Source organism: Gouania willdenowi, chromosome 5 (genome assembly GCF_900634775.1).
Source record: "Gouania willdenowi chromosome 5, fGouWil2.1, whole genome shotgun sequence".
In the NCBI taxonomy this organism is placed as follows: Eukaryota; Metazoa; Chordata; class Actinopteri; order Blenniiformes; family Gobiesocidae; genus Gouania; species Gouania willdenowi.
In genome coordinates, this window is record NC_041048.1 from 40961739 (window position 1) to 41033827 (window position 72089).

Below are 72089 nucleotides of genomic sequence, written 5' to 3' on the forward strand. Positions count from 1 at the left end.
TATTTGCCAGTTTAAACTAAATGTTCCTATTACATTAAACCCCTCCCCCCACCCTCTTTTCTGGCACTTTTAAACCAATATTGAAACTTTTTACTACTTCTGTTTTCGTCCACTCTAATTTATAATTTTTAACTAATTTCTGTGGTTTTTAAAGTCCCATTTCACCACCTGTTCCACCATTTTTAGCTACAATAAAGCAAAGCAGACGCATAGAGATAGTGTAGGGCTTTATTTAAATAGTGCTTAAACAACAGATGCTTAAAATAAATAATGTAACATTCTCACATTTGCCAGTTTGGAAACAGAAAGACGGAGTGCATTGTTCACGGAAACTTCTCAGCGTTTCTTTTCTATGACTGAAAGTTTTATTTCTAATTCTAAAATAACCAAAAACCAAACAAGCTCTATTTATTAACCTAAAATCAAACTAAATCATCTTCTTATAAGATTATGTTTGTATTTCAAAGTTAAAACGACGGTTTTGTTTGACTTTAAAGGAAATACAGTAAATGTCCACTCGTTCATTATAAAGGTGTTTCATTTTATAAATGTACAAAAATAATGTCATTGTTGTACTTTAATATATAATATAATTATTGGAACAACAATTTGCTTCCATCTCTCTCTCTTTTTTAAAAAAAAACCCAACAAGAGCTCAGCAGGCTTTGTAAAATATATAGTTTTTAAATGGAAAGCACGTATAAAAGAACACAACAAAGCAAGTACGACACTTTAGAGTAACACAAATATATTAACACAATTTTTCAGCCAGTTTTTCAGATTGAAGATAACATTTTCTATTTCTGTAGGTTGTCATGAATGTGACTTATATCTGGGAGGAGTAGAGTAGGGGTGAAAGTGCTAGTGGTGTGTGTGTGTGTGTGTGTGTGTGTGTGCGTGTGTGTGTCTTTAGCCCTGGCAGTTGCTCAGATCGCGTCCTTTCTTTCTAAGTTGTGTTATGAGATCTTTGAGTTTGGTGTCCAGTCCTTCCAGCTGTTTTGACTTCTGCAGAATGTCATCCTGAAGGTTTCTGATGGAATCAGCTTTACCTGCACAAACAAGTAAAGAAATGAGATGAGATCAATAACTACAGTATATTTCACCACTGTCCACCTATCAATCCACAGGTCAATTGATTTCTGAGATCTTTTAAAACCACGTTCTACATCAGATATGGGAAACTTTTAGTTGTCGTTTTGTCTGTTTTTGGAGCCAGTTTGTGTATTTTTGCATATTTTCTGTCTATTTAAGTATTTTTTTTATATCATTTTGTGTTATTATTTTTGTTTTGTATGTTTTTTGGAGTCAACCCTGTATATTTTTCTGACAATTTTTATACTTTTCTATCATCTTGGGTATTTTTGTTGTCATTTTATCTTTTTTGGAATAATTTTGTGTGCTTGTGTAGGGCGACCGTGGCTCAGGTGGTAGCGGGTCGTCTTCTGATCGAGAGGTTGGGGGTTCGATCCCAGTACCTGACTATGTGTCGAAGTGTCCTTGGGCAAGACACTGAACCCTAAGTTGCTCCCAGTGGTCGACTAGCGCCTTGCATGGCAGTCCTGTCCCACTGGTGTGTGAATGTGAGAGTGATTGGGTGAATGAGCTGATATGTAAAGCGCTTTGGGACTGCTTCATTGTGGTTATAAAGCGCTATATAAAATCAAGTCCATTTACCATTTGTATTTTTGTATATTTTCCTGTCATTTTGTGTATTTTTGTTGTTGTTTTGTATGTTTTTGGAGTGATTTTGTGAAATGTTTTGTGTATTTTCTGTCCATTTATATATTTTTGACGTCATTTTGTATATTTTTCTGACAGTTTGTGTACTTCTATGTCATCTTGGGTATTTTTGTTGACGTTTTGTCTGTTTTTTAGAGTCAATGTATTTTTTGTTTTCATGTTGTATATTTTCTGACAATTTGTGTAATTTTGTGTCATGTGTAGTATTTTTGAGGTAATTTTGTATGTTTTTCTCACATAGAATACTGTGTGTGTGTGTGTGTGTGTGTGTGTGTGTGTGTGTGTGTGTGTGTGTGCGTGTGTGTGTGTGTGTGCGTGTGTGTGTGTGTGTGTGTGTGTGTGTGTGTGTTTTCTCTAACCTTCCAAACCCTTCAGCATGTCATCAGTGTTGTTAGCCAGATCTTTAGCGTTCTGCTTCAGTTTGGCGATTCGATCCCCGATAGGCCCCGCCTCTGTTGGAGGAGGGGCCTGGTCCTTCAGCTTGTCCACCTGCTTCTGCAGCTCCGACAAGTCCTGCAAACACAAAGGAAGGGTTTAAAGACCCTGGGGGACGTTGCCATGGTAACTGAGCCTTTGATTGGCCTCACGTACATCCTCTGCAGCGGTGCTTTCATCCACGGCGTCTTCTGCGTTCTTGTCTGCGTTCTGGGCATCCTGCTTCCCATCCTCCAGCAGCGTTTTCAGCTGGTCCAGCTGTGGTTTCACTGGTTTTAACAGATCAGTCACGTCGTCCAGGGCGTCCTCAGCTGGTCTCAGCTGGTCTTCAGTCTGGACCACAGCAAAGCACACATGAAGAGCTGTGTCAGCACCTTTTATTTGTGTGTGTGTTTTTTTAAAATTGTCTCTGTGTTCCGTACCTTTGTCAGGTTGTTGTACAGATTATCAATGAGGTCCATGGTGTCCTGGAGTCTGTTTTCTACATCTGAGAGGTTTTCTTCTACTGGACCAAAGCCTTGCAGCAGCTTATCCACCTCACCTTTACCTTTCTTTGCATTATCTCTGGAAACAAGAGCAACAAACAATAAAGTCAATAAAGTCACATCTCACCTTAAAACAAATACATACATATCTATATAATATATATAACCATACACAAATAGATACATATCTATATATTATGTATAACCTTAAAACTATACACAAACAAATAAATACATATCTATATTTTATATATAACCTTAAAACTATACACAAAAGAAGAACAAATACATACATATCTATGATGATTGTCAGCATTAAAATAATGAGCAATCTGAGCATTAAGAACAAAGGGTTTCTTTTGTAGTTTTGTGTGTTTTTAAAATCTGCATTTTCTGTCATTCTGTGTGTTTTTGTTGTTGTGTTGTGCATTTGTATCTCATTTTGCATTTTTTTGTTGATATCTTGTGCATTTTGTTGTTGTATTGTGTGTTTTTGGAGTAATTTCTAGTGTTTTGGATGTCGTTTTGTGAGTTTCTGAAATTGTTTTGTGTATTTTTAATGTTGTTTGTGTTTTTGTTGTTGTTTTGTATATTTTTCTGTAATTATGTGTGTTTTTATTGTGGTTTTGTACATTTCACTCTTATTTGGAATGTTTTTGTTGTTGTTTTGCTTGTTTTTGGAGTGATTTTTAGTTTTTTTTCAATGTTATTTTGTGCACTTTTCTGTCATTTGGTGGGTTTCTGTTTTTTTGTGTATGTTTTGTTGTTCTTTGTACAATCATTGCTGGATTATTTTTTTCATCTTGTGGACTTTTCTTTCATTTTGTGGGTTTTTGTCATAGTTTTGTGTGTTTTTGAAATAATTTTGTGTATTTTCTGTCATTCTGTTTTTGTTGTTGTCTTGTGCGATTTTCTCTTTATTTTGTTGCAGTTTTGCATTTTTTTTTTTTTCATTTTGTGTATTTTGTTTTCCTTTTATGCATTTTTCTGTCATTTTGTATATTTTTGATTTCATTTTGTGTGTTTTTGAGGCAGTTTGTTCATGTCGTGCTATGGAATACATTTTTCTAACATCTTCATTAATGTATTATTCTATATAGTATATTGACATTGTGTATCTACACATGGATAGTCTGAGTGTGATATAAAGGTTTTGATCCCATGATGATCTCACCTGGTGTCCTGGGCCTCCTTCAGGAGCTTCTTGGCGGTCTCCAACAGAGGCTCCGCCTCCTTCAACACAGCCGTGCTGTCTGGTAAGTTTTCTGCCAGTTTCTTCAGCTCCTCCAGCTTCTTCTTCAGGGTGGGCGTGGTGGTGGGTATTTTGGCCTTCAGTATCCAGTCGCTCACAGTCTGGATGTGGTTGGGGTCTGTCGACGGCTCTGGAAACACAAAGTGGAAAAGTCAGGAATGAAAAGATGAGGAAAACAGTGAAAATCGTTCTGTGTGCAGGATTTGTACCGGACAGGAAGTCTTTAATGTCCTTCACAATGTCCCGCGTGTCCTTTACATCTTCTTCCAGGTCGTTTTTGGCTTGGTTCATCTTCTTGTTTAGTTTATCTGCAGAGTCCCTCACCTGATTGGTTGTTTGCTGAGTTTTCTGAAGCTTTAAGGAGAATAAAACCAGAATTGTATGTTAATGTTCCATTTATTCAGACAAATGCTTTTCAGGAAATTTACTTTGAAATGTATTTGTCTCCTGACATGTTTTTAACTGCAAACTGTCAGTCTTCCTCGGAGGCATCTACTGTTCTCTTTTAACAACGTAACCAGACATGGGCAACTGGCAGCCCGTGGGCCACATGTGGCCCCCAAAGTAAATGCACAAACATTCTCCAAAAACACACAAAATGACGGACAAAATACACAAAGGTGACAACAACAATACACAACTGACTCCAACAACACAAAGAATGATATAAATATGATATGAAAAAATATACAAAACAACAAAAACACACAACAGACTACAAATCTAGATAATTATATCCTGGATTAATCTCCGTTAACTGGCTTCAACTAACCAAACAATACCAGTCAGAGAGAAGCTGTCCTATGACGGTCAATAACAACATGCTAATTTAAGCCAAGTGTTTTCAGCCTCGGTACGTGAGCGTTCACAATAAAGGGGTGGAGCTTGCAGCGTCTGACCAATCAATGGAGAGAACTGGCAGACTGAGCGTCTTAACAATGAATGAAGGAACAGTTTATGATCTTAAGTAAATATAATAAATATAAATCCTTGTTCACGAGTGAGGGAAGGATGGAGCGAGAGATCGACAGGCAGATTGGTGCGGCGTCTGCAGTGATGCGGAGTCTGCACCAGTCCGTCATTGTAAAGAGGGAGCTGAGCCAAAAAGCGAAGCTCTCGATTTACAGGTCGGTCTACGTTCCATCCCTCACCTATGGTCATGAACTTTGGGTCATGACCAAAAGAACAAGATCACGGGTACAAGCGGCCGAAATGAGTTTCCTCCGTAGGGTGGCTGGGCTCTCCCTTAGAGATAGGGTGAGAAGCTCAGTCATTCGGGAGGGGATCAAAGTAGAGTCGCTGCTCCTCCGCATCGAGAAGAGCCAGATGAGGTGGCTCGGGCACCTAATTAGGATGCCCCCTGAACGCCTCCCTAGTGAGGCGTTCAGGGGGCATCCAGGAGGCCCCGGGGAAGACCCAGGACACGCTGGAGAGACTATGTCTCTCGGCTGGCCTGGGAACGTCTCGGGGTCCCCCCGGAAGAGCTGGAGGAAGTGGCCGGGGAGAGGGAAGTCTGGGCCTCCCTACTGAGGATGCTGCCCCCGCGACCCGGAAACGGCTAAGCGGGAGAAGATGGATGGATGGATGGAAATCCTTGATGACAGTGAAGAGTAACAGTGTTAGTGCAGCAGGAGGCGGAGCTTTTATACTCGCTCAGATCTGATCCACTTCATAACTTGGTACTGACCAGATTACTGAATTTTAAAATGATGAATAATTAAAATCCATAATTCAGACCAAAAACAACCCTGTTGTTACAGGAAAGGCAGGAATGATAGAAGTCAGACAGGAAGCTGCTGATACTGTTAATGTGTAAAAGTCTGAGATTATTTATGATATTAATCCATTGGATGATAAACAGACAGCGCTCTGCAGTTAAACTTTATTACAGCACACACGTGTTTCTGTTCAGATAGATCTATTTATCACACACTGGGATGAGAACACATTGTTTACTGTACTATGTTCCTGCTGAGGTCAGCTTCACTATAGTGTATGAAAGAATGAATGAATGGCTTCATCAGCTGACTATAAATCAGTCCATCAGATATAAATCTATATCTTTCCTAAATGATGTCATCAGCAAATGAAAGCATTGCTTTTATAATTAATAATCTTTCCTAAACTCATCTGTCAGATCTGCACCAACCAGGATCATCTAACATTGGGCAGGTCGTTTTCTCAGAGAACTGATTGGTCAGGAGGCGGGGCTTTAGAACTCGCTCAGATCCTAGCAAGAAAAAAACCCAGTCCCGACCAGGTTAGTCGTTCAGCCTAAGTTACCAGCTTCGTAGTCCAGCACACACTGATTAAGTTAGCACGATAAGAGGAAATCTAGCTTTGTAGTACCATATAGGCCCAAAGTGACAACAAAAATTCAATAAACAACAAAACTACAATAAACACCAACAAAAACACAAGTTTTTTTAAGTAAAAAAAAAAAAAAGAACTTGTAGGGATACATCAAAGCCTCTGAGGAAGACTGACAGTTGGCAGTCGAAACATGTCAGGAGATCAAAGTAAATTTTAAAGTAAATTTACTGAAAAAAGTTACTGAAATTAAAACTGTAATAATGTTTGAGTTCCTACTGAAGATCAAAGTCAGAAGTACGGTAGTGGTGTCTGTACCTTCTCTGCAGCGTCTGTGATCTTCTTAGAGAGTCTGTCCAGTTGCTCCATCACGTCCTTGGCATCCTTGTCGGCCTTCTTGCCCAAAGGCAGAGCTCCCACACACTTTTCTCCCTTTTTACAGGGTGGGCTCCCCTCAGGGGGACACAGGTCGGACCCCTCACAGAGCAGAGGAGTGCACGGCTTTGAGCGCACACTGCCACACACCTAAAACACACACACACACACCAGAAACACATGGATCTCAATTAGGCAACGAATTTTAGGTAGAAAAAAAGAACAATTTTAACATCAATGTGCCCTAGTTTTTAATATCAGTTGCTGCCAAATCTTCACTTAAAAAAATCTTAAAATTTTGTAACCAATTTTTGTGTAATTTTGAAGAATTGTTTGTAAGAAATTGAAATATTTGTGCAAAAAGTGAGAATTCTTTCCACAATTTGCCAATAGAAATGACTGCATTCATGTGATATAAACAAAGGAAAATTGCATTCACGCATAATTGATAATTAATTACAATTATGGCATAATTATGATTATATTTTTAATTTGAAAAATCTGCTGTCGTAATTAAATTGTAATTGAGTTCCGATTATTGACTTTGTAATTGTAATTGCCTTGTACGCAAAACTGGGGAACCATGTCACAGTTCTACACATATATGTATATATACTTTACTTTATTTTTTTATTCATTTTATCATTTTTATTTTTACTTATACATAAGCATTTGGCACCTTGTCATTCATTTGCACTTTGTTATTCAGTTTATTCTTATTCTTATTATTATTAGTGCTGTTTTCATTTATTGTTATTACTATTGTTTCTTTAATTTTCTTTATATGCCGCTCTTTGCCATTCTAATAATTTTTTTTTTATTCTGATGTAGTTAACAATTATTAAAATGTGTTTCACATCAAGCTTTCCCACATTTTACAATTTAAAAAATTATTAAAACCTATATTTTCATTGATTATGAAGCCTAACAAGGTAATCAATAGATAATTAAATGATAGATATTAGCGTTAGCATTAGAGATGCTAACAGAAAGCTAACACAGGAGGAAGGTGAACTTTTATTGGGTTATTTATTTCAGGATCAGTAATTGTTATTAATTGTAATTGAAATGTAGTAATTGAGAACATCATCGTAATTGACTTTCTGAGGATAAAAAATAATTGTAGTTTAATTGCAATTGTAAATAATGCTAGTCACTGTAATCGCAACTGAATTGTAAATGAACATGTGTAACTGAAAAATGTAATTGACCCCATCCCTGATGTAAGTCTCTAAAAATATTGTAGAATTTTATTAATTTGGTGAATTTGAGATATCCACAACTGGATTATTGGCTAATTTACACAATAATTCACATTTTCTGTCATGTTTACTGTCTCCTGAGGGCCAGAGTGGATGGTCTAAAGGGCCGGGTTTGGCCCCCGGGCCTTGGGTTTAACACATGTGATTAATATTGACCTGTTTGGCCACGGGCGTCAGGTCGGGTTGGTCCATGTTGTTCTGGAGTCGCTCCAGGTTTTTAACGTTGTCTGGTTGAACTCCATCTATGAGGTCTGTCGCTTCTTCTCTGGTGTCCTCAGACTCCTTCACTTTGTCTTTGCTAGCGTCCACTTTCTTCGCCGCGTCCGTGGAGTTATCGTAGGCCTCTTTGATGACTTTGATCACTCCTAAGGACACAGTCTGAGTCAGTGTTTGTCTAAAAGTAGCTGAACAGACACAGTTAAAGGTCTGACCTTTTACAATAAAAACCAATCAATGCATTAACACAGGAAGAACCAAAGACTGTTATGTATTTTTATTGTGATTTTTAGTATTTTCAATGTCATTTTGTGAGTTTTTGAAATTGTTTTGTGTATTTTTAAAGTTTTCTGTTTTAGTTGTTGTTTTGCATATTTTTATTTTATTTTGTGTATTTTTGTTGTTGTTCTCTGTACAATCATTGCTGTTTTGTAAATGTATTTTCTATTTTTGTAGATTATTTATTGTGGCTTTTTGTATTATTTGGTGTGTTTTTATTGTCCTTTTATGCATTTTTGTTTGTTTTGTGTGTTTTTATATAGATTTTCCGTATTTCTGATGTTATTTGCAGTAAATAAATAAATACAATTTTACCCAAAGATAGACCTTAAGTCATGGATGATTCAATTTAATGTGGGAGGGGATTTAGATCATTTTGTATATTTGTGACGTACTTTTGTATATTTTTCATTCATTTTGTATATTTTGAGTCATCTTTGTGTATTTATATTGTCATTTTGTATTTTATTCCATAAATTTTGCATGTTTTTGTTGTTCTCGTGTTTTTTTTCTGCCATTTTGTGTATTTTTGGAGTCAATTGGGGGCTGAGGGCCAGATGTGGCCCCCTGGGTTTCCAGCCACCGATACCCAGAATAAACAAAGTGGTTCTAAGAACATCAGTGTATTTAACCTTGAGTGAAAAAGTGATTCAGGAGAAGCTTTATTATAATATCACATGGATTTAAAAAATGAAAATGTTCTTTTTGTTCCTGTGTGTGTGTGTGTGTGTGTGTGTGTGTGTGTGTGTGTGTGTGTGTGTGTGTTTCTAACCTGTGTGGTCAGGGTTCACTGTGTTATCTGCAGCATCTTTCTTAGCTTTGTACAAAGGCTGAAGTTTGTCTAACAAAGCCTGGAGTCTGTCCACCTCTGGGTTCTGGTTTGGAATCTTTGGAAGATTTGGAAGGTTATCGTTCACCTCGTCCACTTTGTCCCTGCAGAGAAAGAAAGATAGAATCCATTCCTTAAATCAGTGGTTCTCAAACGTTTTTGGTTCTAGTCCCCATACGTTTGACTAAAACATTTTGCTCAGAATATTATGAAAAAAAAAAAAAAACATCTACAGATCATAACGATGGAATGAATGAGTAATAACTCACATTTTAAATAATCTCATTATGTAAATAAGTGAATCAAAGTTTTTATCATTTATAATCATCTCCGTTCTGATGTGGAACCAACACTGACCTGTGCATTTTAATTTCATGTCCTAATCAATATCATTTATATCATTATTTTGTTGTTGTTTGTCTGTTTTTTTTTTTATTATTCAGTATATTTTTCTTTCATTTTGTGTGTTTTTAGTGTTGCTTGGTTATTTTTTATGTGGTTTTGTATGTTTTTCTGTTATTTTTGTGTCTTTTGTAGCAATCTGGTGTATTTTTCTCTTATTTAGTGTGTTTTTGTTGTCATTTTGTGTGTTTTTGGTATTATTTAAATTATTCTCTCTCTCAATATGTGTTTTTGGTGTCATTTTGTTTATTTTGTTGTTGTTTGCCCGTTCTTCGTATTATTGAGCATATCTTTCTCTTATTTTGTGTGTTGTTGGTAGTATTTAAATTATTCTCTCTCAGTGTGTGTGTTTTTTGGTTGTCTATGTCATTTTATATTTCTCTTTTATTTTTTATGTATTTTGTAGTGATGTTGTGTATTTTTCTCTCATTTTGTGTGTATTTTGTGTATTTTGTTGTTGTTTGTCTCTGTTCTTTCTATTATTCAGTATATTTTTCTCTTATTTTGTGTGTTTTTATTGTCATTTTGTGAGTTGCTGGTAATATTTAGCATGATTATCATTACTCAAAAATAAACATTATAAAACCGCATATTTTTGATGCTTTCATTTGTTAATTTTCCACTCTCAATCTCTCTCTAATACCCCCAGTAGTGCCATCACGTACCCCGAGGGATACACGTACCCCCATTTGAGAAACACTGCCTTAGAGGAGGAAATGTTTTTTAATATATATTAAAGTAAAGTTTTTTCACCTGAGCTCCTTGAGCGTGGACAGAGCATCATCCACTTGTTTGGTGATGGTTGGAGGGAGGGAGACGGAGTTCCGGATCAGGTTCAGACTAGTTTCCAGGTCCCGTATCCGTGGTCCAAAGTCCTCAGGATCAGGACGAGCAGAGACTTTGTCAGAAAGCTTTTCCAGAGCTGAGCTTTGGTTTTTGATTTGGTTTTGCAGAGTGAAGAAGCAGGAAGGACACGAGTCACAGGCTGGGAAGGAATCACAGCGACCAGGACCACAGGAGTCACAGCGGGACCCCGTGAGGCCCGGACGACACAGACAGGCTCCTGAGGTCTTATCACAGACCCCTGGGAGGGTCCCCTCTGGGTCACACTTACACGCTGCACACACACACACACACACACACACACACACACACACACACACACACACACACACACACACACACACACACACACACACATACACACACACAGGTTAGTTTATACGTTCTGCAGGAAATACGTTACGCTAATAAAAACTAGAGTGGTTATTTGATTTTCATTTTAAAAGTGAAAAAAAAAAAACACAATTTAAAGTCACTGCGTTTTTCTTTATCAGGGTGGAGAAAGAATTGTTTATTTTAATTTTCTGTTTCTAAGAACAAAAAATGAAATGCTAGAAGACAGAAACAAAACAAAATAAAGTCTGTTTTCTCATACGGTGAGAAGGGAAGTCAGCGTTTTCAAAGTAAGAGCGCGTTTGAAGATAATGCTGAGTTTCTCACTTGTTAGCCCAGGCTAGAAAAAACATTTAGAACTTTATTCTGCTGTGATTTTTAAAAACAAACACTGCTCGTCATCTACAGAAATCTCTGCACGCTTATCAAACCAAAGTGGGCGTGGAACAGGTTTTTCTGTCCTCTTACTTTGAAAACCCCAACTCCTGGTCAAATTGTATGAAAAACAAGAAAAAAGCCATGAATTTCAAACTTTATTCAAAATTTAAATAAATAACACATTTTTAATTAGTATTTGTTTTTAATCAAATATACTAATCTGATCAGAAAGTTTACTAAGTTAAACATACACTGACCAAATGAGCATCTCAATAGAGAACAAAGGAGGTCAAAATGTCTTTAGACATTTTTTTTTTTTTCAGAACAGACAGGCTTAATACAGCCTAATAGTAGCTTACCACCACTAAGTGTGGAGTGAAAGGATAATGCCATGTAAAGCGCTTTGAGTGACCAAAAAAGGCGCTATATAAATCCAATGCATTATTATTATTATCATTATCATCATTATCATTATATTATCATTATCATTATTATCATTATCATTATCATTATTGTTATTATTATCGCTATCGCTATCGTTATCGTTATCGTTATCGTTATCCTCATTATTATTATTATTATTATCATTATTATTAATACAGAAACCTCTGGTTTTAAAAAGTGTTACGAATAGGTAGAAAATGTATCTGGGCTAAAAACAATGCATACTGTATGTGATGAGTTTGACTCACGCTGACATCCTTTCAGAGGATTTCCAAATGTTCTGTCTGGACACTCGTTACACGTTCGTCCTCCAAATCCTGGTCTGCAGAGACACTGACCTGTGACCTGGAGAACAGGAGAAAACTCACATTTAATACAGGGATACTCAACTTAAAGAGAGGTTTAAATGCAGAATTTTGCTATAAAAGCATGAAATTTGGCACAGATATTCTCTAAAGGCCATTATTTTAGAAAAAGGCGTTGGCCACTCAAAAATTCAATATGGTGGCAATATTTCAAGATGGCCGCCATTGCTATTCAATGGCTATCATATGAAATGAGGTGTCAGCAGAAGGTCTGGTCCTCCTGAGGCTGCTTTTTTACTAATCACCTCACTCCTCACATTCACTTTTGTCAGGATTCGTATATTTCCCTGTAAACCACAAAATAAACATTTTCCAATTTTTTCCTCCAACTTTCAGTGAAAACATCATAAATGTGTTGGGAAGTCACTCTGTCAGAGTTTTTTGGGGCAATCATCTACAGCAGAGGTTCTCAACCTTGTCAGATGCCTTCAAGAATCTAAAACAGGGTCCCCAATCCTGGTCCTCAGGAGCCCCTATCAGCATGTTTTAGATGTTTCCCTCTTCCAACACACGTGATTGAAATGACCAGGATCGTTATCAGGCTTCTGCAGAGCTTGATGATAAGTTGATCATTTGAATCAGGTGTGTTGGAAGAGGGAAACATCTAAAACATGCTGATCGTGGCCCTTGAGGACAAGGATTGGGGACCCCTGAACTAAAACTATTTCTTGAACAATTTGAGCCCATTTTTGCTTATTTTTCTACATCTCCACCAAACTCATCATATTTTAACCTATTTTCATCACTTTTTCTTGCCATATTTTTGCTCCTTTTAATGTATTTTTGCTACATTTCTCCCATTTCTGACACTTCTACATCACATTTCAATGCCTTTTCTGCCCATTTTTTCCACTTTCTAGACATGTTCAGCGCTTATTTTTTTTTGAACACTTTATTTAAAGATTTTTCAGTTTTATACAAACAAACATTTCAAGAATCAGGGCTTGTTCAAACTTATTTTACATAGATTTACACCACAATGCCAACCAGCGGCACATGAGCCCTCAACTTGCGAAAAGATATCCATAAAAATAGATTAAACACACACAAAAACAAAAAAAAAAAACAAAACATACAAGTCAATACAATACGCTACACAACCCAACTCCTCAATGATTGAATTTTACTCAAGTAAAAGGCAAACCTTCAACATGAAGGGCGACCATGTCCTATGATATTTATTTATTGACCTACGTAAGCTCTACCTTAGATATTCCATTTGCAGACACATCATCAACTCTCGTACCCACTGAATAAAGGAAGGAGGTTGTACGTCCTTCCACTTTGTATAAATGAGTCTGCGGGTCAAAAGTGATGAAAAGGCAATGGCACTGGTCTGGTACGTAGTCAATCCATGTCCACTTGGGACAACACCAAACACTGCGATAATCGGATTGGGATCAATCTTTCTGCCACACACATGTGAGAAAGCATCAAATATAGAACCCCAAAACCCACCCAATGCCCCACAGGACCAAAACATATGGCTCATGGTGGCGGGCGACTGTTTGCATCTTGGGCACGCATCATCAGAGGTACCGTATATTCTAGCAAGCCTGGCCTTAGTGAAATAAGAACGGTGAAGAACCTTAAACTGTATCAAACAGTGTCGTATGCAGATGGACGTTGAATGTATAAGCCTTAAATCCCAGGTATTCATGTTCAGTACTTATAAACCCTTTCTACCACTTTTACACCTAATGTCACATATGTTGACCCTTTATTTTTCTGCCAATCTAATGACATTCACTGTTTGTCACGCCCATTAATTGCCAGTTTAAACCAATTGTTCCTCCTTTTAAAATTACATTACTCCCCTCCTCCATTTCTGCCACTTTTAAGCCAATATTGACACTTTGAACCCTTTTTACCACTTTTACTCTAATTTGCAACTTTTAACCATTTTCACCACCTTTTCCACCATTTTTGGTCACTTTGAACAAATTTTATATCTGATAAAACCAGGATTTCCATCTTTAAGATGACTATAATAATAGTAAACATCCTGGATAACAGTGGATATTATTCAAATTAATAAATAAATGTGGTTATCATAGATTTATAGAACAATGGACCATCATTTGGCAGACTTCAGGTGGTATATACCTGGTCACAGGTATTTTTTGTTACATAATAATAATAATAATTATATACCTGGTCACAAGCGTCACTGGTTGACTTGGTGGTGTCACAGCCACACGGTTGGCAGAACTTGGACTGCAGTGGTTTCCAGTAACCCTTTGAGCAGGTGTCACAGGTGAGGCCGTGGAAGTGAGAGCGACACAGACACTGACCCGTCAGTGGGTCACAGACGTCTGACAGGGAGCCGTCGGGGGAGCAGGAACACTCTGGAGAGCAGGGAGAGGTCAGACAGCTGGAGAGGTGTTGGATGAAAAACGATCGGACAAAGGATGCAAATAAAACCTTTTACAGTCAGTGTTTTATCATAAAAAAACTTTTAAACAGTTGAAACTTATTTTCCCTCTACACACATGTTACGAATACCTTCATTAACTGTTGAACACCAGCATTCATAAATACATATTAGTGGTGAGACTAGATTAAAAAAAATGTATATATATATGATTAATTAGAGACTTAGTAATTAATTAATCTCAATTAATTTAAATTAATGGCCAAACAATATTTGACACGAGAAGCAACTTTTTACAATTTAAATGTATTTTGGTAAATTACTGAATCAATGAAAACAATAAATAAGTTGATATTTCAGACACTTTTTTAAAGCTTTGTAAAGAAAGTAAATGACTTAAATTCATCATCACTGAGACCATTCCAATATTCTACATTTATTTTAATTTTACAGCCACAACAAAAAAATACATCCACACTTAACCTTTGTCTGCATACTATCTTTTGGATATTCAAAATTAATATGAATATCTCTTAAAGTATATTTACTCTCTCTTACTGTAAAGAAATCTTGAATCCGGTTAGAAACAATAATATGTTTTATACATTATCTCAAATATTTTAACATGTATACAATATCCTACAGTTTTATGGTGTTTATATGTATAAGTTTAGTTGAATGAATAACTTATTAGCTGAATCAGCACATCCTACTGTATTAATAATTGTAATAGCTCTCTTTGGTTATTTTACTAATATCTGTAATAGATTTTCCTGCATGGGTAATCTGAGTACATGAAGTTATTATAAAGTAGCTAAATCCAAAACTACTCTTTTTCTGCTGAAATCAATTGTATTTGGTATAAAATTTAGTTTTTGAATGCTTCTCTTTTGGATTTGTAAAATTTTAAGTGGGCGTGTCTTAACTGCTCCAGAAGCCACATCCATAATCAAGACATTTTTTCAAATTTCCAGCCTAAAAGTGGGTCAAAACCTCATGGTTTAGTTCCTCTTTAACATATATTGTTTGTGTTAAATAGTGTATGTACGACTCACTAGTGCAGCCTAGTGTGTTGGAGGCGCTGAGGCCGTAGAAGCCCCGCCTACAGCGGTCACAGTGAAGTCCTTCAACGTTAACTTTACACAAACAGGAACCAGTGACTTCATCACAGCGACCCCCGTTCAGTGAGCCGTCAGCGTCACACACACAGCCTGAGACACACACACACACACACAATCATTACACCTTTGACCTTTGACCTTTGAAAACAGTGTGCATGTGATGACGTACGTGTGCACGCGTCGGGGCGGTCCATTCTGCTGTTGGGGTTGGGCTGATATCCAGGGACGCACTGGTCACACTTTGGGCCCGTGGTGTGATGTTGACAACCTTCACACACGCCTCCACTGGTTCTGCCGCTCTGCTCAAACACGTCAGGGTCAAAGTGACAACGCACGGCGTGATTGTTACACTCACAGCCTGAAAACACAACAACGACAACAACAGGAAATATTAGCATTTTGTTTATCAAACATAGTTTCTTTGATTGATTTTGTGTTTTTTGTTGTAATTTTTTGTCCTTTTAGATTTATTTTTTGGTTTTTGATGTAAATTGTGTTTTTAGGTTGGTTTTGTGTTTTTTTTTGCTGTAAATTGTTGTGTTTTTAGGTTTATTTTGTGTTTTTTTGTTGTAAATTGTTGTGTTTTTAGGTTTATTTTGTCTTTTTTTGTTGTAAATTGTTGTGTTTTAAGATTGATTGTGTTTTTTTGTTGTAAATTGTTGTGTTTTTAGGTTTATTTTGTGTTTTTTTTGTTGTAAATTGGTGTGTTTTTAGGTTTATTTTGTGTTTTTTTTGTTGTAAATTGTGTTTTAAGAATGATTGTGTTTTTTTATTGTAAATGTTTTTATTTTTAAATTTATTTTCTGCTATTTTGTTGTAATTTTTTGTCCTTTTAGATTGATTTTGTGGGTTTTTTTGTTGTAAAATGTTGTGCTTTTAGATTTTTTGATGTCATTCATGTGTTTCATGATATTTTTTAGTCATTATGTGAATTCTTCTATGATTTTCTGCACTTCTGTTGTAAACTTGTTTATTTTTCGATTGATTTTGTTATAATTTCATGTGTTGTTTTTGATATTTTTTTGAAGTCACCGGGAAATTTTCCGTCATTTTGGGCACTTTGTTGTGAAAATGTGTACTTTTCGATTTTGTGTTTTTTTTGTTGTAAAAGGTTTTATTTTTGGATTGATTTTGTGGTTTTTGTTTTCCTTTTTTGTGATTTCACGTGTTGTCTTTCACGTGTTCTCATTTTGGGAAATTTTCTGTGATTTCGGGCATTTTTGTTTCAAAAGCTGCAGAAATGAGACATGCCCATGTGTGTATTAATGCATTTTTTTGTTTTTTGAACGCTGTTGATGGCTTTTTTATTTTTATTTTAGATTGTGCATGTGGTGTGTGTGGTGTGTGTGTGTGTGTGTGTGTGTCTCGTACGTCTGCAGGTGTGTGTGTCGTCCTCCTCAGCATGGCTCCAGGGGAGGTCGTTGTAGAACTCTTTACAGCGCTCACAGTTCATTCCATCTGTGTTATGTTGGCAGTCACACTGAGGATTCACCTGAGAGACAAACACGTTCCTTAAAGGTTCCCTCGATCGGACTCATGAAACTGTTTTCCCCTCTTTGCCACACACTCAGACTGAGTATAATATCTTACCTGTCGGGTGTTGGAGCGGGGGTCGTAGGGCACCTCTGGCAGACATCTGTTAGCGTGTCCGTGACACATACAGCTGCCCATCACCCTCATCTCCTTCAGGGCGTAGAACCTGCTCAGAGCTCGACCAGGCGGACGAGGAACGTCTCCAAGCTGCTCCATCCTCACCCTGAGCCCCGTCAGACCCGTGACCTCTGTGGAACACACACACAGCATGACTCAGCATCACTAGGATGTAATACACTGATTAGAAACTTTATTAGGGTCACTCACCTTCCACTTTTTCACTCTTGGGAGGCGGGGCATAAGCGTAGTGACGCAGAGGACTGAACTCAATCTGGAAATGAGAGAATAACACACACGAGTTGTGTTATATGAGTGACAAAATTAATATTCACACAATAAAAGCAGTGTTCAATAGGGGTGTGTCGGTACACAAAATATACAGCTCAGTAGAAAATTCATGGTTTGTTTTTTAAATGATTAAAAGAAACACGCACAAATATATAAAACAGAAAAATACTAAATGATAAAAATACTGTTATGGCAATTATTATATTAATCATCATATCATCAAATGTGTGTTCATGTGTACAATTTGTCATGTGTTATACGCGATGACTGTATGATATCGTTGTACTTTTAAACAGAGACGTTGCTCCTTTGCTGAGTCATGTTAGATTAGATTACCCGCAGTACAGACAGATTGTGCCGTATCCACAGTGCCAGCAACGAACAGTCTCTGCTCAAGGTCTCATACCAAAAACGCGTTCCTCTCTTTCCCTCCCATCTTAGGGTGGGGCTCTTCCTATCTGTAAACGTGGGTGCTCAGAAAACTTTCCGTTAGTTGCTGGCCGCTTGCCCTTCCTACAGGATGGAAGACCTTTTTTTGTATTCCTTTTCATTGAGTTTATAATACATCCTTTTTTATGAAATCATCATGCTTTGACTGGACTTCATCATTCAACCAGAGCACAAATCATGTTTCCAAACAAGGACAACCGTAAATATGTCGTGACAAAACACTAATTAGCAACACAAACCCACCAGAAAGAGAAAGTTATTGATTAATAACCCATAAAAGTGATCTAGAACACTTTACCACAAATTCACCCCGGCGACTCTAAACATTAACATTATCATTTTTAAAACCCTTTTACCCCTGTTAATATTAAAAATGAATCTTGGGAAAACTGTGAGTACCTGCAAATATTGTTGAGTTTCATTTACACAATGATTCACATTTTCTGTCATTTTCACTTTCTCCTACGGGCCGAATTGAATGCTCCAAAGGGCCGTATTTGGTCTCCAGGCCTTAAGTTTGACTCATGTACTATGGCCTACAACAAATGTTAGTGTTTTTTAAAATCGCACAGTTTTGGTGTCAGTCCTGCCTGTGCAGGCGCGTACATGTGTGTTTGTGGGAATAAGAACACACACACACACACACGAGAGAGAAATCAAGTTTAAAAATGATATATTATAGTAAAAAAAAAAAACAAATACGTGAAATACATATCATTTACATGATATAGTCTTAAATGTGGAAACTGATCCGTTTTTTGCAGCTAATAATCCATTTTTATCACATATTTACTTATTGTCTATATTTTAAGTGTTAATCCTGCATTGAGGAGATTTTTTTACAGGAAAAGTAAAATGTATTTATATATTAAGTCTGTTTTTGTTGCATTTATAACAACATTTGCACATACTCTTTTTGTACATACATTTTGCACTGATATATTTATCGGCATCATTCTCTGACCTGGTTTATATATAAATCCCTTTTATTCTTATATTCTTGTTGTTTATCCAACTGTTTTTGTTGTGGCTAAATGCAACACCATTTTGTTCTGCAGTGCATCTCTGATGGTATGTTGAATGACAATAAAATAATCTATCTATCTATCTATCTATCTATCTATCTATCTATCTATCTATCTATTCTCTGTTTAATATTCTCTGAAATTAAAACCTTTCAAATGTAATGGAAGTGTTTCCTGTATCGTGATGAATAAATTCAAAGGCAATCAGTTATTTTGTAAATATATGTAAATATATATATATATATATATATATATGGAAAACGATAAAGTCTTAAAATACTGCAACTTTTGCTGCAAAGTTTTGAAAAAGCTGTCACAAAATCAGGCAACAGTCACAGAATCAGGCCGTGAAATCCTCTTTGGACTGATGCACATTTACACAATCCATTCAATAATTAAAAAGCCAATATTAAACCAACAGTTTAAGCTTTTTAAAGTAATAAAATGTGTTTTTCTTGATGAACTCTGCGGGGGTGGATTCACTAAAGGTTTAGGGGTATTATAACGTGTGCAAACTTCACTCCTTCACAAATAAGCCGTACAAACCCCAGGAGTACGCGGTCGCTGCACGTCACAATGAATATGTAAAGTAGGCGGAGCTTACAGCGGAGATCCACGCTCTCCATGGCCAGAGGCTGCTACCCCTGCAGGGATCACTCCCGTACACGTCACGCTTGTTAAAGATGGCACTGCGTAGGAAGAAAAGGCCGTTTTGTTGTCATAGAGCTGCACTATAAACATAAGCTCGCTACCTGTCGCTACCTGTCCCGTCGCCTGTCGGACTCTACCCATATCTATCTATCTATCTATCTATCTATCTATCTATCTATCTATCTATCTATGTCTTTGCTGGAAGTCATCCATCTTTTATTAGCTTCCTTTGCTAACACCTCCAATTCTGCTGCTTCAAATGTATTTTTTTGCTTCCGTGCACTCAGCTCTCCTTCTCGCTACATGTTCAATACAACACGTACAAAACACTCATTTAAATCGGGGCGGTCTGCACCACTTCTGCATGTGCACTAATCATTGCTGCAATCTTAGTGAATTCCCCGCAGCAGGTGATGAAGCTGCGTCACCAAAGGATTTAGGAAACAACTGGTGTCCCAGCCTTTATTTCAGATCTTAGTGAGTGTAGAGAAGGATAAAGCAGTTGTTCTTACTGTGTGGTCTCTATAGGGGTTAGCATCAGTCGGGGGCAGCTGGGAGCAGGACGTCCTGTCCAAAGACAGAGGTCTGGTCGTGGGGACGTCAGTGAACGACTCCTCACAGTCTGTGGACAAGTAGCGCATGGGTTGCCAGGTTGTGCCGTTATCCAGCGTTCTCTCAATGACCAGCGCACTGGGACGAGGCCCCTGTAGAGAGAGAGAGAATCATGTCTATATGTCTATATGTCTATATGTATAAAACATCTGTCCAATGTGCAGAGCAAGAAAAAATAGCAAATCTTTCAACAATTTTTCATTCATCCACTCCACAAATAAAACGGTCCATTCCATTGTGTTCATCTTCAATTGTACATTTACTCTGACTTTTGTGTACTTTTCCTGTAATATTTTACATTTTATTCTAGGTTTGTGTACTTTTGACGTTTTTTTGTGTATCTTGGTGCAATATTTTTGTTGCTTTCTGTGTTTCTGTTCTCATTCTGTATAGTTTAGTCTTATTTTATGTATTTTTGTTATCCTTTTGTGTGTTATTACCAACATTTTTTTGTGTTTCTGTTTCCATTTTGGGCTTTTTTTTGTTGTTTTTTGTGTTCTTGAAATATTTTCTGTGTTTTTGTTGTCCTATTGTGTGTTTTTGGAACATTTTATGTTTTTGTTCTCATTCTGTAATTTTTTTCCTGTTTTTTTTAGTCTGTGCTTCTTAGTTGTTCATTTGTGCTCATGGAGTCATGTTTTTTTGTCCCGTACTGTATAATTTAGTTGTTTTGTGTTGTCTTTGTTGTCATTTCTTGTATATTTTACGCTCACTTTGTTTGTGTTGTTATTTCATGTTCTTGGAGTCATTTCGTATATTTTTCTCTTATTTTGTATGTTTTTGCTGTCTTGTATAACTTCTTTCTCAATAAGTTTTGTGTATTTTTCTGTCTTTTTGTGTGTTTTTGGAGTCATTTTGTGTGTTTACTTTGGGGGCCACAGAAAACTAAAAGCAGATGTTTGATTTATTTGCTATTTGTGCTTTGTCCTTTGATCAAACAAAGTTTAGCTTTTATTTTGAAATATATATATTTACACAGACTATTTATGTGCAGACCACACACACACGCACGCACGCACGCACGCACACGCACACGCACACGCACACGCACACACGCACACACGCACACACGCACACACGCACACACGCACACACGCACACACGCACACACACACACACACACACACACACACACACACACACACACACACACACACACACACACACACACACACACACACACACACACACACTTGTTTGGTAGCTGCATTTGTCAGTTATTGATTAAAGGCAATTGATTGAGAGTAAAAGGGAATAATTAACGACTCAATGATTTGGGTTAAACATTAACTTATTTTATAAATGTTGCCTTACAGTTTTAATCTGTAATAAATCAGATTGCATCAACATTTCCCTTGGTTGGTTGTTATAGATTAAATACAGTGAGAATCAGTGGAACAATGTTCTAGAAAACGACATTTAACACACAGGACAAAACCTAAAGTCATTATTAAAGCAGTAAACACATTCCTAGTGTGTGTGTGTGTGTGTGTGTGTGTGTGTGTGTGTGTGTGTGTGTGTGTGCGTGTTACGTACCTTAAAGTGAAGAACAATGTTGTCAAGCTGATACAAGTCTTCGAGGTCAAGCTGCAGAATAACTGGGCTCACCTCTACACACACACACACACACACACACACCTTTAATACACCCAATCCATGCTGCCAGCAGAGTGTAATAATAGTGTAAAACAACATCACAATCATAGAATATCTGTCGGTGATGAACACCTTTAATCACAGAGGGGCAACAGAAACGTGATTGTATCTGATCTGAGGGTCACATGATCAATATTCATGTTAGGATTTAGTGTATATTAATAATAATTGTGTATTTTCTGTTCTTTTGTGGGGTTTTTATGGTCATTTTGTATTTTTTTCTGAAAATGTGTGTATTTCTGGTCTAAGTTTGTACATTTTGTATGGTTTTGTTTGTTATTTAGGGTATTTTTCTGTCATTTCTTTTGTTGTGTATCATTGGAGTCAAATTGTGTATTTTTTGTTGTTGCTTTTTTTCCAAGTCATTTTGTCTATTTATGTTGTCATATATTTTGTGTATTTTTCTCTCATTTGTGTAATTGTGTTATAGTTTTGAGTTCTTGTTGTTGCTTTGTATGTTGTTTTTTTTCATCATTTTGTCTATTTCTGCTGTCATTTTGTATTTATTTTCCTGACAATTTGAGTAATTTTGCTGTTTTTTGTCTTGGAGTCATTTTGTGTATTTTTTCATCATTTATGTTTCTGTGATAAGTGTTTTTAGAGTAATTTGGTCTATTTCTGCTGTCATTTTGTATTTATTTTGCTTACAATTTGAGAATTTTTTGTTGTTGTTTTGTTTGTCTTTGAGTCATTTTGTGTATTTTTATGTCATTTCTGTTGTTTTTCTATGTATGTTTTGTGTTATTTTGTGTATTTGTCTACCCTTTTGTGTATTTTTCAGCACTTGTTTGTATTTTTCTGTCACTGTATGTGCTTTTGGAGTCATTTTATGCATAAGCTGAATATTGTGATCACCTTTCTTGGACTGCCACCAGCGTTCCGGTGGTGAACTGGAGAGCACTTCTGGGAGCGTGTGGGCCAGAGGACCTTTAGGGTTGGTCGAGTCACATGGGCAGCACTTCATTTTTCTCTGCAAATTAAAAAAAATCCACATTTAGCATGTAAACAGAGAGAAGGAGCCAATCACATGAGCTCATCACGTCTCCATACTGTGGTCACATGACCACAGGATTGTTCTGTGGGATTCCCTGCAGGTAAAGGTTCTTCTTCTAACATGTCATTACTAGTTTTGGCTCCTTTACGGTTTCCTGCTCTGGTGTTTTGTTCCAACTCGCACAACGTTAGTTTCCTGTGGAGGTGACGATTGGAGAAGCTCGTACATTTTATTTTAAACATTGATTAAATTCCATTTCGTCACGCACTGGAATCTGTGGGCGGGTTTTTGGATTCATTTTTCATGTCTGTGGTTAGTTTTATTTATAAGAACAAACACAGGAACGTAATAAATCACCACCCTGACACATTTCCAGTAAATTTGACATTTTTTTCCTAAATAAAAATGAAGCACAAACATAACAGCACAGCACAAAGAATGAAACAGTAACGTAGGACCAAAACCATTCCTCGATTACAAAAAAACCATCGAAGAATTTCCTCCGCCTCGAGGAATCGTTAAATTTAATTTCTACATCTCAAAGCCTGGTATTTCACCTGGACGACGTTTATTTGTGGCACAAACCAAAGTGAGTACCGATACCGATATCATAGGTACAGAGTATTGTTTCAAATGTGAAAGGTACTCATCCCTAGCTCCAATACAGGACAATTTTATCACAAAAATATGATGATTTGATCTGATTCAGGTCAGTATTTAGAATAATTAGTCAAACTGAGCTTAAATACATGAGAAAACAACGTGTTTGTGTGTTTGGTTTGTCGTTTTATGTATTTTTTGGAATCATTGTGTGTGTTGTTGTTGTTATTTCTCATTTTGTGTGTTTTTTCCGAGACATTTTGTGTATATTTCTGTATTATATTTGTATGTAATTGTTTGTTTTTTTAAGGTCAGTAGGTCACACAGCTAACACAAATATCCACTATCACAGTCAGTAAAACCTTATTGTTCTTATCTTTTTTAAGTATTCTGAGTGATTTATTTATAATGAAAATGTATAATCTATAATTATACATGCAGCATGATATTTCATGAAATGTGCATCATTGGACAAGGTTTGTATTAATATTATTATTTATAATAATATGGGGTCCATCCATAAAGTCAGTAAAATGATGGTCTATTGTTCTATGAATCTGTGATAACCACATTTATTTATTCATCTGAATAATATCCACTGTTATCCAGGAATGTTTATTATTATTATTATAGTCATCTTAAAGATGGAAATCATGGTTTTAATCAGAAATAAAATGGGTTCAAAGTGACCAAAAATGGTGAAAAGGTGGTGAAATGGGATATAAAAAAGTTAAAAACCACAGAAATTGGTTAAAAGTTGCAAATTAGAGTGGACAAAAACAGACAGAAAAAGTGGTAAAAAGGGTTCAAAGTGTCAATATTGGTTTAAAAGTTGCAGAAATGTAAAGAGTTGGATTGAATAATTAGTTTAAACTAGTAAATAATGAGCATGACAAATCGTGAATGTGGTTAAATTGGCAAAAATAATCATGAAATATGGTGAAAAGAGATTAAAAGTGACAATATTGGGACATATATGTGACATTAAGTGGAAAAGTGGTGGAAAGGGTTTATAAAGTGCTAAACATGTGCGGAAACGCATTGAAATGTGATGAAAAAGTGTTAGAAATGGGAGTAATGTAGCAAATATCCATTAAAAGGAGCAAAAAAATGATGAAAATGGGTTAAAATATGAACAGTTTGGTGTAGTTGACGTCAAGGTTGAGAACACCTGTACTATGTTACTACATATTTGGAATATTTTCATCATTTAAACCTTTTTTTAACTATAAAATGCAATTTTGGTCAGAATATTTAGGTGTCAGCCTCCTTCCGTAATTATAAAAGCTTAATATCAGATGTATTTTGACATAATGTGAGGAACACGTGATGAAAACAGCTTATGTTGTGGTAACAGATCCCAGTAGATCTATCAGTATCAGATGTGTACTGGAACACTCTGTAATCCACTGCACTGGGTTACAAAAGCTGTGATGAACAAGCTCGTACAAGACGGGACTAGTTACACTGTGTGTGTGTGTGTGTGTGTGTGTGTGTGTGTGTGTGTGTGTGTGTGTGTGTGTGAGTGTGTGTGTGTTCACTTCCTGCCCCTCCTTGTCTGGAAAAGGCACAGCGATGGAGGGGAAACAGGAGAAAGTGCACTAACTACTAAACACACACACACGCACTGTGTGACATGGATTGTTGTGTAACTTTAACACAAACCACACACACACAAACACACAAACACACTCTGAGCTGAAAGTCACTGATTTAAAAAAAGTTAATACTAATAATCATACAGTAGGTCACAATGTACGGGCACTAAAAATGGTGATAAAATGCATATTCTGGATTATGATGAGTGTAATATTAGAAGAAGCATCCTGAGGCATGAATTATTTTAATTTTCACAAATAATGAGCAATAGGGATTTTTAGGATTTTTCAAACTGATCCAGAATCAGTTTATTGATCCGGATCTTCTCCAAAATGTCATGGAATATTCCATTGCCTAAGGCAGGGGTGTCAAACTCATTTTAGTTTAGGGGACAAACATGGAACAGTTTGATCTCAGTGGGCCACAGATTTAATGCACATCTACGTACTGTATATATAAGATACAAAATATGTATAAAAACTGACAATATCTAAACAATAAGTGACATATATCAGTCCCAAAAGGGTCTTCACTTTAAATTTCTTGGATTATTGTCATATTTTGAAGAAAATTGAAGGATTTTGTAAGAATTTAGATTTTTTTGTTTAACATGAAAAATGACTGCAATCAACGCAAAAGTGGAATCTTGTTAGAAAAAAAACTACAAATCTAGGATTTTTCTGCTTTATTAAGTAATACACACTTGATATTTCAGTGGGTCACATTTTTACTGGAAACTATATCTTCTATATCTAAGACATAGTGTAGGCCTCATAAAGAAAACTGTTTGGTGCATTGCATTGTGGGATGTGGAGTTTCGTAAAAAGATGCAGAAAAGTATATTTTTTTTACTTCATTCTTCTTGTGATTTCTTGGTTATTGTTGTTTTTGTTCTCGTTTGTTTCCGGTATTCCTCGTGTCATCACAATGAAGTAAAAACATCTCTATGCACTCGTCTCCATGACTCCACATCCCATAATGCAAGGCGTGAAAATGTTTCCGGTGGAGATGGAAAACAAACTTTCAAGTAGAAATTTTAACCTTTTAAATTATTATTTTTTTACAAGCAATTTATCTACAATTTTCTCAAAATGTTCTGGGGTTTCCACGGATACGGTGGATGGTAACGGAGTGGAAATGAAAAGCAAAAGTGCTGAAAATCAATCAATAGAAAAAAAAAAACTACAGTGAACTAAAGCTCGGATTGTTGTGCTTTATTTCGTACTAATGTGTCATGTTTTTTGTGTGTGAAACATTTCTCATGTCCAACCTGACAACAGATGAGTCACATGACTCAGTGAACAGTCATGGTGGGATTGCAAAACGCCGGTCTGGGATTCAAACCCAGACTCTTCCATGACGGCAGAGCAGGATGGGTGTACCTGTTCGTAGGGCGTGCAGTAGACCTCAGAGCCGGTGAGACCACAGGTTGAGGAGGACGTGAACTGATCAGATCTTCCCAGGAGGAGGTCACCACTGGGTGGGTAACACGCCCCCCTGGAACAGTCCCTCTGGGCGTCTGTGATCACTGCTAGAGCTGAGGAGAAGAACAACTTATCATCAGTCGCACTCAATTACATTTTTCAATTACAATTATGTCGTCAATCATCCAGGTTCAATTAAAAGCCAATTATAATTACAGTGATCGGCATGTTTTTCAATTGCTGTTAAAATGACAAACATTAATTTTCTTCTGAAAGGCAATTATAATTATATTCTCAATTACTTAAATTCAAATTTAATTAATTGTGTCTTCAGCTGTAAAATACATTATAAATAATTATCTATCATCTAATTAATTTCTCATCTCATGATTTCCTTGTTAGGTTTCATGATCAATGATAATATTGGTTTTAATATTGTTGTCACTATGACACTGATTTATTTTCCTTCTAAATATTAAAATGATCCTCAACAGAAGTGAAAAAGTTGATCTGATTGTTCACTACTTTTAGGCTCTTATGATAGACATCTCAGAATTTTTCATTTTTTTTCTTCAAATATTTCCATTTTTTGCTTTACTATAACGTTACCTCTGAAATTTGGGTGTTTTTCTCATTTTTATTCCTTATTACTACATTTTCAGCCCAGTTTAAGTATTTTCATCATATTTCAACTAGTTTTTAGGGTCGAATAATTATCTCAGGAAATGTTTTTTTTTCCAGAATTTCTCTAATTTTTTATGCCTTTTTAGATAATTTTCATGCCAATTGCAATTACAAAATGAATCATCTGAACTCAATTATGATTACAACAGCAAATATTCAACTTCTGCTTGGAAATAATTTTAAACTTGTGTTTTTTAAGTGGAAGTTTTTTATAGTTTCTGTTATTTTAGGGTTCGGTGTTTAAGGGAGTCAGGTTAAGGCTTTAGGACTGATTATTACGTGTCCTTTACTAATATTAGGATTAAATATGTTTGAAATTTATTCAATGCTGCACAAAAAAAAAAAAGAAATGATTTTGGTGCAAGAAACAATAAATGAATTTCTGTGACAGTGTCACAGACTTGGTTGGTTTCAGGGCTGCAGATTAAGAATCAAACACATTTCTGATTCAATTGGATTATGATGGGGCCACCGTGGCTCAGGTGGTAGTGGGTCGTCGAGAGGTTGGGGGTTCGATCCCAGTACCTGACTATGTGTCGAAGTGTCCTTGGGCAAGACACTGAACCCTAAGTTGCTCCCAGTGGTGGACTAGTGCCTTGCATGGCAGTCCTGTCCCACTGGTGTGTGAATGTGAGAGTGATTGTGTGAATGAGCTGATATGTAAAGTGCTTTGAGACTGTTTCAGTGGTGATAAAGCTCTATATAAATCTAGTCTATATACCATATACCATTATTGAAGTCTTGATTTGATTACAAATTTTCATGGATTAGATTTTCAGTTACTGCTGATCTTCCATTTAACTTCAGTCAGCTACTGAATTATTGGACAGCACCTTCAGTCAGGGTTGGGGTCAATTATATTTGTAATTGATAACTAGGGGAGACCTGGATTCACAAGGTGAATACGTATTTGGCAATTGAAAAATTGAAAAATTGGCAAAAATAACAATCTGTATCTGGATTTGTTGACAAGTTTGTTCTTTTTACTAATGAAATTGAAAGTAATAATGCAGGAAAAACAGAAGACTGACCTTAACCTTAAATATGACCTTCGCTCAAGGTCACTCATTGAAAGGAAATGTTGTTCAATGGTACCAGTCTGAGCACTGTACTGTATGTCAATTTGTAGCCAAGTTATAGAGAAAAAATTTGAGTTTTTGACCTTAAATACGACCTTGAGCAAAGGTCAAGGTCACACATTGAAAGTAAATGTTGTTCAATGGTACCAGTGGCCAAGTTAGAGGGATATTTGTTTTGTTTTGTGACATCATGAACTTTGAACCCTACCCATCTATTTACTGGTAGGTTGTACAGCTTTGGTCTAACAAAATAAAATACTCCACATGAGATGAACTTTTCATAAATATAAGGATCAAACTTGTACAATATATATTCATAGATATATAGAAAATTTTGTTTTTTGACACTTGACGCGACCTTGACCTTAATCTTGACATTTTGGCTCTAAGAAAGGTCGACTGCACATCCTTGACATTGTCCCTATGAGATGACATACGTGTCATTAGCGCTGCATTAATAGTCTAGGAGGAGTTACACGACAAAAGAAAGTTACGGAAGAAAAATAATAACAACTCCTACAAGAACAACGTATTTGGCAATTTTCAATTCAATTACCAAATACAAAAACAATTAGTTACAATTACGGTGTCATAATTGTGATCGTAAATGGAAAACTCTCTTGCCGTTGTAATTTTAATTGAATTGTAATTGAGTTCTGATAATTCCGGCAATTAGCATAAAACTGGGGAACCATGTTAGAGTTCTACTATACATGAGTGAATCTTCTCCCCCATAAAGGTGGTAAGGGTGAGAAGAGTTAGAGCTTAGTGGGTTAGAGTTAGAATATAATAGAATTTATTACAATAGAGACGATACAAATGTAACTGATGGTTTGTACAAAGACTTTATAGCTATAAACCATCTCTTGTCCCTATTTGGGCTTTTACATACATTCTAACATTAGTAATTGAACATAATTGTAATTGACTTTCAGGGGAAAAATGACGGTCACCGTCATCAGAAATAAATTGTAATTGAACTTGGATAATTGAAAAACGGGATTGTAACTGAAAAATGTAATTGACCCCAACCCTGCCTTCAATATTGTTTGGTCATAGTGATTTTCAACTGGTGGGTCGGGACCCAAAAGTGGGTCGCAGACCTGTACTGTGTGTGGTCAAAAATAAATAAATACTTAATGTCTCTCATGGTGGACTTGTCTTTTTATTTCTTTTTTTTTAAAGAAACTTTTCTTTTGACAGGAATGCTGTGAAAATGTATAGATTTAAGTTTTTAAAAAAGACTACAGTATATACTGTAGGTCTGTTTTCAACAGCTATATTTGAAAAACTAAATTTGGTTGATTAAATTCTGTAGGTCCCCTGTTTGGCCCCCGGAATTTGACACACGTGGTTTAAGGTGATTGAAATGTCCAAAAATTAGGAAAATTCTGGTTTGTATTTGAATTATTTTCTTTTTAAATTATCAATTTTTGGAAATGTAAGATTTTGTTGTGTTTACTACGTGTATCTATGAGCAATTTCAAGAAACAAGTAAAAAAAAAAAAGAGTAAAAATGTCGAGTTAAAAGACTCTTTATTCGTTATACTAGTAAAGTTTCCCATTTTCTTGCATGCAGAAGCTTTTTGGAACAAAAAGATGATATAAATGGTCACAAATCTCACCAGTCAGTAGTAGAAATGTCCTCATGTCGTTTACCGAGTGAAACAAAGCCTGAAACATGTTGAAAGAACGAAGCCGGGATCAGAAAACCTGCAGAGGATCCTGAGCAGAGAACGTTCTGATGGAAAAACTCACCTGCAGGCGCTGAAGTGTGTGTGTGTGTGTGCTGCTTTATGAACATTATCTCACCTGAACGCTGTGATTCAGTGTGTGTGTAAGAGGCGCACCCTTCACCACCACTCCCTGCACCCATGAATCAACACACAGCAGAGACACACAATCTAACACACACACCTTGGAATTCACATTCAAAAGAAGAATATTTCAGAATCTATCGCATGTTTTTCATCGATGTTCTCGTGTTAAACTCACTAAACCTAACAGCCAATCATCTGCTCCTGATACATTTTGATAGAGTTGCATTCTGGGAGTTAAAAAAAACAAAAGGCAAATCTTTGAATTCCTCAAATGCCATCATTCACGTAGACATCATCCAGCTTGTCTCAGCAAAGGCTAAACCACCACAACTACTACATCTAGCTCTGGATATTGTTGGGTTGAATTTTCTACATTTTTTTCACACACATGAATTGGTTCCTCTGGAATAATCCGTACCCTGAGGCCGTGTCTGGTCTTTAACTCATCATTACCAACGTGCAGTAAAAAAATGACCTCAGGGATGTATTTTTCCTCTTATCTACAGTTACACTGACTGACTCTAACTCAAAGGTGTGTCCTCTGACTCAAATCACTCTCACACACACACACACACATGCATGCATGCACATGTTGGACATGTCTGGCCTGCAGTGATTTCTCTCTTAGTAACAGCCATGTCTTTCCTGTCTTATAATAAACTTGGTTATAAAGGGGCGGAGCCTAAGGCTGCATTAACTATACATTACATTACAAAGTCATCCTATTGCTTTTCTATCCGTCTTTTTCTAAGACGTTCCTTTTTCTTTTCACCAAAACAAAGTAAAAACACCTCCTGCATGTATTTCTACTTCTGTTTACTAATAATTCAGAATAAGTTGATTTAAAGCTGCTACTGACTATATATTTTTTATTAGATAAAATTACTTTATGCCTCAGAAATCAATGAAAAGGAAGGAATAAAAGTCTGTTGTTTTAATCTCCACTGTCAACACTCTCTCATTGACGTTGTTGGAAAAGTTTGGTGAGTTGCATTGTGGGATGTGGAGTCCTGTAGACCAGGGGTTCTCAACCTTAGGATCAGGACCACATTTAGGGTCTTGAGACAGATTCTTTTTTATTGTTTTTTAATATATTTGAGCCCATTCTTGCTTATTTTTACCCTTTTTCTGCAACTACACCAACTTTTCCACATTTTACCATGTTTTCCTCACTTTTATTGCCACATTTTTGCTCCTTTAAATGTATTTTTGCTACATTACTCCCATTTCTGACACTTCTCCATCACATTTCAATGGCTTTTCTGCACATATTCAGCACTTCTAAGCCCTTTCCACCACTTTTCCTCCTAATGTCACATATATTGACCCATTATTGTTACTTTTAACCTCTTTTCATGTTTAAATCTAAATCTAAATGTTACAGTATATACCATATCTATATCATATAAAATTTAGATATAGATTTAACATTTAAATATAACATATACCATTTAGATTTAGATTTAAATATTTAGATTTAATGCTTTTTTTTTTACCTGTATATATGTGATTAAATGTTGTGTTAAATGTAGGAAAATGTGCTAAATATGAGAAAAGTGAGATAAATAGTGAAAATGTGTTAGCTACAACTTTTATACTAAATTTTAACACTTGGCACCCCATATTTAGGAGCATTAGTGTGTGATTAGACCTCATAGTAAAGTAAAATTCTCAACTAGTAAACTGTTTTGTGATACTAGTAGTACTAGTGATACTTTCTGCTTCACTATTTAAGTGTACTCGCTCACTAAACCACATGTATCTACTCCAAACATGAGTACTAGTAGAGTTTAAATATGGTCTATATCACTGATCACATTTAGACTCAAACAGCTCCCCCCCCCCCACTCGTCAATAACACCCTCACACTGTGAGTGCAGTGTGAGAGAAGGTGTTTTCTTACCATTGACGTAAGAAGGTGAGGAACACCTGACAGCTCACAAAGCATCACAGTATTACATTTCTCTGTAATTCATAATATTTAATTTATAAAAGTAGTAATGCAGCAGAGAAGCTGGGCAATGATGAATACATTTTAACATCCCGTTAATTTTCTATTAACTGGAAATTTAATACATTGCTAAGTGCATTAGCAAAATTTCAATCTAAAACAGTCGATATTGTTTTACTTGTGCCGTCATTGAGTCTTTGAATGCACATATGATTCTATAAGACTTCTTTTATGCAAAATAATTTGAAATTGCTCCTGCAAAAGACAAAGGAAAACAGGTCATAAGAACTCATTTTTATTCATAAATTCACTAATGGTGCAGTAATATAGAAATTGACAACCCATTTTAATATTAAACATTGTATGAATTGGAATTAGATTTGTAAAAAAAAACAACGTAATTAATAAAATACAAATCTGAATAAGTAATTTGCATTTGTGAATTTGTAAATAACACAGTTAATCATCATGTTTTTGCAGACAAATTGTATTAAACCTGCAATAGTTACATTTATTAAGATTAAATGTGCAGTGATTGCGTATGTTTTCACAAAGAAAATCACTGAAAAATCTATTTATTACCAAACATATTTGTATTGCTCTGTTACATTTAGCTGCTGAGGCACAGCATTCTGTGCACATTACTTTCCTAAACTACTATTCTTAATAATAATAGTTACACTATTGTACTAGTATTTGTTTTATTATGCAGTGTGAAAGTGTTGCACACAGACTGATGTCTTGCTTAGTGATGCTCAGTAGATTCACTCACAGTCAAAGCAAACGGCTGCAGACTCACACACAGACATCTGTCACGTTTACAGATGTACAGCGGTCACATGTTAATGTTTGTTCATCCCTTCTTGACCATGATGTAGAAATATGCCTTGAATTTAAATTTTAGTTTTTCAATTTGAAAATCAAAAATCAAAAAGGTTGTTTTTTGTTTTTAAATTTCCTTTTCTGAAGGGAAAATTCAAAGACCAAAACATACATTGACCATAGTTCCCATTTAGCGTTAGCCTCTGTAGCTTAGTAGGTATTTTATCTGGACATTAATTGGCCCACCAGCACACGTTAAGAACAGTAGAGACCCCTGCTGGAGCCCTCCGGTACTTCACATAGGTAGTTTTAGTGATACAACAACACAAAGCACAGTCTGTGACATCTTTAGACTCTCACGTGCATTTACATAGAAATTCAACATTTTACAAGTTTGCAAAAGTCTACCCAATCCTGTGTTGTACACTGTTCAATAAAGTTCTTAAAATTATTAAATAATATTGATAATTCCTTGAAAAGAAATAATGCTGAAAAAGTCACGCCATAAAAAATGCAGCTTGCACAGCATGAGACAGCAAGATGGCGGACTAGCGTTTTTAAAAAGATATAATCAGGTAAATGGGACAGACTCTTCCAAATATGGAGCCACAGATTTTAGGTGGGAACATTAGTAATTGAATCATTATTGTGCTCTAGTTTCCACTTCAATGTATAAATGAATGATTAAATATGTATGGCACATTATGGGGAAAATTTGAGCCCTGCTAATATTGTGGAGTTTCACTGAATTTGTGTATTATTATTTAACATGTTGGCCTCTGAAATCTCCTACAGCTGGAAAATGTCAACTTTAACACACACTAAATATCAATTTTGTGCATTACAATTATTGTATATCAGAATATATTTACCTCAATTTTTAGTAATGTTCATAATATGTTAGTAACAATTTAGTAGGATATTAATGCTGTTTATTGTCAACAGGTGGAAAAGATGTTGGATGAGCATGTACAGTACATTGTTTGAAATAGGCTTAAAAAATGACTCAGCATTTGGAAATAGATTCATCAATGTTTCCAAGTACCCCTAGGGGTACACATACCCCTGGTTGGGAACCACTGCTTTAAAGGGCTGGATTTGGCCCCCAGGCCTCGAGTTTGACGCGTGCTTTAGATGGTCGTTTTATGGTAAATGATTTCACAGTTGTTTAGAATTTAAAATACCACTGGTAAGTGTTTTTTTAAAAATAATACCAATGTAAAAAAAAAAAAAAAACTTTAACCAGGAAAGTCTCATTTACATTAAGAATCTGTTTTTAAAGAGAGTTCTGGAAGCAGTTATGTTCGTCAGACTTGCTCAAGGTTCCAGCACAGTGATGGTCCACGGTGGATTCAAACCAGCAACCTCCTGATAAACCCATACCTTCTCCCTAGTTTATAATCAGTGCAGTTTGCAGCAATAACGAGACATTCCTACGAGCTGATTCAACCCAACACAAGCTTTAGAAACAGTCTTTACTATTTTATTTGCCTTTTCAAAGAGAAAAGGATTAAACTTCAAAGGTTGCCATTGGATACGAGAGGCGACAAAGTCAGCGTGAAACCACGGCGCTTTGCCAAGTGTGTGACACACACACACACGCACACACACACACACACACTCACTCTCCTTCATCAGAGCTTCAAACTCACTTCACTTCCACTTTTTATTCTCACTTGTGTGAGAATAAATGTTGTAAAAACAAGACAAAATGTTACATTATTCATCATTTCATCAAAGAATAAATACACATTAAATATCAGATCTAAAAACAATTAATTTGTATATAATTATATACAGTAATGATTAAATAAGATACTGTTTATTTTTAGTAACTCCATTAAGGAGCTCATATTTTCACTGTCATTTATTTATTTATTTTTTGTCTGTTTTCAGGATTAAGTCAAAAGTACATCATTTATTTTTGATGAAATGTTACCAAAGACAGATCTTAGGCCATGGAAGATTCCATTAAATTTTGGATTCGGATCAATATACTGATTCTGGATCAGTTTGAAAAATTTAAAAATCCCTGTCTGTCACAGGGAAATTAAAAAAAAAAAAAAGATCTTGGTTCATAATGACTCATCTTTAGGATATTTTAACTCAGTTACGTCAAGTTTCATTGAGATCAGATCAGGATTGTGCATTTCATTGTGATTTTTCTAAGATAAAAACAAAAAAATGGTGGTGCCCATACATTGTGACCTACTGTATGGTTATTAATAGAGAAAACCAGAAACTGATAATAATTCTTAATATCCATCGATCTATAAATCTTCTGACACGCTTGTTCCTTTTTTTAGGGTCACTAGGGACTGCTGGTGCCCATCATCAGCTCTCGTTGGACAGGGCGCCAGTCCATCGCAGGGCAACACACAGCGCTTTTCTAGGAGACTTAAAGCACGTTACAGTAAGCTACAATATAGCCACAGCAGACTGGGGCCGACTGACAGAGGCGTGGTCGCCTGCGGCCCCTCTGATAGATGGATATTAACAATTATTCATATAGGCAATGTGGGTAAAGTGCCTTGACCAAGGACACGACGACAACAACTTGGCTAAAGTGGAATTCGAACCCCCGACCCTTCGGTTATTGGAAGACCTACTCTACCACTGATCCACTGTTGCCCTAGAAAATAAAAGTTAAGTTCTGATGAACTACTGCAGAGTCCTCGGGACGCCTCCGTCTCTTGACATCCGCTCATAGAATGTCCAAGTCAAATTACAGCCTGATTCATATTAACATTAACGGACTAGTCGTCCTCGTGGCACATACGGAGTAATGGGTTAGTATAAGCACAATCTACGTTGAATCACCTTTGAAACGATATATCACATGACTTTGTTCCCATAAATTTGCAAATTACCGGAAATGGGGGAGTGGGCCCTTTTTTTAAAAAAAGGGCTCAGAGCATCTCATCATATTAATTCATTCTGATCTACCGAGAACTAACGGAGGAGCAGTCATTTAAAAAATGGGGCCCTGACGCTCCGAGCGTCGATGTGTACACATTCATAGATTATACCAACTAAATTACGGCACATTGTTGAAAAGAAAAGTTAAAAAGCAGGACTTTTTAAAAATAAGTGTTTAAGTTTATTCATACTTGGACATTTCCCGCCCTTCGCCCTCCAGCTTTGAGTCCTGACCTTTGATGTTTGATGTTTGACCTTTGATGTTTGATCTTTGATGTTTGAACCTCGTAAAGATGACATTATGATCAAATGGAACTGTAGAGTGGATCAGTGTTGATGGCAGTAACATTTATCTGCAGTGTGTTGACCCGCTCCACTGACTGACGTACACGCATTCCAGAGTCCGTGTGTGAGTGTTTTCGTATGTAAAGCCTAACGTGTGCGTTCCTGCTCCATAAGGACATGGATGAATTGGACTGCATGCTTCATTGAGCAGTAACCTGGCAACCCCAGCTATCAGAAAGTAGCTGTTTGTTTAGGGATTGGGACGTTTCAAACCCCCAAAAGGACGTGTACGTACAACATGCGGGGTGTGAGTGATGAAAATGTGACCACTACTTCCTGTTCAGTATTAACTGGTTTAAAACCTTTTATTTTCTTTCCCTGCAGAGAAGTGAAAGACTAAAATCACTCAATCTTTACACCTAAAGAATATAAAAATGTTTTTATTACAAATGATTCAGGATTAAAACGTGTACACATACACATGCCACTTCACGCTCTGAGAGGTTAATAGTTTATCTGCTACAAACGCTAAACTCCATTTGACCGTAAACACTGAAACTACGCAGTAAAAAAACTCTTTCCTTTTAGACTTTTTCCAATACATAAAATAAAATCTGGACCCTGCTTTACCTTCTCAAAGCTTCACCAAACCTCCAACATTTAAGGTGTGAACAGCAGGAACAATATTCCATGTAGGGCCTCCCATTTTCTGTGATCGCGGATTTGTTTCTTTCTATATGTTATAAATCAGATGCCACCATGACACGGAAATGCCTCACATGCATAATTGGGGACAATATCACCGGAAAACGGGTGATTGAATGTCAACAAACTGTGACAAACGGACAAAAATGTCCAGTTCTATGTGGCGCCAAATGTAAAAACATTTTGCTCACTATCCTCACATTTAGATTATTTTTCTTTTTTAATTTGAGACAGAAATTCCTCTAAAACAGCATGTTCTATATCATTGTTAAAAATGTGTACATATGAAAAATAAATCTAAATGTAAATGTTAAATGTAAATGTTGAACCTAAATGTAAATGTTGAACCTAAATGTAAATGTTGAACCTAAATCTAAATGTTGAACCTAAATCTAAAAGTTGAACCGCAATCTAAATGTCTAAATCTAAATTTAACAATTAGATTTACCTTTAGATTTAATATTTACATTTACATGTACTTTTCATACGACCAAAGAACCAGACTGATTTGGAGCAAATAGCCTCTTTTATTGTGGAGGAAGTGGTCGACTTCAGTGATATCGCTGTTAGTTGCGTTCACTTCAACAGGGAATTCTGAGCATTAAACCATCATCAGTTTTTAAGATCCGGCTCATAACATTTATTTATTCTTGAAACATTACGACTTTAATCTGATAAAATTACGACTTTGTTCTCAAAATATTACGACTTTAATCTCGTAGTTCTCAGATTCATTTCTATTTTCATGTGGCCCTAATACGTCGTTGTCGTGAGGGATTTCATGTGAAACGTGAGGGTGATTCCCCGGTTGGCTGCAATTAAAAGTTATTATCAAACATTTCTATGGTATTTTTCCTGTTAAACTGGTAACTGAGGGTTAGCATGTGGCTAACGTCACTTTAGCTATGTAATCTGGCGTTATTTCAGCGTAACCATCACCTTGACTTAGCATATAGAATGTAAAATTAATAATGATTTACTCTATTAAGCCTATTTATCATGTTTGGTACATTTTCAGGAGGTTTATTAGCAGTAAAGCATCTAAAAAGAGAAAGATGACAAAACGGAAAAGTATAAAAGCGAAAATCGGAGGCCCTGTCCATGTGTGTTGCAATCTCTGGCACAATAAATAAAATATAAGGCTAGATGAATATAATGTAACAATGATCTAAATATAAACAGTCAGTGTGGTGAAAGGGAAAGAACGTTTTCAGTCTTACTTTCCACAGGTGACGCGTTGTTTTGATGAAAGTCGTCTATTTTCCATCCGTTTACTATGTCCTAAAGGTCAAAGGTCATGAGTCCATGTAAAGCAGCTTAGTGTCAGTTCAAAGCTGGTCCACTCTACACTCCAGCTGTGGTCACATGCTCCTCCTCACCGTTGGTGGTGGTGGTGGGTGCCACGCCCCCTGCTGCTGCGATCCCATTGGCCACCGCCGGCGTGTGCGGGGTGACTTTAGCCAATCGGTGCTCTTTGCTGGGGTCGCAGCTACGGACGCAGATCTGACACGAGGAGCAGAAGGAGTTGCAACAGGGCAGAAAACGGCAGATGCCGATGCGCCAGAGGAACCAGCCTGGAGACCAGCAGCACCAGCAGAGAACCAGGCCCCCACCCAGCACCGCCAGGACCACGTAAAGCACCAACAGGTACGAGGACGGAGGAGAGTCTGAGGAACAGAAGGACAAACACATCAGGGTTCTCACCAGTGTAGGGGCCCCTACGCTGTGATTTTGATCGATTGATTCCCTTTATTTGATATGGACACAATTACTATGGTAACCCACATGTATTGTTTTGCATGTGTTAGCACATGTGCTACTTTACAACACCTGTCCACAGGAGGATTTTTAAAAAGGTTAAAAGTAACTAATCAAGCAAGAAACCAGGATTTTGATTCCCCTACGCTGTGACTCTGATCCCCCATGCTGTGACGTATCCCTCTACACTATGATTATGATCCCCCATGCTTTGACTTTGATAACCCTCGCTGTGACTTTGATAACCCTCGCTGTGATGTCACCCCCTACACTTTGAATTTGACCCCCCACACTGTGACTTTGATCCCCTCCACTGATTTTGATCCCCTGTGCTGTGATTTTGAATCCCTATGCTGTGATGACGGCCCCTATGCTGTATTTCAACCTATCATCACCCTTCACCTATTCAAAAATAACTTTTGGCTTTAAAGTAAGGCTGTAACAAACGAAAACAATACTTTAGCTTTATTTCACAAAATTTGAGCCTCAGAAAGCAGGAAATAGTTGTTGCAAAGGGTTATAAATTTAAAAAATTCACATGCCCCCCATGACCCCCCTACAACACTCATGCCACGCAATGTCCCTACGCCACGTGTCAAACTCAAGGCCTGGGGGCCAAATCTGGCCCTTCAGAGCATCACATTCAGTCTGCTGGTGAAAGTGAAAATGAGAAAACATGAATTATTGTGTAAATTACCAAATAATTCAGTTGTAAATTGTTGTTGAAAGAACTCAAACATTTTCCTAAGTTCTGCAATGTTTTTTCAAATTATTCCACAAAATCTCCCCAAATTAAATACAAATTTGTCTTAAACAAATCAAACTTAAACAAATGAAAAGACATACGCATCAGTCACTTATTGCTTAGATATTGTTGATGCCTTCCATACTTTGTCTAATTTATAACTGGAAGTGCAAACTTGGGAACATTAATGTTGAAATGATTGGTTTTCCCGCCTAAAACCTGTGGCCCACTTGTGATCCAACTGGTCCGTATTTGGCCCCTGAACTAAAATGACTGACAGCCCTGCCCTACGCTGTGAACGATTGCTGGTGAGAACTCTGTATAGTGTAGCATTAGTCATGAGTACAATGTGTATTTCTAATAAACAACAAAAAAAACGACAAAAACACACAAAATTGGAGAAAAATATACAAAATAACTTCCAAAAACACAAACAAGTACATAAAAATACACCATAATGACTCACCTGTCGCTGACTCATGACTTGAAGCGTTTCCTTTAACTCCACAGTCCCTGTGGGTCGCTGTTAAAACGATTGGTGAACTCCCATTAACTGAAGGTGGAGTGACTGTAGAAGGGGGAGGAGCCTCAGAGGCCAACACTTCACCTGTTGATGGACGACACACTGTGGTCAGACACTAACTAATGCTCTTTTTTTAAAAAGTTAACACATTACAGGAAAGGCCAATAGATGAGGGACCTGTGCAGCCTGTGCTGAGGTTCTCTTCCAGGTCACTTCCATCTCCACAGTTATCAATATTTTTATCATCACACACCAGACTGACAGGGATGCACTTCCCATTCCTGCACCGGAAATACGGCTCGTTGCTGCATTCTGATTGGTTAAAACCTGATGAGAAAAAACAAACCAGCCACAGTTTAATTAATCTGGCATTCATGACATAATTATACTTCATATGAAATACAAATATGATATCATGCTGAACAGAATACATCTTATTTATAAATACAGATATTTTAAAAGCAGTTCTAACTGAACAGTTTACTGACGTCTGCTGCTGCTTTAATAAAAAGGTAAATCGTTTGTTCAAACAGGAGATAAAAACTAAACAGTTTAATTACAATAGAATCAAAGCTTCCCAGCCCTAATACACATATCAGCTTATGAATATTATACTCATGTATGTTAATCAATAAAAATTAGTCATCACACAGATGGTGATCCAAAAAAAAAAAAAAGTAAATAAATGATATACAAGTAATTAATAAAGTAATAAATAAAAAATAAAAATAAAATTTACTAAATAAATAAAATAAAAAATGTAATTAGTTAATAGATAAAATATAATAAATACATAATGTAAAAATTTAAAACATAAAAATAAATGTAAAAGTAAATAAATAATATAAACATTTAAAACAAAAAATACATAAAAATGTAAAATTAATTAAATAAATAAAATATAGTAAATAAATATAATAATTAAAAACATTAAATAAAAGTAAATTAATTCATTAAAAAAAGACAAAAAAAAAAGTATATTGATGTCTAGATATTAAAAATATAATTCCAAGCTTCCATCTTTTGCACCTGCCATACGGTGAATTAGATTCTGTTTCAAAGGTGGAAACGTGGGAGAAGTTTCATTTCACAGAGTGTAGAAGGTTGGCAAACATTTTAACACCTTTTTAACACCTTTTTAACCCCTTCTTAACCCTAGGGCAAACAGCAGTGCACGTCTATTTAAAGAAGATGTGTCAGAACCTCATTCTTAATTACAAATCTCATTATTCACATTCACACTGTACACTGAACCCAACAACAGTTATTGTGTGTTTAAAAAAACTAAAAACTGGATTACACAAAGATTTCTTTGCATTCATAAATGTGACGATGTTGAGAATTTATCCCAGATTAGTGCAACATTCTATATCCATGATCATGACGGACACTTTTATCACAAATATATGATTGTATCTGATCTGAGAGTCACATGATCAACATTAATGTCAGCATTAGAATAATGACCAATCAGAGCATTAATACAGGAAACATTAAAGGCTTTGTGTCTGTTTGTTGTCATTTTGCACATTACTCTCTCATTTTGTACATATTTGTTGTTGTTTTCTGTGTTTTTGGAATCATTAATTTGCGTTGTCGTTTTGTATATTTTTCTGCCATTTAGGAAATTTTTGTTGATGTAATGTGTTTTTTTGGAGTAATTTTGTGTTTTAGGAGTTTTGAGTTTATTTTTTGTTATTTTTCTGTTTTGAGTAATTTTAAATCATTTTGTGCTAGTGTGTTGTTTAGTTGTTTAGTGTTTTTAGAATCATCAAGTGTTTTTATTTCATTTTGCGTATTTTTTGTATGTGTGTTTTGTCTGTTTAGTCATAATGTGTGTTTATGTTGTAGTTTTGTGTGTTTTTATTGTAGTTTAGTGTATTGTATTTTTGAAATCATTTTGTGTGTTTTTAGTGTAATTCTTGTGTTTTAAGAGTCAATTTGTATTTTTTGTAGTTACTGTGTTTTGTTATTTTTCTGTTGTTTTGTGTAATTTTTGTGTCATTTAGTTTATTTTTCTTGTATTTTTCTGTTTTGTTATTTTTCCGATGTTTTGTATAATTTTTGAGTCATTTTGTGTATTTTTCATGTCTATTTGTGCATTTTTAACCATCTTTTGGCGTCTACAGTTACTAATAGATTTATTAGTAACTGTAGACGTACTGTATTTCTCACCCAGTCTGAAGGAGGTGAAGTCGCCCACAAAGTCGACCCTTGGCTGGGTGCCCCGGGTCACCAACCTGAGGGTCAGATAGTTTCCCGTGGACAGAACGGGTCGAGGGGGGCTCTTTCCACAGAGAGGAGACCCCAGGGGAGGGGAGCTCTTGTCCTGACCATCGTAGAACTGGACGTAGGAGCCGGCGTGACACGGGTCCCCCGCGTCGTCACTGTGAGGCGTGGCCTGGTGGGGGGCGGAGCCTGGAGGGGACTGTGGGAGCAGGGGAGCGGGGCTCAGAGGGGCCACGCGCAGCAGGCTGTAGACCAGGAAGAAGCGGAAGTAGAACTGGACCTTGTCCTTGGGTGAGCGGGCCTGCATGGTGAGGTGGCAGTCTGTCGCCATGGTAACAAAGTAGTACTTCTTTGCTTCCTGGTGAGAGTTGACGATCATTCCGTCCCCTCGAATAGTTTGTCCACAGAAGTCCACCACATTCACTGAGAGAGAAACACACATTATTATTGATTATTGATTGATGGATTAATACACAGAACAATAACCAGAGGAGTGATTTAATCTAGATTATAATCTTATATAGAACAAATATTAACTACCGTAGTAAAGGTTTTTGGTAAAAAACTAGTAACTAGTAAAGCATAATTGTCTACCAGTAGAAATCTGTGTAATTAGTAAATTTATATTACTAGTGAAAACAAATCAAAGCTGTAGTTGTATAGTATAGATCTACTTGAGCACTCAATTATAATGTGAAAAATGACTCAAAAACACACAAAACAGCAAGAGAAATGCCCAAATTTACTCCAAAACAAAAAGGCTCCAAAAATATACTAAATTACACAAAAAATGACAGCAACAACAAACAAAATGACATAAAAAATGGAACAAAAGCCAATGGCAAGCCTGAATTTACTTTCCCTGCCCCCTTATTAGCATTTTAGCTTCACCTGTAATGTCTATTCACGCACTAGTTAATCTAAGCCCCAAATATAATGTGGAAAATGTCTCCAAAGACAAACAAATCTGCAACAAAACACACAAAATGACTCCAAAAAAGCACAAAACTCAACACTGAGAACTCGTGCACATGTTCTTCGCACCAACTGCCAAGTTAAAGTCCTTTGTGTCATTTTAAACTGGACTTGGCGAAAAAAAACTTTTCGGATTCTGAAAAACACACAAACTAAGACAAAACAACAACAAAAATACCCAATAATATTTTTAATTATACAAGAAATGACAACATGAACACAAAAAACACAAAAAACGTACCAAAAATTGCCAAAATGGAAAAATGTCTATCTCCTGAAAATATTGAGAATAGCGAGTGAAAAATTAATAATTAAGTGATGGCTCCAGAAAAACCCCCCTCCCAACTTTAAGACTGTATATAAACACAATACACACTATCCACAGTATGGAGGAAATGACTTTTACACTGAATAAAGGAGATGAATAGTGGAAAACAGACACTGAACGATACCTGTATTAAAATCAGCTGCTACCCACCTTTTGTATTTATTTTGTACAACACAGTCCACTGTTTGTTCCATATTACAAAATTAAAAAAAGTTGAAAAAAAAATGCTCAAAAAGACGCAAAACACTTTATGACTCCAATAATACAATAAATTATGACAATAAAAACGACAATGAAAACAGAAAAAAAAATGACTTCAAAATTTCAAAAAAAACAGCAACAAAAGCCACTGGCTTTTACTTTCCCCACCCCCTCGTTAGCATATGATGCTAAGTAGTGATACTTTTATACTGCACTCGTAATGTCTACTTGTGCATTAGTAGAGTTTAATAAAGGTTGATATCACTGATATCACAATCATGCTTTACATAAGTGTTTGTTAGCCACATGCCTATGTTTAATTGGTGCAGCCCCAAATATAATGTGAAAAAATCTAAAAATGCAACAAAAAACACAAAATGGCAACAAAACACAAAAAGTGACTCAGAAAACAGCAACAAAACCCCACAAAATGACTCTAAAAACACACAAAACTAAACAAAAATGAATCCAAAACAAAAGAAAAGCAAACAAAAACAAATAAAACAACAAATACACACAAAATGAAAACAAAAGCATAAAGCTGAAACAAAAACAGACAAAAATGACTGCAACAAAAGCCAATGGCAAGCCTGAATTTACTTTCCCCGCCCCCTTATTAGCATATGATGCTAACTAGTGACACTTTTTGCTTTACTAGTAAAGTCTACTCACACACTAGTCGTGTTTATTAATGGTTAATATCACTGATACCACATTTATGCTCAAACAGCTGGACACCAGTTGACCCCTGGGACCCTAAAGACGAGCTGCAGATGAAACGAGACAGAAATGTGTGAACTCTGACATGAATTTGGGGAATTTTGAAGGAAAAATCTGAGACTTTATGTGATTGCATGAGTTAAATAGTAGTGACACACACACGCACACACACAAGCACGCACGTCTGGACTGATCCAGTTCCAGCTGCCCCATCCACATCCCCACCCCTCGCCTGTGGGCCACAGGCCAAATAATCAGAGAATTTATGACCACTGCTGGAGTTTATTAGCTCGGTTTCCATGGGAAACACAAAGATCATTCTCCACTCACCCCAGGAATGTCTCCAAGACCATCAGCTCGTGCTAGCGGAAAAAAAAAGCTCATCCTTTTCCATGACCATCGAGTAAACAGAAAAACTACAGAGTGTTGATGAACGGATGAACAGAGGATGCTCAGAGACAAAGATCTACTACAAGGCGGACAAGGCTGAGACACATGTAGAGTGAGGAAGGACCATCAGCAACATCTTCAATAACATGTTTCAGATGCTTTAGACCACTGGTTCTCAACCTGTTCAGCACGCAACCCCCCAAAATAAAGGTCCCAGAGAGCAGGGACCCCCACTGTAGCTGAAGGTGGTTGAACACAGACATGAACATTGAAGAACAGTCATGTGGAGACAGGACCATCTATAAGGGGGAATAAAGGAGAGATTTTTGGGGTCCATCCATAAAGTCAGTAAAATGATGGTCCATTGTTCTATGAATCTGTGATAACCACATTTATTTATTCATCTGAATAATATCCACTGTTATCCAGGAATGTTTATTATTATTATTATAGTCATCTTAAAGATGGAAATCATGGTTTTAATCACTAATAAAATGGTTCAAAGTGATAAAAAAAATGGTGTAAAAGGTGGTGAAATGGGATTTTAAAAACCACAGAAATTGGTTAAAATTTGCACAATTAGTTTAAACTGGCAAATAATGAGCATGACAAAAGGTGAATGTGGTTAAATTGGCAAAAATAATCATTTACAGGTCGGTCTACGTTCCAACCCTCACCTATGGTCATGAACTTTGGGTCATGACCGAAAGAACAAGATCACGGGTACAAGCGGCCGAAATGAGTTTCCTCCGTAGGGTGGCTGGGCTCTCCCTTAGAGATAGGGTGAGAAGCTCAGTCATTCGGGAGGGGATCAAAGTAGAGTCGCTGCTCCTCCGCATCGAGAAGAGCCAGATGAGGTGGCTCGGGCACCTAATTAGGATGCCCCCTGAACGCCTCCCTAGTGAGGCGTTCAGGGCACGCCCCTCCGGAAGGAGGCCCCGGGGAAGACCCAGGACACGCTGGAGAGACTATGTCTCTCGGCTGGCCTGGGAACGTCTCGGGGTCCCCCCGGAAGAGCTGGAGGAAGTGACCGGGGAGAGGGAAGTCTGGGCCTCCCTACTGAGGATGCTGCCCGCGCGACCCGGAAACGGCTAAGCGGGAGAAGATGGATGGATGGATGGAATCATGAAATATGATAAAAAGAGGTTAAAAGTGACAATAATGGGTCAACATATGTGACATTAGGTGTAAAAGTGGTGGAAAGGGTTTATAAGTGCTGAACATGACTGAAATGTGAAATAAATGTGCTGAAAAGGCACTGAAATTTGATAAAGTGGCAAGAATTTATTATTTATTGTTGCCATAGTATATACTGTACATAGTCTTCTTGAAGATGTAAATCCTTGTTTTAACCAGAAATAAAATGGGTGAAAAGTGACCAAAAAATGGTAGAAAAGGTGGTGAAATGGAATTTTAAAAAGTTAAAAAACCACAGAAATTTTACTTTGGAAAATTATTTAATAAAAAGAAAGATTTAATCAGTAATATATTTTTTAATCAATTGCTAGACATTTCTGTCGACCCCATTTAAATTCCAGGCAACCCCCAAATGGGGTCACCACAAATAAATGGGGGGTGTCCATACATTTGGAACTACTTTTTAACAAACTAAAGTATATGTACTATATGTAAAGTATCTATTATTTTTAATGCTACAATAATAAACCATAAAATACAAATATTCCAGTTGTGATGTGGCCGTAGTCGTTGATTCCTGTGCAGTGTTTACATTCTAACCCTTTGTGCTTTATTTTTGGTTTGTGTAACTTTTCTCTACATTTTCAAAATGTGACCTTTGAAGTAATTGTTTCCTGTAATTATTTGAGTTTATTTAGCTTAGCTCATTACACAGGTTTATACATAAGGACACTAACGCTGCCCATATGTGTGTCTCTGTGTCTGGTCCACTTTACTTCAAGTTACACATCCTGATCATTTAAATAGTCAACCTTCAACAAACATCAGCAACTGGCAGCCGGGGGCCACATGCCCATGTTTAATTTAGTGTGCCCCCAAATATGTGAAAAATGACTCCAAAAACACACAAACCAACAAAAACACAGTAAACAGCAACAAAACATACAAAATGACTCAAAAATGCACAAAACTGAACAAAAATGCAAACAGAAAATGACTCCAATAATAGACCAAATTAGTTAAAAACATACAAAATGAAAATGAAAACACAAAATAGCTCACACACCATGACCCTGATAAAGCACTCGTGGAGCACAGCAGCGTGTGTGTGTGTGTGTGTGTGTGTGTGTGTGTTTTCATACCAGTGTCCATGGCGTAGCAGCATGGTGTCTGAGTCCACATCCAGAAGACGGAGAACAGGAGGGACAGAGGAACGAGAGCAGGACGCCTGCAGACGTCACCGTCCAGTCTGGACATCACACACAGAGACAGACAGACAGACAGACAGACAAACAGACACAAACACAGACGTAGACACTGACAGACAGACGGGGACTTGGACCCCTCAGAGAGAACCAGGACCTTCACATGTGTCACAGAGCGTGTGATCAGATCTCCATCGTAAACACACGGTCTTTATATCTACCCCAACGGCTTATCACCATGACAACATCCAAACAACCTCCACCCCCCCAAAACACACACACACACACACACACACACACACACACACACACACACACACACACACACACACACACACACACACACACACACACACACACACACACACACACACACACACACACACACACACACACACACACACACACACACACACACACACACACACACACGAGTTCATCCCAGGGTTAACTAGTTAACTAAAACCACTGCCTCACCCCAGCACAGTGACCACGCCAGTAAACAAAGGGTTAACCTTTAGTTACCTAGTTAACTAAAGGTTAAGTAAAGGGTTAACTAGTTAACCCTGTGATGACCTGGCTTTAGTTAACTGGGTAACCCTTTAGTTAACTAAAGGGTTACCCAGTTAACTAAGGTTAAGTAAAGAGGAAACTAGTTAACTAAAATGTTAACTAGTTAACTACTATTTAACTAAAGGGTTAACTAACTAACTAAAACCACATCATCCAGTAAACATTCAGTTTGTTAAAATTCAAACAACCAATGAGAAGAGGTTTTCAGTTTACTAGTACTGACTCAGGATTAGTACTGAGGTACTAGTAGTGTTACTACATTACTAGTACTGACTCAGGATTAGTACTGAGGTACTAGTAGTGTTACTACATTACTAGTACTGACTCAGGATTAGTACTGAGGTACTAGTGGCGTTACTGTTACTAGTACTGACTCAGGATTAGTACTGAGGTACTAGTAGTGTTACTACATTACTAGTACTGACTCAGGATTAGTACTGAGGTACTAGTGGTGTTACTGTTACTAGTACTGACTCAGGATTAGTACTGAGGTACTAGTAGTGTTACTACATTACTAGTACTGACTCAGGATTAGTACTGATGTACTAGTGGCGTTACTGTTACTAGTACTGACTCAGGATTAGTACTGAGGTACTAGTAGTGTTACTACATTACTAGTACTGACTCAGGATTAGTACTGATGTACTAGTGGCGTTACTGTTACTAGTACTGACTCAGGATTAGTACTGAGGTACTAGTAGTGTTACTACATTACTAGTACTGACTCAGGATTAGTACTGAGGTACTAGTGGCGTTACTGTTACTAGTACTGACTCAGGATTAGTACTGAGGTACTAGTAGTGTTACTACATTACTAGTACTGACTCAGGATTAGTACTGAGGTACTAGTGGCGTTACTGTTACTAGTACTGACTCAGGATTAGTACTGAGGTACTAGTAGTGTTACTACATTACTAGTACTGACTCAGGATTAGTACTGAGGTACTAGTGGTGTTACTGTTACTAGTACTGACTCAGGATTAGTACTGAGGTACTAGTGGTGTTACTGTTACTAGTACTGACTCAGGATTAGTACTGAGGTACTAGTGGTGTTACTGTTACTAGTACTGACTCAGGATTAGTACTGAGGTACTAGTGGTGTTACTGTTACTAGTACTGACTCAGGATTAGTACTGAGGTACTAGTGGTGTTACTGTTACTAGTACTGACTCAGGATTAGTACTGAGGTACTAGTAGTGTTACTATGTTACTAGTACTGACTCAGGATTAGTACTGAGGTACTAGTAGTGTTACTACGTTACTAGTACTGACTCAGGATTAGTACTGAGGTACTAGTGGTGTTACTGTTACTAGTACTGACTCAGGATTAGTACTGAGGTACTAGTGGTGTTACTGTTACTAGTACTGACTCAGGATTAGTACTGAGGTACTAGTAGTGTTACTACGTTACTAGTACTGACTCAGGATTAGTACTGAGGTACTAGTAGTGTTACTACGTTACTAGTACTGACTCAGGATTAGTACTGAGGTACTAGTGGTGTTACTGTTACTAGTACTGACTCAGGATTAGTACTGAGGTACTAGTAGTGTTACTACGTTACTAGTACTGACTCAGGATTAGTAATGAGGTACTAGTAGTGTTACTACGTTACTAGTACTGACTCAGGATTAGTACTGAGGTACTAGTAGTGTTACTACATTACTAGTACTGACTCAGGATTAGTAATGAGGTACTAGTAGTGTTACTGTTACTAGTACTGACTCAGGATTAGTACTGAGGTACTAGTAGTGTTACTACGTTACAAGTACTGACTCAGGATTAGTACTGAGGTACTAGTAGTGTTACTACATTACTAGTACTGACTCAGGATTAGTACTGAGGTACTAGTAGTGTTACTACGTTACTAGTACTGACTCAGGATTAGTACTGATGTACTAGTGGTGTTACTGTTACTAGTACTGACTCAGGATTAGTACTGAGGTACTAGTAGTGTTACTACATTACTAGTACTGACTCAGGATTAGTACTGAGGTACTAGTAGTGTTACTACGTTACTAGTACTGACTCAGGATTAGTAATGAGGTACTAGTAGTGTTACTACGTTACTAGTACTGACTCAGGATTAGTAATGAGGTACTAGTAGTGTTACTGTTACTAGTACTGACTCAGGATTAGTACTGAGGTACTAGTAGTGTTACTACGTTACTAGTACTGACTCAGGATTAGTACTGAGGTACTAGTAGTGTTACTACATTACTAGTACTGACTCAGGATTAGTACTGAGGTACTAGTAGTGTTACTACGTTACTAGTACTGACTCAGGATTAGTACTGAGGTACTAGTAGTGTTACTACATTACTAGTACTGACTCAGGATTAGTAATGAGGTACTAGTAGTGTTACTGTTACTAGTACTGACTCAGGATTAGTACTGAGGTACTAGTAGTGTTACTACGTTACTAGTACTGACTCAGGATTAGTACTGAGGTACTAGTAGTGTTACTACATTACTAGTACTGACTCAGGATTAGTACTGAGGTACTAGTAGTGTTACTACATTACTAGTACTGACTCAGGATTAGTACTGAGGTACTAGTGGCGTTACTACTTTACTAGTACTGACTCAGGATTAGTACTGAGGTACTAGTAGTGTTACTACGTTACTAGTACTGACTCAGGATTAGTACTGAGGTACTAGTGGCGTTACTACTTTACTAGTACTGACTCAGGATTAGTACTGAGGTACTAGTGGTGTTACTACGTTACTAGTAACTACTAGTTTAGTATGTACTAAGTTAGTTAACCATGTGCTCTGTTTCTCTTCACTTTGGGATCATTGATCTCAAGAATGTTGGAGAACTTTATGTTTAGGTTAAATTTATTCAGGCAAACTTTATCAGGAAATTTACTTTGATCTCCTGACATGTTCCAACTGTCAGTCTTCCTCAGAGGCATCTACTGATTGCTTTGATGCTTTTCTTATGAATTAACTCGTAGTGACACATCGAAGCAATCAGTACATGCCTCTGAGGAAGACTGACAGTTGGCAGTCAAAAAATGTCGAGATCAAAGTAAATTTCAAAGTAAATTCCCTGAAAAGGGTTCATCTGAATAAATGAAACCGTAACATATTATTTCAGAAAAGAAGACAAAATGAACTTGTTTGAATTATAGAGAATTTAGGATCAGTGAATGCATGAGTTTATTATTGTAACGTGTTCACGGCGCTCTTGTGTATTACTTGTATTTTCAAACCATCAAACATCGTACAACACACACAGTATTTTCTGTTTTAAATATGAAGAGCTGACATCATTGAAGTGTTAGAGTACTGTAGTAAAGTATGTGGAAAGGTTTGTTACTTCAAAGGCAGTTTTACATAAATGTGATGATGAAACAGTTAAAACAGTTGTGTTTGTTTAAAGGAAGTCATTGTTGTTTTGATGTTTTGAATGAAAAAAGGAACAAACATTTTCTGATCAAATCAAACCTTATTTTTATTTGATAACAAATGATTGTGTTTTTTTTTTTTTTTTACTTGCGCCGATACTTTGGATATTTAAGTTAAAAGCCAGTTTGTTTGATAAAAATCAGCTCATTGTTGTTTGTAAAGAATGAACTTTGTTATTCACACAAACTTCAATCATTACAGAATAAATATGAGCTGAGTAGGTTTTTTTTTTCCTTTCTTTTCAGTTGAAGGTTTGGCATGAAGTCATTGAACATTAGAAGACACACAATGGTCATAAATATGAGGCGCGTACAGAAATAATCAGTTATCATTGGTAGAAATAATCACAGTGAATATGAAACTGAGGCCATAACTCTACATTTTCATTTCATGAGCAAATAAATAAAGGCAGCGTATGTTTATGTTTATCACAAAGTGAAGTTCTGTACAACAGCAGCATCTAATCCTTCAGCTTTAGGGTTTAAATGATGGAACGCTACACAGAGTTAGCCTACATGCTAACCTACTATGCTACTACTACTAGCTTCATTTACATATACACTTTCAAACAAACAATGAGCAGAAAAGGTCTGATAAAAACAAATAAAAAACTTTGAAATCTCAACGTTAAACCAAAAGTTCTTAATGAGAAACTAAAAAAAGGAAGAATTCCTGGTAATCATTCATATTTTGTAAAATATTATTTGACATACTCGGTGCTTTCTGAATGATGATATACTCAATACTTATCAAGTTTTTAGGCTAAGTTTTACATTTCTGAAGAAAATTTTGGATTTAATTCAGGGGTTCTCAACCTTGGGGTCGTGAGACACTGGGAGGGGGGTCGCCAGATGCCTTCAAGAAACTAAGAATATTTTTGAGCTCATTTTTACCCTTTTTTTGCAACTACACCAAACTTACAATATTTTAACCTATTTTCATCACTTTTTCTTTCCATATTTTTGCTTCTTTTAATGCATTTTTGCTACATTACTCTTATTACTGCAAATTTTTTGTACTTTCAAGACATTTTCAGCATGTCATGTGTTGACCCATTATTGTCACTTTTAACCAATGTCTGTGTTTTTAAAAATCCCATTTCACCACTTTTGGTCACTTTTAAGCCATTATTTTCTGATCAAAACAGGGATTTACATCTTTAAGGTCCTCTGTCTCTAGCACCTTTATTTTAGGGTCATGGGCTGAATAGGTTGAGAACTACTGCATCATTTAAAGGGGACATATCATGCTAAATCCACTTTTTTTTTTAGCCCTTAAAGGCATTTTGTTGTATATTTAGATTGTTTAGAAGTACAGAAAAGTTCAAATGAGTCTCTTCAGGTGCTCCGTTGATATCTTTTCATTCTGTTTTGGTCATATTTTTCAATCTGTTTCGATTTTTCGATTCACAATTACGTTTTTTGAACAATAATGTCACCCACACGCTTCATTACACCGTCTCCCAGCATCAGAACCTTTTCGAAGTGCCGGCTTGTGTTAGCTCACTTGTTAGGGTTCTGCAGGTTCATCATCATCATTTTCATCTCGCTCCGCTGGGTCAGACTCTGGCTGGAACATGTAAGGCTGGATGGACAAGTCTAACGTTGTTGACATTTTGTAAATAACGTGTGAATAAATAGTTTCTGCACCGCTACATAATCGTATCTCTTCTATCAAACTACAAAAATGGCCGAACAGGGTGGAGTTGAACCGAGTGTCACCTCAGCAACCTGGAGAGGGGGCGGGGTATGAAGTGTCTCATTTGCATTTAAAGAGACAGCACCAAAACGAGTTGCTCTCAGAAGCACATCAGAAAAGGGGTAGAAAAGGGGTGGAGCTATAATAATGAGGAATTCAGACCCAAGCATTGCAGTTCTGCTTTATATAGACCACAACTGTATGATTTATATGTAAAAAGGAAGGATTTAAAAGCATGATATGTCCCCTTTAAGACAATGATCTCTGGATTTGTTTTAGTTTTGTATTATGATTAGAGTAAGAGTTTAGCTTTCCTCAAAAAATAAAACATATATATATATACATACAATGCCATGTTTTGTTTTAAAATGTTCCTAATTGTAAGAAGAAAAGAGAGGAAACTAAACTAAATGGTAAGGCCTCCAAATTTCCATTTTTTCAGGGTTTCCACATTATTCCTGTGTCAAGTTATGCTTTTCCGTTTCATCATCTTTCTTTGTTTAGACACTTTACTGGCTAATAAACTTACTGAAATGGTACCAAACATGATAAATACAGTTAATAGAGTCAACTACTGTTATTAATCTTACATTTTTAATGCTTCAGATGATTTACGTAAACGGGATTGATACGCTGGAGCAACGTTAGCCACCAAGCTAACTCTCAGTCACCAGTTTAACAGGAAAAATCACATAAAAATGTGTGATATTATACCAAAATGTTTGTGAAACCTTTATAAACCGCCAACCAGAGAATCCCCCTCACATTTTCTACAAAACCCTGCTCAGCTGTGTGATTGGAGATGCTTCTGCTGTGACGTGTCACCAGGTAACATGATCACCAGTCCATCCAATACACCACCAGATAAACCTGTCTTTGTACCAAAATCTTTTCACATTTCAATGCAGTCATATTCATCTAAACCAACACATTAAAAACACACTTCAAATGAAGCTCTGCATTCATTTCCAGTCACAGGATAACATGATCACCAATCAAACCGTAACACATAGCGAATGGGATTGAACAGGATTTTGAGCAGAATTTAACATATTTGTCCGTTTGCTAAACTTTCTAGACATTGTGTAAGTGTGTGATAGTGTTTATGTCTTATACGATAACGGAAAATCGGAAGCCGTGTTATTGGCAATATTTTGCAATATCAATCATCCAATTAAAGAATTCCAAAGAAGAAAAGCTCTACAATCATTTTCAGTCACAAGATAAAATGATCACTACTTGAAACTTTACATGTCGTGAGATTTTAAACTAGATTTTGGTCAGAATCTGATGTATTTGTCTGTTTCTCGATATTTTTCCAGTTCAACATGTTAAAGAGTCGAGTCCTGATTGGCTCACATCCCTCAGTCGTGCACGTGTTATTTATCATTATTGATTGTGGGCGGTTTCAACTAGCTTAGCATGTAACAGGGTTGGGGTCAATTACATTTTTCAGTTACAATTACGTTTTCAATTACCCATGTTAAATTCAAATTAAATTACGATTGCAGTGACCAGCATTTTTTCTAATTACAATTTATTGTTTATCCTCAGAAAGTCAATTACAATGTTCTCAATTACTAAATTAAAATTACAATTAATCACAATTACTGAGCCTGAACTAAATAACCTAATAAAGCTAACCTTCACCTTGTGTTAACTTTCTGTTAGCATCTCTAATGCTAACGGGTCCTAAATCAGCTGTAAAATAAACTAATTTATTGATTACCTTGTTTGGCTTCAGAATCAATGAAAATATGTTTTTATATTTTTGGTGTGGGCGTCTGAGCCTTTTTTGTGTCAGTGTACCCCTAGATTTATTAACTATATATTTATTGAATTTTCATGGCAATTACAATTACAAAGTTAATTATCTAAACTCAATTACAATTTAATTATGATTACGACAGCAACAGATTTTTAAAATTACAATTATGCCAACATCTTAATTAATTATCAATTACGAGATTACAATTATATTTTTGCTGGTTTCTCCTTCACGTAGCATCAGCTAATGCTAACCGCTAACTTATGAAGCCCTTGGCGTTCTACGCTGAGTGAGGTGGAACACCCACAGGCACCGCGTGGACGCTCGTCATCATCGTCATAGTGTTGAAGATAAACGCTTTAGAAAAGGTGATCATGTTTAAAAAAGCAGTTTAATTCTCCCTAAATGAGCTAAAATCAGTGAGTGGAGACATTTAACACCTGAGTTTTCCACCGACTCCGTGTGCATAGCACCAGGCCGTGGGTTTACAGTCACACATACTGTATATTGTGCTCAGTCTGAGCCTCTAATGAATCCCATTGATGAGCTGTGTGTGCACCACTTCCTGGTTGTGTAGCGGTGACTCCGCCTCCTCGTGCTGCAGCCGTGCGTTCTTCCTGATTTCCTCCAATGACAAGTCCAGCATCAGAACGCCGTTCTCAAACACTGTCACCAGGAAATCCTGGAAAATAAACCCACAGGAATAAAAGGTCAGAGCTGGAGCGACATCATTACTGGACCCAAAGTAGATGCATGTGGACCCAGAGGGGCCCCAGGACCACAGTTTGACTAACACTGAAATTCAGAATAAAGAGCACACAATAAGAGGAGCAGGGGTCAGTTATTATTGTAATCACGTAATTGATGATTAACAACAATTATGTTGTAATTATAATTGTAATCGTAATTGAAAACATCTGTTGCTAATGTAAACGTAATCGAATTGTAATTGAGTTCAGATAATTTACTTTGTAATTGTCATGAAAATTCAATTAAAAACTACAATTTCATTAAACGCAAACCTGGGGAACCATGTTACAGTTCTACGTCTCACACAGACGTAGTTAATAATTATTAAAATATGTTTCATATCATATTTCTGCACAACAGTTTCGTTCTCATGAGAATCATTTTTTTAAATACATTGACAATGAGGGGTACACTGACAGAGAAAAAGGCTCACACACCCCCACACCAAAGACATTAATATTAATATTACCATTAATTAAGAAGTCTAACACGGTAACCAATAGAAACTAATTAAATGATTGATAATATTTATAGTGTATTTTACAGCTGATTTAAGACATGGGTCAAAACTGACCAGTTAGCATTAAAGAAGCTAACAGAAAGCTAACACAAAAGGAGGTTAAGTTTTATGTTGTTTTAATAAAAGCCCAGTAATTGTGATTAATTGAATTGAAATTGAGAACGTAATTTTAATTAATTTTCAGTGGAAAATAATAATAGTAATTTTAATTGTAGTTGGAAAAAATACCCGTTACCGTAATCATAAGTGAGTCGTAATTGAAGACGTAATTGTAATTGACCCCAACCCTGATGAGCAGACGTTTAAACGTTAGCTCGGCTGCTAATGGCAGGTATCAGAAAGTCTTCATTGTTCATTTCAAATTAAGATCAGGTTTGAAGAATATGATAAAACACACGTGTACGTGTACGTGCACATTACAGGCCTGCATTGATTCCTCTACCTTAGGGGTGTCAAACTTATTTCTGTTTCATTTTAAATGGGGCGCTAATTATAGGCGGTAAAACGAGCATCATCTCATCATTCATACGCCCTAGTTGGAGCTTCCATGTATAATTATATTTATAATGACATATGCCTACATATTGTGGCCACATTTTATTTAATTTCTGAATTGTTTTTTTTTTTTTCTCCCTGTCATTGTCTCTGCAGCACTTTGAGATTTATAAATGTAAAATGCTTTACAAACTAAAGTTGTTATTATTATTATTAGAGGAAAATTGTAGGATTTTTTTTAAAAATTGAGAGCATTTACAACAATTTGAGATTAAAAATGACTTCCATCATGTGATATAAGTATGGGGGAAAAACTGTGAGCCTTGGTAAAAAATGTGCAGTTTGGTTAAATGTGTGTATTTGAAGGTACTGAGATATCTACAGCTAAATTATTTGGTTATTTACACAATGAGTCATGTTTTCTCTGTCATTGTCACTTTCTCCTGCGGGCCGGATTGGGAGCTTTAAAGGGCCAGATTTAGCCCCCGGGCCTTGAGTTTGACACATGTGCTCAACCTTAATTACAAAAAATTATGAATGACTTTCCTCTGCTTTGAAGCCTTATTCAAATAATAAAAAAAAGAATAAATATATTTTAGATTGTAGTTTTTGTTTGTTTGTTTTGTTTTCTACCATTTCGTCATTTTTTTTATGACATAATACATGTTTTTTCTTTCTCTACTTTGCATAAAACGCACGTAATAAATCAGTGGTTCCCAACCTTTTCACAGTCCCGTACCCCTTCAGACCTTTAACCTGAAGCTATGTACCCCCTACTCCTGCACGCTTAAAAAACATTATGTAATGCAGTGTTTTTCAACCTTGGGGTCCCCTGAAAAGTCTAATTTATAACAATGATTAAAAACTGATTTTTAAAATGTTTCAATTATTATTTGTGTTTAAATTATAACACACACATAAGTTCACATAATGGTGTCTCTGACTTTTACATATCATGTTTAGGAACAATATATAATAATACTAAAAAGAATAATAATCTGTAACTATTGGTAGATGGCTAATGTGTAATTTGTGGTAATGCATGGAGGCTCCCGACAGTTGGTCAATTTATATTCTAGTTTCTAATTTGTATTTTTTATTCATGTACCCCCTTATGACAATTTGTGTACCCCTGGGTTACCCGTATCCCACTTTGGAAACCTGAGTTTCAATGTAAATATTTAAAAAAATTAAAATAATAATACCAAACAATTTTCAATTTTTTAAGTGACCAGTTGTATTTTCTGTAAGAAATATTAAGAATTAAGCTTTATTCAAGCTAAAGTATAATTTATCCTATTAATGGAATAATGAGAACTGGATTAACAAGAGCAGCATTAGTTCATTAGTAGTCACATGTGGAAAATGAACATACGTTCTTTCTACATCAGATGGACTCAAGTTTATCACATTCTTTTAAATCTACAGAAATGTAATAATAATAATAATGCATCAATTTTATATAGCGCTTTATCATAGACACTCCATACTTAGTGGTGGTAAGCTACTATTGTAGCCACAGCTGCCCTGGGGCAGACTGACCCAGTGATTAAATGATGAATCACTCGTTTGTGAGAAGATGAAATAATGTAATTCATTTTGATAAAGTCACAGAAGGAAAGAAGGACTGAGGTCAGTGTTTAAGGAACAAGCCACACCTCCTCAGGTTTTCCGGCTCCTTCCTCCACCGTCTCCATCAGTCCGTCAGAGTTCCTCCTCAGGGACAGTCGGCCTCTCTTTGAGCCCTTAGACGGGTCGGTGACGGGCTGCTTGTACACGTCCATCTGAAGGAGGAACGGAAACGTACAAAGTGAAGCTTCGTTCAGTAACATGTAAACAAACCTGTGCATTAAAAAAAAAAACAAAAAAAAAAAAAAACAAGTTTGTGATGAAACTAATGTTGTGTATCAAGGTTTTAAATGTAGCCCATGTGACAGAATCTATTTAATAGTTCTCTAAGTGATGCTGTTCTTTCTTATTCAGACTGTTATTTGATTTCATTAACTTTAGGCAAGTTTGAAACATTATTCTAGTTGTTAAATACATGAAGAAATCTGCTTCCCACCTAATAAATATCCCAGACATGGGCACACAAAATGACTTCAAAAACACACCAAGTGTCAGAAAATTAAACAAAGTAACGAAAATAGATAAAATAACTGCAAACACACAAAAACTCAGTGTCAGAAAAATAAACAAAATTAAAAATCACATAAACAAAAACTGCAAGAAAAACAAACAAAATGACTTAAAAGATACACAAAATGACTCAAAAACACAAATAATTAGAACAAAGTGTCAGGAAAAACTAACAAAACAAAAAAATAGACAAAATTACTCAAAATAACAATAAAAACAAATTGTCAGAAAAATTCACAAAATAAACACTAAAACACACAAATAAAAAAACAGAATACAACACAAAAAAGACTCAAAAAAATTGCAACAAAAAGACAAGAAATGACTTGAAAAATAAACAAAACACACAACACAAATAAATAGATATTAAAATGACAGAAAAATATAAAAACTCTGTTCCCAGTGTTAATGCTCAGATTGGCCATTATTCTAAATGGTGACATGAATGTTGATCATGTGATCACATTTTTGTGTCCCTGCAGTAATAAAAGTTGCTCATTAAACAAAATAATTACTAAATGAGACATAACACCTGATCTCAAACCTTCCCTGATATCAAATCTTTACACTGATAAGAACATTTAATATAACCTGAAGATGTTAAAAATGAAGCATTGACGAGTGATGGCCCATTAACAGATAAGCTCCGCCCCTCTTCCTGGTACCCACCCCCTTGCCGTCGGTCTCCACGTAGCTGCATTTGAAAGCACAGCTGAGTGTGTCTCTGTTGAGTTTCTGAAGCAACGCGCTGCCACAACCAAACATGATGTTCTCAGCACTCCAGCCTTCATCGCTCAGCTTCTGTAGGATCTACAGCGCACACACACACACACACACAGTAGGTTAGTGGGGTTGATGACAACAAAAATACACAAAATTACTCCAAGAACAAATAATAAGACAACAAAAATACACAAAATGACAGAAAAATATATAAAACAACAAAAATACATACAATTCCTACAAGTGCACACATTGACAATAAAAATACACAAAATGAAAAAAAAAAATATACAAACCGACAACAAAAGCACAACAAATGAGAGGAAAATAGAGAAAACAACAATAAAAACACAAAAGACAAGAAAAATACACTTTTAAAAAAACTACCAGAAAACATCAGCAAACACACACACAATGACAGAAAAATATACAAAAACAACAACAAGAATACCAAAATTAATCCACTAAACAATGCGAACACACAAAACAAAAGAAAAATAACACACAATGAAATCAAAAAGCAAACAAAGCTGAAAGCAAAATACACTAAATGAAACATCATCATCATAAAACGACAACAAAAACACAGAAAAACAAACATAACACAAAATGAATCTGAAAAGAATAGAAAACAAACAAAACTGCGAGAAAAATACAAAAAAAATATCCAAAAACACAGGAAGCAACAGTAAGATTTACAAAACCAAACCAAAAACACACAAAATTATAAGAAAGATACACAAAATGAATCAAAAAACACAAAAACTTTAGAAAAAGAATGTTAAATGACAAATATTATAAACGTGTGTGACTCTGTCTTGGTGTTAGTTGGTCACAGAGCAGAATGTTTTAATTATGTAATATCTCTGTATATACAGTATGTATATTTATAAGTGAAGCACACAATGGTTCTAACCTGGTCCAATGAGGTCAGGTCTATTCCGTCTCCTTGGATGATTCTCAGGTATGAAGGCAACACTTTGAACCCCACAGAGTTTAGAGAACTGCCAAAACACTCCTCGAATATTTTCAAGACCTGAAGGAAACACAACATATTAGCAATCGTACGCTAGGACTGTATATTCAGACTGAAGTTGTACAATGGTTTATGGAAAAAACTAATCTAAACGTTAGATAAACCTCATTACGTTGACGTAGAGCAGACTTAAATCTCACAGAAACCGATCCGTTTCTCTTTCCGTTTACCTGTAGGAGCGTCTCTGCTGGGTCTCCAGAGTCCGGGCGGATCATCACACACGAGTCGTGGCCGCGCTCCATCACCTGCTCTTTGAGTTTATCGCCCCAGATGTTTCTACAGGCGTTAAAGATGTCGTAGCTGTCACTGACCACTGACACCGGCCATGATGGGAACTGATCCAGGACCTGTTCAAAGGCCTCCTTCTCTCTGTTCCTGCCCCAGGAGATGATGGTGCTGCAGCACAACAAAACAAACACTGGTTTCTGTACAGGAAGTGGATTCAAGGCTCCAAACATCCAAACAGTTCATAAAACATCAACTGAAGTGAAACTAGTGGACAAAAATAAGACAGATGCTACAGGACAATGGAAACCATTTATTTCCCTCTTCTTTCTTGTTTATTTGAAGTATCACGTTTTGTCCTATGTCTGTCTGCATCATGTAGATCAAATAGAACAAATTGTCTAAAAAACAGGACAAACAAGAGAAAATTTAATTTGCAAGAACTGTAACATGTCCGAGTACCAAAGTCATTTTTTCCATCCATTTTGAGATTCTTTAATAATAACTAGAGTACAGAGAATCAGTAATATTGTAGCTAACGGATAGCATGTGAAGAATCAGTGATATCGTAGCTAACAGTTAGCATGTGAAAAATCAGTGATATCGTAGCTAACAGTTAGCATGTGAAAAATCAGTGATATCGTAGCTAACAGTTAGCATGTGAAGAACTAGTGATATCGTAGCTAATGGTTAGCATGTGAAAAATCAGTGATATCGTAGCTAACAGTTAGCATGTGAAGAACCAGTGATATCGTAGCTAACGGTTAGCATGTGAAGAACCAGTGATATCGGAGCTAACAGTTAGCATGTGAAAAACCAGTGATATCGTAGCTAATGGTTAGCATGTGAAAAATCAGTGATATCGCAGCTAACAGTTAGCATGTGAAGAACCAGTGATATCGTAGCTAATGGTTAGCATGTGCAGAATCAGTGATATTGTAACTAACAATTAGTATGTGAAGAACCAGTGATATCGTAGCTAATGGTTAGCATGTGAAGAATCAGTGATATTGTAGCTAACGATTAGCATGTGAAGAATCAGTAACATTGTAGCTAACAGTTAGCATGTGAAGAATCAGTGATATCGTAGCTAACGGTTAGCATGTGAAGAATCAGTGATATCATAGCTAACGGTTAGCATGTGAAGAATCAGTGATATCGTAGCTAATGCTTAGCATGTGAAGAATCAGTGATATTGTAGCTAACGATTAGCATGTGAAGAATCACTAACATTGTAGCTAACAGTTAGCATGTGAAGAATCAGTGATATCATAGCTAACTGTTAGCATGTGAAGAATCAGTGATATCGTAGCTAACGGTTAGCATGTGAAGAATCAGTGATATTGTAGCTAATGATTAGCATGTGCGCTACCTGTGCTCAGCTGCAGGGATGGAGAATCCAGCCATTGGACAGCTGTAATAACGCTGAGTCATCAGAAGTCCAGCTACTGTGTCCGTGCTGCAGAAGTTCACTAGGTGGGCGGCTCCACCTAACGCAGCAGACTGACATCAGAGGAGGAACCGTTATCATCGCATCACATTTACTTTGATTGTTCTTATATCTGACACACGGGTTATTTTTAGTTCATTATAATAAAACCACAGGATGTTTATTGATAACATCTCAGACAGATTTAATATTTATACAACAATGGAACCATTAGTAAAAGTTCAGCTTCTCACCACACAATGTTGTGGCGCTATTGAGACAATTTGTTTATTTAAAATAAATCCTCTAATAATAATCAGAAGACGCCCCTCATCAGCTGTTACAGTAAAGTAATTAAGAAGTATTTAAAACACAAAGTTCATTTGGATCATATAACCCTCCACATGTTTACATCCTTTATACTTAGTTATAAATCTTTGTAGATCCAGTGACCCCCACCCATTACTGGTAATATTATTTATGTCGACTAAAAATGTCCGTCATAGTTTTTGTCGACTACATTTTAAGCGACAATAACTAGACTATGACTAATTAAAAATTAATTATTAAAAAAATACATTTGGAAAAAAAAAAAATATATATTTTTATATTTCCGTCGACGCAGTAAAATCGCTGCTGAAATAAATTTTAAATGAATTCAAAGTTCACTAAGACACATTCTCACTCCATTTGTTTATATATTTTCAAAATATATTTGTTTTCCAATTAAATTCTTCATTGTCATAGTTTCATTTGATGTTTGTTTTATTTTATGTATATTTTTATTGTATTTCATTTTATTTTCTTATGATATTTCTATTTTATTTTATGTTATTTGGGGTTAGGTGGAGTGGGGTTATGCTATTTTCATTTCATTTCAGTTTTTTTATTGTTTGGATTATTATTATTTAAAGTAATAAATAATGAATACATTTCTATCAAATCTTGCATCTTGAATGAATAATTAATTCCTTGAACTTGAGTTTGTAGGTGTTTTAGTTGAGTGTGTATGAGTGTGTGTCTGTGATGATAAATAAATGTCCTGTGTGGTTATTTGATGAGTTTATTCAGGTCAAACTGAAGTGGACTTGGGTTTTTTTTTATTTTATTATGATTGGATAATATAAACCACAGGGTGAGATCAGTTACATAAACCACTCCCGAGCTCAAGTTTCTCAGTCCATTCAAATATGAACATCACAACATCAATAACATGAGCCACTATGAATGGATATTTTTCCTCTAATATACCGTCTCCTCCAAAAGTATTGGAACGTCCAGTGGGGTATTCCATAAACCCATAACCTCTGGGTCAACATACCCCGTGATGGGAAACTCTGGGTATCTGATTCTATTACAGCTGGTATGAAGTGGGTCAATCAACCCTGAGTATGTAAACATTGGGTTACTGACGTGCACGATAAAAAGCCATCATCAATGGATCAGAGATTTATTCGAGCTGCCATGGTAACCACCCGGACTAGAGTGATTTATTCACCCTGATGGTGAAATAAGCCGGTGTTTGAGGAATATGATCCTGTTCTAAAGGTGTGTTCACACTGAACACACCTTCAGTGATTATAGTGGCTTAAATCACCTGTAATTACTCACACTTTTTGGTCGCTTCATCACTTTATTGCTTCAGTGACGTGACGAGTGGTGAATAATATGAATAAAATGTGTCTGAGGAGACGTGTTAGCAGCATAGGATGTCTGCATAGAGAGTCCTCCTGTTACACTGGATATAAAGACAGTAAATGCCGCTTGATATCACATCATTTATATTGATTTTTAATGTAATATTGTCACCAGAGTCATCTCAATGTCCAAAAAATTAAGCAGGACGCAAACCCGCGACCCATCGCTTCTAAGAGCAGCTTCACAACTCACTGTGCATCATATCATCAAAGATGCATGATCTACAGATTTAACTGTATAACAACATAAAACAATAATCGAGCCTTAAAAGTGGATTTATTTAAATTATCATCTTCTCCTTTATATTATCCACAGGTTTGTATTCAGTGAACTTTACTACAGACGTCAGTAGATGTTTTAATGCAGATCAACCTCTCAGTGTGTTTCACTTAATGATCTACATCTACAATGTTAGAAAGTGAAGCTCCTCCCACCATATAGTTGTTTGCTGTCCACCACGGAGAATCCACCTCCTCCACCCACAGCTGTGCTGTCGTCCGTGCTGTGTTTGTAGCGTCTCTGTTGCTACGCTAGTCAACTCTGGGTTCTGTACACTAGCACTAAAGTTGCTTCTTGCACAAACTTTTCTTCTGAAAACAACAAACTTCAGCAAGAACACACACCTGGTCACCAGTTTATGTCCTCATAACAAGTAATCAGACACTGGAGATGGACTGGTGCTGATTGTTGTCTTTAGTTTGATCTTTCACACGTTCACACACACAACTGATGACGTCACATGTAACAACAGGGACGGCGTCTCTGAAGGTCCATTTATAGAAATGTAAACAAAGGCTAAACTAAAGCTTTAGCGTTTAAATACAGAACAATAAGTGCAGTTGTACTTTTGGTTAATGTGTTCTTTTTTACAGAATAATGATTTGTTTTATGTCTGAAACAGTTTTGGATCAAGTTGTTCAAGTTCAAAAGGAACACTGTAAATATTATCTAATGTTTGTAGCCAAAATGTGTCATATGTATAATAATAAAAATTCATCAATTTTATATAGAGCTTTTGCATATATTATTATCCGGTGAAAACAATCTATACCTGGTGGATTAAAATAAAGCTGATACCCCTGCAGGAAATTAAAGAGAAAAAGATAATATAATAAAGAGCTAAAACAAACAAATCTATCGGTATTATTTCATTCCCTCACCAATGAGAATCGAATCGATAAGCACTATCAATAATGGAATCGGAATCACTAAATTCTTATTAATTCCCATCTCTACAGAACACCTTTTGTTTGAACACACCCACTTTTCAAGTGAGCAAAAGTACTGGAACAGATATTACTAAATTAACTTAAAGTGAATAACATTTCATATTTGGTGACATAACCCTTACTTGTAATAAGTGCATCAAGCCTGTGACCCACCAGACTGTTGCAGTCTTCCTGTGAAATTATTTTCCAGACCTTTACTACAGCCTCTTTCACTTCCTGTTTGTTTCTCCACTTCAGGAGCTAAAATGCTCTATTGGGTGAAGGTCCGCTGATTGACTTGGTCAGTCTAAGACCTTCCACTTTTTCCCCCTGATGAAGTTGTGTTGACAGTGTGTTTTGGGTCATTGTCTTGTTGCCTGATGAAGCTTCTCCTGATTAGTTTGGAGGCAGTTTTCTGTAAATATCCAGACTACATGGTTTTGTAGACATCAGAATTCATTCTGCTGCTACCATCATGAGTTACATCATCAAAAAAGAATAGTGAACCCGTTCCAGAAGCAGCCATACAAGCCCAAGCCATACTCCAGACTTTGGCCTTTCCATCACTTTGGTAGAGGTTCATCTTGGTCTCATCAGTCCATTAAACTTTATTCCAAAACTTTTGTGGATCATCTCTGAACTTCTTTGCTAAATCCAATCTGGCCTTCTGATTCTTTTTGCTGATGAGTGGTTTGCATCTTGTGGTATGGTCTTTATATTTCTTCTTTGAACAGTGGATTGTGATACCTTCACCGCTGCCCTGTGGAGGTTGGCAGTGATGTCACTGACTGTTGTCTTTCTCTCACAATGTTTCTGTCATCAACTGCTGTTGAGACCCTTGGCCGACCTGTTGCTCAATACACCAGTAGTTTCTTTCTTTTTCAGGACATTCCAAATTGTTGTATTATCTATGCCAATGTTTGTGCAGTAGCTCTGATGGATTTCCCCTCTTCTCTCAGCTTTAAAATGGTCTACTTTTCTCCCATTTCTCCCATCAATCTAAAAGGCAACACCTGAGTAACTAGAAACACCATCAGTCACATGTTCCAATACTTTTGGGTGGGTTCAAACAAAAGGTGTTCTGTCCTGAGTTGTTTAACACATCTAGATGTAAATACCATGAAATAAAAGCAGGAATTCTGAGCTTTTGTCTCATATTCATGTTTTGATCTGAAACCCAAATGTCTTTAGTTTATAACAAAAACTAAGGAATTGACCTGGATGTTCCAATACTTTTGGAGGAGAGCATGTGTATTTACCAACAAAGCTAACCTTCTATAACATTATATAGTATTATTGTCAAAGTGTGTGTACAGTAACAAAGTGTGACATCACCTCCTGTGAGGAGACTCCTCTGTAGCCAAAGTCATGAAGCTTCAGCTCCAAACCTGCCACTCCTCCAGATGTGGCTCTCAGATGTTTGGCCAGGATTTTCTTAAACTCCCTGGATATAGTAGCGACTGTGATGGGATACCACATTTGGACCAGCAACGTCTGCAAACATCAGGAAAAAAAAAAGTACCACATCTGGACCAGTTTTTTTCATTGTGTGTTTTTGTTCTGATTTTATGTGATTTCAGAGCCATTTTGTGTGTTTTTAAAGCATTTTTTTCATTATGTATGTTAATGGAGTAATTTTATGTAATGTTGTAGTTTTGGGGGCTTTTGGAATCATTTTGTGTGTTTTTGTTGGTGATAAAATCATTTTGTGTATTTTTCAGTCATTTTGTGTTTTAAAAAAACTTTTTTCTATTTTTTATCCTTTTATGTGTTTTTCAAATTGTTTTGTGCATTTTGGGTGTTTTTGCTGTCATTTTGTGTTTTTAGAATCATGTGTATTTTTGAAATTTTCTGTCGTTCACGTGGGCTTTTGGAATTGTTTTGAGTGTTTGTCTGTCACTGTGTGTGTTTTTCTATCATTTCATGTGTTTTTGTTTCTGTTTTGTGTGCTTTTGGAGTCACTGTGTGTTTGGTAGGGGGCACCAGTTGCTTATGTCTACCCTATAAACTAAGAATGGGAGTGATTACGTCTGTGTGTGATGAATACCTTAAAGAGGAAATTGTAAACAGTTGTGTGTAGTGACCATGTCACATTGTGTATTTACTGAGTGTACCTCTATGTAGTTGGTGAGCCAGTAGAAGCTGGGGTCAGTGTTTTCCACAGTGAACAGGACGTTTCCTCGAGGTACGACGGTGCCTTCGGGGACGGCTTTGATCCGAACAGGAAGTCGACCGTCGTGTTTCTGTTGGAGGAAAGAATCACTTTGTGAGTGTGATGGAGTGACATTTAAAGCTGAGAGTGAAAACAGGAGGTAGGACCTCCAGAAGCTTCCTCCAGCCATCTTCATTAAACACTGCCTGTTTAAAATGCATCTGGTAGAAGAGCCTGGCCTCCTCAATCTTCTCCTCTGTGACCACACGACCTGTGAAAAACAGCACAACAACCAGCTGACGTCATGGACACACAACTGTTTAACACAAAGTCAACACTTAATAATGTGTGTGTTTCTGATAGATTCCTGACTAACAATGTTAAAGAGAGATTCATTCATATTTTAAAACTCATTTTATTCTTATGCTCTTTTTCTGTATTTTTTTTATTGATCTTTTGTGTGTTTTTCACAGAATTTTGTCTAATTCTTTTATATTTTAGTCTTGTTTGTTTTTGGAACTATTTTTGTTGTGTGTTTCTTTTAAAATAATTAATTTTTTAAATAATCTCATTTTGTGCATCATATTTGGTTTATTATTTAATGTATATTTATTGTCCTTTTTGTATCTTTTTGTGTGTTTTTAAGGTCATTTTGCTCATTTTTCAAAATATTTTTTTTTCGTTTGTGGATTTTTGGAGCCATTTTTGTCTGTATTTGTTGACTTGTGTTGACATTTGTTGGATTTTTGCTCCCATTTTGTGTATTTCTTAATTCATTTTGTGTCATAAAATGTTTCTTATTTGATGTATATTTGTTGTCCTTTTGTATATTTTTCTGTATTTTTGTTGACTTGTGTGTTTAGGTCATTTATTTTTTTGACTTATTATGTGTATTTTTGATTTGTTTGTTTTTGGAGGAATTTTTGTCTATATTTGTTGTCGTATCAATTTTTTGTTTTTTTTATGTATATTTGTTGTCCTTTTGTACCTTTTTCCTGTATTTTTGTATGTATTTGTTGGTGTGTTTTTCAGGTCATTTTGAAACTTTTTGGAATCATTGTGTATTTTTTATTTATTTGTTTATTTTGAGACATTTTAGTCTATATTTGTTGACGTGTATTTTTGTTGATGTTTTTAATATTCTTCAGTACATTTGTATGGTTTTTAGAGTCATTTTGTTGCCTATATCTGTTCTATGCTGCTGGAAATTGTCGTCACTAACTTAAAATACTCTCTCCACATGTATTTATGTTTCACGTGCATCTCTTTCTTTATTAATCAGATGAGAGACAAACTTACCTGTGAGGTACTTTTTCAGTAAATACTGAAGGCCAAAAAACACCACTTCATTGAACTGGGAACCTTTAGTGCGTCTGCACTCGAAGTAGGAGTAGATTTTATTGATACCTTGTGGATACTGTTTAAAGTGAGTGATCTGAAAAATAAATCAAAGACATTCATATTAGTGTGTTCTCTGTGTTTGACTTCAGGGTGCTAATTACCTTTAGATAAAGATAAAGAACATTATTAGCACAAGAAGAAGATCAAATATTAATAAATTTGATTTTTCCTCAACTGTAACGTCTTTGTTTTACGTCACATGACACTCGAACTCACTCCTCTTTAGGACAATTATTAGCTGGATTATCTGAGCTGGATTAACCCTGAAAATACACAATGTTTGCTTAGCAAAGTAGTTGAGCAAGAGATTTCAAAGCATTTTTTTAGGCATTTTGTGAGTTTTTAGAAGCATTTTGTGTATTTTTCTGCCATTTTGTGTGTTTTTGTTGTTGTTCTGTGTGATTTTGTGAGTTTTTAGAATAATTTTGTGTATTTTTCTGTCATCTTCTGTGTTTTGTGTGATTTTGGAGCCATTTAGTGTTTTTAGAATCTTTTTCTGCATTTTTTGTCATTATGTTTGTTTCTGTCATTTTGTGTGATTTTTTTCCCAATCATTTTGTGTGTTTTTGTTGTTGTTTTGTGTGATTTTGTGCATTTTTTTGATTCATTTTGCGCATTTTTGTCATTATGTGCGTTATTGTTGTCGTTTTGTGAGATTTTGGAGCCATTTTGTGTGTTTTTAGAATAATTTTGTCATTTGATGTGTTTTTGTTGTATTTTGTGTGATCTCATAATCAATTATCACTTTTATCTGAGTTCTTAGACTGTATATCCTGTATCAAAAACTGATTGTCATCAAATGATCTCCAGATAAATTCAAACAAAACAGAAACTCTGATCATCTCTCCTGATAAAAAAAGATCCTCTGATTAAAAACTCTTGGTGATTTGGGCTCATCTGTTAAAACCAGCCTCAGAAACCTTGGGGTTGTGTTTGATCAGTCCACGTCTTTGGAGGGTCACTGTCATCTACTGACTAAAAACTGTTTTTATCATCTGAGAAATATCTCTAAAGTGAGGCATCTATTATCAAAATCAGATCTAGAACTGGTCATACACACATTTATATCATCACACATTGACTACTGTAATTGTGTTTTCACTTGTTTTAATAAGTCGACCCTAAACAGACTCCAGATTGTACAGAACGCTGCTGCCAGACTTTTAACTGGTGCTTCCAGAACATCCCACATTAACCCCATTATTTCTACTCTGCACTGTACCCCTACACCTCAGGGCGAAGCCTTCGGTCTTCAGGTCAGGGTCTCCTAAAGACCCCAAAAACTACATTTAAAACCCGAGGAGACCTGGCGTTCCAGGCTGTGGAATAACCTGCACCAGTCTCTCAGGGAGCTCAACTGTGTGGTCACTTTTAAAAGCTTTTAGTTAACTGGAATTTAATGTTTTATTATTCTTTTATAATGTTGCACCTGTTGTATTCATTTATCCACAGCACTTTGTTATTTTATCTGCAAAAAGCACTTTATAAATAAATTACTTACAATATTGTTTTGTGCGATTTTGGAGCCATTTTGTTTATTTCTGTTGTCATTTTGTGATTTTCTAGTCTTTTGTGTGTTTTTACAATCATTTTGTGTATTTTTAGAATAATTTTCAGTAATTCAGTAATCAATGACATATGATAATGGCCTCACATGCATGTTTTGTAAAATATTACACATTTACATTCAATTTGTCTCCATAAACTGGAGGTCAAAGACAAATGTCAATTCTCCAAATTAATGACAATAATCTTCTTAAATTAACTGTATTAATAATGTTTGGCAGCATTTCAGGAAGTTTAATAGCCTGTAATGACATCTGATTAGAGAAAGGAAATGAAAAGGTGACAATAAAACTCTAAATTAGTTTGGATAAAGGCCACAGTCATTACACAGGTTCTATTATGCAATGAGGATTTAAGAGGAAAACAATCACAACCAGTCACATGTTATAATCAGCATTCTTTACTGTAGTTACAGACTTTGTACAGGAGTGTGTATAATCCCTGAGGATTATATGAGTTAATAATGCTTTTATTCGTACGTCAGTTTGAGCATGCTGCTTTATAAACATGTGTTTTTAATGTTTCTTTAACGCTAGCTAGTTTTGCCTGTAATGACCTCCTCCAGACTACAGGGGGCGCACCATGTAACTGTAAGTGTAGTAGTTTTGGACATTTAAACTCACTGTGGTTAACTACTGACTGACTGAGAAACAAAAGTGAAACTCATTTAAAAACATTTTAGCAGAAAGCAGTGAAAATGTAAAAGGAGAGACCGTGTTTTCTGCTCCTGATTCAATTAAAACTTTATTTATAAAGTTGGTGAAGGGCAATCTCACAACGTGTCTTAAAGTTATGTAAAACACACAAAAGAATTAAAAATTAAAATAAAAATAAGGAGATTATTGTTGTTTGTTTGTTTGTTTTTACCTGGGGTAGAAAATATTTAGTAATGTAAAATTAGCATTACAAACAGTAATGCTGACGGTCAGTGAATGCACCAGGTATCAATGGATGTTCTGCTGCTTATGTCTTACTTTCACTTTTCATTCGTTAGTTAAACATGTTTATGGAGTCCAAAGACACTGATTCATTCAGAAAAAGTGTGAAAAAGACGAAACAAAGAGCGTTAAACTCACCTTGTAAGAGTCCGTAGCCAGTAAGATATTAAAGTCCTGCGCTGCCATGTTTCCTGGTTAAAAACCAACGGACTGGGGTCCGTAACCGTCAGTGACCGTCGGTTACCGTCAGTGGTCCACCTGTAGCTAGGAGCAGTAGCAGAGCGGTCACGGCGCTGCGCTACGGAAGCCGGGAGGGCGGGGCTTTTCGCTAGGGGCGGAACATGTTGCCTCCAAGCGCGGTGCCTTCAGGGACAAAAGGATATTATAAACACTGAATATTCACGAAAGTGAAAATTAGAGAAAGATATGATGTACAAAATGACTCCAAAAACACAACAGAAATATACAAAATGAATCCAAAAACATAAAATTAGAGAAAGACATAAAAAACAACAACATTCCAAAGAAAAGACATTCAATTAGAGAAAGATACACAAAATGACAACAAGAATACACAAAAATGGCTCCAAAAACACACAAAATGTCTCCAAAAAACACATTCAATTAGAGAAAGATATACAAAACGACAACAAAAATACACAAAAATGACTGCCATAGAACATTAATTTAGAGAAAGATGTACAAAATGACTCCAAAAAGACACCTAATGACTCAAAAAGCACTTAAAATTAGAGAAAGAAATACAAAACAACAAAAGCAAATACACAAAAATGACTCAGAAAAACCCCTCAAATTTGAGAAAGATACACAAAATGCAACAAAAATACACAAAAATAACTCTAAAAACTCATAAAGTTAGAGAAAGATATACAAAATGACAATAAATAAATAAAAAAAATGACTCCAAAAACACATTCAATGAGAGAAAGATACACAAAATGACAACAAAAATACACAAAATTACTCCAAAAACACAATAAATGGGAGAAAATTCTACAAAAATGTTTACAAAAAATATATTAAATGAGAGAAGAAAAAAAATCAAAAATACACAAATCAACAAAAATATGTATCAACAAAATCACACAAAATGAAAAATAAACACACCTTTTATTCTTGCCTGTATTAGTGCTCAGACTGCTCATTAATCTATGAATGATTTTGTCGATCATGTGACCTTCAGTTTAGAAACAATCACTTCATCCATCCCTGAGTGAGATGTTATCTGAGGTTGTTCTTGTTGTTTTATCTTCTCATTCAGAGTAGACACATTCAGATGTAGCAGCTGTATATTGTGATAGTGTGTACTGTGTAGTATACGCTACGTTACGCTACGCTACCAGTAAAACAAGCTTCTATTGTCAGGGCCTTTGGCAGTGACAGGCAGGCATTAAGCAGGTACAGTGTAGCCATGGCAACCGCTCATTTACGCTCTAAAGGGATTCCTTTGAGTCTTGAGCCTCATA

At 36.2% G+C, this 72089-nt stretch overlaps 3 protein-coding genes across 4 annotated transcripts; all 3 read right to left on the reverse strand.

Annotated features, from left to right (window-relative positions):
* Positions 1-214: 214 nt before the first annotated feature.
* Positions 215-30016, reverse strand: lamb3 (laminin subunit beta 3). 2 transcript variants are annotated; one of them, XM_028447510.1, is made up of 23 exons: positions 29917-30016; positions 29784-29832; positions 26354-26508; positions 22634-22748; positions 21659-21732; positions 20023-20214; positions 17304-17367; positions 17034-17224; positions 16815-16935; positions 15613-15801; positions 15378-15533; positions 14103-14296; positions 11832-11928; positions 10339-10702; positions 9127-9287; positions 8016-8224; positions 6541-6747; positions 4122-4266; positions 3835-4042; positions 2598-2739; positions 2332-2508; positions 2100-2253; positions 215-1049 (listed from the first exon to the last, which is right to left on the reverse strand). In XM_028447510.1, the coding sequence occupies exons 2-23, from the start codon at positions 29806-29808 to the stop codon at positions 910-912; spliced, it is 3480 nt and encodes a 1159-aa protein (XP_028303311.1). In that variant the 5' UTR covers positions 29809-29832; positions 29917-30016; the 3' UTR covers positions 215-909. The 2 variants fall into 2 exon arrangements, with proteins under 2 accessions (XP_028303311.1, XP_028303310.1); XM_028447509.1 differs by having other exon boundaries at positions 29784-29922.
* Positions 30017-37742: 7726 nt separating this feature from the next.
* Positions 37743-47087, reverse strand: ldlrad2 (low density lipoprotein receptor class A domain containing 2). Its single transcript, XM_028447440.1, has 5 exons — positions 46809-47087; positions 41862-42338; positions 39864-40013; positions 39630-39770; positions 37743-38327 (listed from the first exon to the last, which is right to left on the reverse strand). Exons 1-5 carry the CDS (start codon positions 46921-46923, stop codon positions 38005-38007), a joined length of 1206 nt encoding a protein of 401 aa, XP_028303241.1. The 5' UTR covers positions 46924-47087; the 3' UTR covers positions 37743-38004.
* A 7345-nt stretch (positions 47088-54432) lies between these two features.
* Positions 54433-70905, reverse strand: nampt2 (nicotinamide phosphoribosyltransferase 2). The gene is made up of 11 exons (XM_028447166.1): positions 70741-70905; positions 67997-68132; positions 66865-66968; positions 66660-66788; positions 65881-66039; positions 61583-61713; positions 60156-60381; positions 59866-59985; positions 58896-59036; positions 57746-57871; positions 54433-55004 (listed from the first exon to the last, which is right to left on the reverse strand). Exons 1-11 carry the CDS (start codon positions 70786-70788, stop codon positions 54849-54851), a joined length of 1476 nt encoding a protein of 491 aa, XP_028302967.1. The 5' UTR covers positions 70789-70905; the 3' UTR covers positions 54433-54848.
* Positions 70906-72089: the final 1184 nt, after the last annotated feature.

Excerpts from the sequence above, each read along its gene's own strand:
- ldlrad2 (XM_028447440.1), bottom strand. The coding sequence starts at position 46,923 with ATGTCCAGACTGGACGGTGACGTCTGCAGGCGTCCTGCTCTCGTTCCT. Across the intron at positions 42,339-46,808 it reads CTGCTACGCCATGGACACTG|TGAATGTGGTGGACTTCTGT; the intron begins GTATGAAAACAC and ends TTTCTCTCTCAG. Across the intron at positions 39,771-39,863 it reads CCTCAGCACAGGCTGCACAG|GTGAAGTGTTGGCCTCTGAG; the intron begins GTCCCTCATCTA and ends GTCCATCAACAG.
- nampt2 (XM_028447166.1), bottom strand. The coding sequence starts at position 70,788 with ATGGCAGCGCAGGACTTTAATATCTTACTGGCTACGGACTCTTACAAG. Across the intron at positions 66,040-66,659 it reads GGCTCACCAACTACATAGAG|ACGTTGCTGGTCCAAATGTG; the intron begins GTACACTCAGTA and ends TGATGTTTGCAG. Across the intron at positions 59,037-59,865 it reads ACCTGACCTCATTGGACCAG|ATCCTACAGAAGCTGAGCGA; the intron begins GTTAGAACCATT and ends TGTGCGCTGTAG.
- lamb3 (XM_028447509.1), bottom strand. The coding sequence starts at position 29,841 with ATGTTTCAGGCTTTGTTTCACTCGGTAAACGACATGAGGACATTTCTA. Across the intron at positions 15,534-15,612 it reads CCGCCCCGACGCGTGCACAC|GCTGTGTGTGTGACGCTGAC; the intron begins GTACGTCATCAC and ends TGTGTGTCTCAG. Across the intron at positions 2,254-2,331 it reads AAAGCACCGCTGCAGAGGAT|GACTTGTCGGAGCTGCAGAA; the intron begins GTACGTGAGGCC and ends TTGTGTTTGCAG.